This window comes from Pseudophryne corroboree, chromosome 10 (genome assembly GCF_028390025.1).
Source record: "Pseudophryne corroboree isolate aPseCor3 chromosome 10, aPseCor3.hap2, whole genome shotgun sequence".
In the NCBI taxonomy this organism is placed as follows: Eukaryota; Metazoa; Chordata; class Amphibia; order Anura; family Myobatrachidae; genus Pseudophryne; species Pseudophryne corroboree.
The window spans coordinates 288,504,605-288,576,693 of record NC_086453.1 but is presented as its reverse complement, the minus strand read 5'-3'; the positions used below and the strand labels follow the sequence as shown (position 1 = coordinate 288,576,693).

General features: G+C 46.7%; 1 protein-coding gene across 1 annotated transcript; it reads right to left on the bottom strand.

Moving 5' to 3' along the window:
• Nucleotides 1-33,621: 33,621 nt before the first annotated feature.
• Nucleotides 33,622-36,939, bottom strand: LOC134965315 (uncharacterized). The gene has a single exon (XM_063941790.1). It carries the CDS (start codon nucleotides 36,937-36,939, stop codon nucleotides 33,622-33,624), a length of 3,318 nt encoding a protein of 1,105 aa, XP_063797860.1.
• Nucleotides 36,940-72,089: the final 35,150 nt, after the last annotated feature.

The following is a 72,089-nucleotide window of genomic DNA, read 5'->3' as shown; positions in this document are numbered from 1 at the left end:
CATCGCCCCTCCCACACACACATCACCTCCATACCCCCTCCTTCATCCACAGTCCCCCGCACCCACCCCTCCCCCACCAACAGCAACTACACTCCCCATCCGCGCCCCCTCTACACCTCCCCCTCCCCCACAGGACCTCTGCACCCTTTACGCCATCCATGCCCCTGCACCCACCCCTCCGCCACCCACAACACCTCTGGACCCCCTCCCACACCAACCCTCCACCACACGTAGCACCTCGAATCACCATCCACAGCCGCTACAAGTGATTCCCACGGATAGGAACCTCACTGAACCCACCCCCTTTCCAAACCCCCCAAACTTTTGTGAGTATAGTTGCTACCAATGGACATTGGATTAATTAGAAACACTAATACTGTGGCCATTATGTGTATAAGCAACACTGCTACCTGTGCCCATTGTGTATAAGTGGCGCTGCTACCTGTGAACACTGTGTGTATAAGCGGCTCTGCTACCTGTGGTCACTGTGTGTATAAGCGGCTTTGCTACCTGTGGGTATTGTGTGTATACGCCGCTCTGCTACCTGTGGGTATTGTGTGTACACGTGGCTCTGCTACCTGTGCCCATTGTGTGTATAAACACCTCTGCTACCTGTGGGCACTGTGTATAAGCGCCTCTGCTACCTGGGGGTATTGTGTGTATAAGCGGCTCAGCTAGCTGTGGGCACTGTGTGTATAAGCGTCTCTGCCCTCTGTGGGTATTGTGTGTATAAGCGGTTCTGCTACCTGTGGGTAATGTGTGTACACGTGGCTCTGCTACCTGTGCCCATTGTGTGTATAAGCCCCTCTGCTACCTGTGGGCACTGTGTGTATAAGCGCCTCTGCTACCTGTGGGTATTGTGTGTATAAGCGGTTCTGCTACCTGTGGGTATTGTGTGTATAAGCGGCTCTGCTATCTGTGGGCACTGTGTGTATAAGCGCCTCTGCCCCCTGTGGGTATTGTGTGTATAAGCGGCTCTGCTACCTGTGGCCACTGTGTGTATAAGCGGCTCTGCTACCTGTGGCCATTGTGTGTATAAGCGGTTCTGCTACCTGTGGGTATTGAGTGTATCAGCGGCTCTGCTACCTGTGGCCATTGTGTGTATAAGCGGCTCTGCTACCTGTGGCCACAGCACCTTGGTATCTTATCTACAGTGCATTGCTGTTACTCATCTGGTACTTCATAATGCAGACACTAGCAATATATACTACACTCTACACTATGTTATTCATTGTGCCCTGCGGCCACTCTGCACGCCCTCACAAAGGCCTACGCCCCCTTGACAATCGCACGCCCTCCCCCCTTACAATATTTACCCACTGCCATAAAAAAAAAACAGGTAATACTCCATATAATAACAATTATAGCACAGCTGAAGCCCGTGCAGGGGATAATGGATCGTAGCCCCTTGCAACGGTATTTTCTGTCTAACACCTTCCCTCTCTTTATCCTCTCCCTACCACCCTGCCTCTCCCTATCCTTTACCGATCGCACAGCGTTTCTGTATATTCCCTTTCTCTCCCCCTACGCCTCTCTATCTTATCTCAACCGGAACCCATTTCTATATGCCCTCTATACTGCCCTGCGTTTCTGATTCTGTTATCTACCGCCCTGCGTATGTTCAAAGGCGTGCAGAGGTTAACGGGGCGTAGCCCCTAACGACGGTGTGAAGAGCGCCCGTAGGGCGCGATGAATCACCTAGTGAAATAATATACAGCTTGCACTATGTAGTCATGCTGTAGGCCGCCTTCAAATAAGAATAACAAACACATTTCCAATTACTAGAATACAGGAGATGGTGATTAAACTAAGCTATCAGCTCCCAGTGCTCCCAATGCCTTCAGTAAGGACCAGGATGCCCAGCATGTAACCTTCTCTGGGCCAGCTTGGCCAGCCGGTCCACCTGCTATCCCCACTAACTTACAGAAACATTTTCCCACTTAGCCCGGCACTTTAAGCACATACAGTATGTGCTTGTCCACTGCATAAGCACATCCATGAGGATAAGCATTGTATGCACACATATTCAAAGAAAAAAAGAAAAAAAGAAGATGACAGAGAGAAAAGATGGGGAGAGCGCAGGGGTGGGGGCAGAGATATAAAGGGAAGAGAGTAAAGAGGGGGAGACAAAGTAAAAAAAGATGTGGAGTGAGAATAATCACATGGGGGGTTTACACAGGAAATCCCAGGCATAGCAGCTTGACGTATCTAAAAGGGTGTAGTATGGCTGACCGGCGGTCAGGAGACCGCCGGTCACCTTACCGACGCCGGGATCCCGGCAGCATACCGACGCCGGGATCCCGGCAGGGAGGGGCGAGTGCAGCAAGCCCCTTGCGGGTTCGGTGGCGACCTGTGGTCGCCACGGGTTCTATTCCCACTCTATGGGTGTCGTGGACACCCACAAGTGGAAATAGCCCCAGTTGGTCGGCATGCCGACCATTTGGATAGTGAGGGGTCGGGATGCTGGAGGAGGTCATGTGACTGTCGGTCTCCCGACCGCCGGTCACATGAATACCACCCATCTAAAATACAAGTACGCTTTATTTACATACAGTACAGTAGATTAGTAATATTTGTGTTTTGTTCTTTTTTTAGTCTAAGAGAGTTTTGTAGAGCTCTACTTATTTATGACTAAATATACGTAGCTGTAACACTGGTATTTTAGGTCATCAGAGCACCTTTTTTTTAGCATAAAACAGATGGAGTAGGCTGAGGCTCTAGTTCTGCTGCGCCCCCAAGTGCAGACGTTATATAATATAAGAAATGTAGTACATTCAGTTGATGATCCAGATGATGTCAATCCTTCAATAAAGACTGCTGCATCTGTATATGATAGTGTCTTTAGTGCTCTCATTCACATCTTTTACAGGATTTTTACAAGCTTCTTTTCACATTCAGCTCAGCCAAAATATTTTTAAGACACCATCCCTTCCAGTTTCTGCACTAAGGAAACCTCATGTCATGCTCTAAACCGTACAAGTGCAAACGCTGAACACATTGTATCCTAAATGTTCCATGACAAGCTCACTTTAAGGGTAACATTAACACAGCACATTTCGGTAAGACAATCTGGTAAATGTAATCTCTTTAAGGCCTTTTATATGTCGTGTGACGAATTGCTGCCAGCAATATGAAGATACATCAGAATCCTTTGGATAACTCTATACTTCTTAAAGTTTATAGCAGGTAGCCTTCTGTCAGGCTGTGAAAATTGCGATTCACTAGCACAGCCATCACCCAGCAAGATATCATAATGAAACATAATCCAAGTTTAGTTATGCATAAAATAACATGTTTTAGATTAAATAATACCCAGCACGCTATATAAATTCATTTTCTTTATTTTTATGAGCTACGATCGGGGTTGTATTGACCATACATGCCACGCATTGGCCTACCAGCTGATGTGGAACTACAATTTCCAAGTTCCAGTATGTCTTGACATGCTCAAGTTCTGTTACAACTAGGTGGCCACTTATAATCCATACCCGTACTACTAGAGTATCCTACAGTATGTGACTCCCAGCGTCCTTTACAATAGAAACATAGGAATTACTGTATTTTTCCTGAATGTTTCATGTGTGTTAGGCAGTTAACACTAATTACAGTCTTATTGTTTATTTTTAATAGGATATCTTAATTTCAGGACATGTCCTGGAGAGTCGCTGTAAATCCAATTTGTGCTTAATGAGTCCTTCGTTTAAAAATATCAACTCAATAAGATATCAATAAGATATCAATATCAATAAGATAACTTTGTTTTTGTGGAAAAATACAGTATAAATATTTTAATAATAATTTGGGCACAAAGGTTGATCCTAACATTAACAAAAGTGTAATGGTGCCCATACACTTGTGAGATAATCGGTGCTAACCTTAGATTTCGACCGCATCTGTGAGAGTGTATGCACATTTTAGGTACCTTACGATGCGATGCGCGGGCACGCCGCATCTCAAGATATTACATGCTGCACTTAATATTTATCAAATTGCAGTGCGATCGCATGTGTTTTAAAAACACATGCGATATATCGCACTGCGATGCGCGATGGGCACCCGCCGGGCCGCGCCCACTCTGCGGTGACGTGCCCATCACATGATTACCATGCGATCTATCGCATGATCGCATGGTAATCACTTTGGCAGTTCAGGTGCGATTTCATCGCACCTGACCTGCCGGTGCGATGCCCCGCGATGTCGCATCGCGGGGCATCGCACAAGTGTATGGGCACCATAACTTGGTTTTCTGGTTAGATACAGTATCTTATCCTGTACCTCATCCTGTGTCACTGCTTTTGTAATATCACGTCCCAACCGAAGGGTTTTCATGCTGCTTGTTTGAAACTTAAAGCAAAGCTGGATAATGCCACCACATTAAAATAATTCAATGAATGTTTCATTATTAATAACTATTAGACCACAGAGGAATTTGACAGCTATAAACATGCTAAAATAAAAAAATAAGAAAGATAGCTTGGCCTCCTATATTGGTCGTGTAGACGGTCATTTGATAACTATTGTTGTGATCTGGGTGCATTTACATAGGCATTACTTTGCTGAGAAATTACACCAATAGATTTATTCCAATGATCATCATTAACTGTTGATATTGTATTCTAATCTTTCAAAATGGGTAATTTCAGAGGATGACAATTATGATTGACCCAAATCTTGAAGACTTTCACATACAGGTTTTTTTTTTGTTTGTTTTTCATTTACAATAAGAACATTACTCTTCAGACTTCCTGGCAGCTGAGCAGAAACAGGAAAGTAATAAAGAGTTTATATAATGTAACTTCTGTAGAAAGAGGAGTGTGCTACAACGCTTATTCCAGTCTTTCTGTTCACCAGGGAGGCTTCATACTCTATCCCAAGAACCACCAAGATCTTTACTGAGCATGTGCAAGGACCATCTGGTTTCTTTACCTGCCATAAAGTTGTTCCAGCATCCCTGCACTACTACATGTTTGCAGTATACCTTCGCCAGCTGATAAGCTGTATGAAACCCTGCTATGCAACATCACCAGGGTACATGTAACAGTGAGTACAACTGTATCTGCTATCCTTTTAATAAAAGGCTAACACTGCTCCTCACTTCTATGGGGGGAGTTTAAGTGTTTTGCATGCCGGCAGCCACTAGATAGCGCCCAACAGAACAATTCAAAAGTTGCTCCATTTGAGCGCACACAGCCACCGATGCTGACATTACTGTTATGTTGTCGCATCATTGTGACGGGCTGGTAACTAGTCTTTCAATAACCCATCATAACAAATTAAGCAACTGGGCTGTTCATAGTTTGAGTCATCTGTTGGTGTATGCCTGTATAACTGTGCTATATCAACACCTGCACACACATCACTTCCAACAACTTCTCTATCCTACCAGTGGCTTTTACTCTAAGTATTCAGTAGACTATGTGTTTTTTTCTGTATTTGTATGGAAAATCTCCTCAGCCTGCTGATATGGTTGTTGAAACATCACCCAAAAAAGCCACAGCACCTGCCGCAGATATGCCCTAGGAAGGTTGACCTTATTACCATTTAGCAAAGGATATGTTCTAGTAAGATTTTATTCTGTGTCTTCTCTTCTAGTAATCATGGATTAAGAAAACCAGCACTGCAGCTCAGAAAATGGGCGTTGCTTGCAATAAAGAAATGTTACTTGTGCATGAATGTCCAACTGGTACTCCAAGCTTTTGTAATCAAGGAGGATGTGTATGTCATCAGGATCCAGGGAAGGTCTGGGCACAAGAACATTTGTCCTTGGTAAAAATATTTGGGCCCTTCTAGTATGGATCTCTGGGACCCATAAAAGAGATAGAAGGATCCTCAGATATGAAGGGGCCCAGGTATTCCATTGTGGGAGCGGTAGAGATACTACTGAAACATATCAATAAAACCATGGAGGTTCAGGGTTTATCATCACATATGTCACTACAGGATGCCTTGTTTTGAGGACTATCAGTTTATGTGTTGAGTTTTCTTTGTGCATAGAGTTGTAAAAGAGCTGCTATCTAAGTAATGGGAGACTTTAGACAAAACTTAATTTAGTCATAAGAGAAATAAAAATAAAACAACTATTCTGTTAGAAGATGGAGGTCTTTAAAAGATCCAATGGAGTACAAGATGGAAAAATATTTGAAAACGGGTCATTTCTTTTTAGGTATCCTGATCAAGACTATCATGTTAATATCCAGTGTGCTGACGATCTGCTTGGACAACAATGATATAGATATGCAATAGAAGGCAGATAATGAACATCTTCTAAAAACATTGGAGATTATGATGTGAGCAGCATTTGTGTGAAGCATCATTAGAGACAATTTATTTCTAGGCTGAGTCTTTGCCATTAATGGTATGACCTGGAAGAGCATTAAGGATGAGGCCTTGCGCAGCAGACCCCCAGTCAAAAAATAGACTACCGTTTGAAGAGTGATTTCAGTTTAGAGATAGGTTTGATTCGATGATGTATAAAATTTCAGGTGGGAGAGCTCACCAACTTCCATGGGATTTTAAAGCTCTTCCTGTACAGCCACAATGTGGCAGCAATATAGAGAAGCCAGGAAATATGGTGACAGCAAACAATTCAGGTGGTAGGTCTCATCTACTTTTAGGCAGAGTTTTTGTCACCTAATGGTGACAGCTATTAGGCCAAGAAATTCAGAATTGACTGTGCTGCAACACTACCCCCAATAACGTAAATTTTAAATGTGTAGGAGTTTACATATCCAAATCATTCGGTACAACAAATAATAAGCTCAAGATTCAACATAGAACTCATGCAAATACCACTATGAAATCTCCTTGTAAAATCTACTGGCAAATCCATGAACCTTCAAATCCATGGCCACTTATGGCCTGACTCACATCTAAATGCTAATGCATTCACAGCTGCATTTTTGTATGAAGCTACTGTGCGAAAATAGCTCAATGCTGCCTCTGCCTGGAAATGGATTGAGACACCCAATGGCAGCGTCACAAATCTCAGCATCTGCATACAAAGGCGCAGTTACAGTCTCAGATGCTTCGATAACTGACTGAGAGCTATATGGTCCTGTAGAAGGGCCACGTGTTTTGAGACGCAAGCGCCATATTTTCTGCGTATGGGATCACAGTCGCAGCCTGATCAAAGAAAGAAAGGTTATTACTCACGCACATGCCACACCTACATCTAGAGCTTCTCCAACTCCTGGATTGCCATCTCAAGGTCTTTGCCAAAAAACAAGTCCATTGTAGTCAGGCAATGTAGTTTACAAGTTTTTCTGAACAATAAAACGTGTAGCAACACTGAATCAGCAACCTAAAAAGAACATAGACAATAAAAATAGGATTTTAATACCTACCGGTAAATCCTTTTCTCTTAGTCCGTAGAGGATGCTGGGGATGCTTCAAGAACCATGGGGTATAGACGGGATCCGCAGGAGACATGGGCACTTAAAGACTTTAAAAGGGGTGTGAACTGGCTCCTCCCTCTATGCCCCTCCTCCAGACCCCAGTTATAGGAACTGTGCCCAGGGAGACGGACATTTCGAGGAAATAATTTACTGTTAAACCACGGTGAGCATTTTACCAGCTCACACCTCCAGTATGCCGCAGAACGTGGCATTCAATAGAACCCCAGCCGACGGCATGAAGAATATGCAGCAATACACTGACATAAAACGTAACACAACCTATGTGTGTAAACACAACCAGTAACAGCATAACGCATGCTATGGCCTGAATACCGTCAGCAACAGGCTAACTTAAACACAACACACCATGTGTGTAACCATACCCAATGACTGCAGATACAGTACGCATTGGGACGGGTGCCCAGCATCCTCTACGGACTAAGAGAAAAGGATTTGCCGGTAGGTATTAAAATCCTATTTTCTCATACGTCCTAGAGGATGCTGGGGATGCTTCAAGAACCATGAGGTTTATACCAAAACTCTAGAACGGGCGGGAGAGTGCAGATGACTCTGCAGCACCGATTGACCCAATAAGAGGTCCTTCTCAGCCAGGGTATCAAACTTGTAAACTTCGCAAAGGTGTTTGATCCTGACCAAATAGCAGCTCGGCAAAGCTGTAATGCCGAGACCCCTCGGCAGCCGCCCAGGATGAGCCCACCTTTCTGGTAGAATGGACCTTCACTGATTTCGGTAACGGCAATCCCGCCGTAGAATGAGCCTGCTGAATCGTATTACAGATCCAGCGTGCAATAGTCTGCTTGGAAGCAGGAGCCCCAATCTTGTTGGGAGTCCACAGGACAAACAGAGCCTCTGTTTTCCTAACCTGAGTCGTTGTGGCGACATAGATTTTCAAAGCTCTGACCACATCGAGAGACTTCGATTCCGCCCAGGCGTCAGTAGCCACTGGCACCACAATAGGTTGGTTTACGTGAAATGATGAAACTACTTTTAGCTGAAAATTGCTGACAAGTTCTCAACTCCGCTCTATCTGCATGTAAGATTAAATAGGGCTTTTGTGAGACAAAGCTGCCAATGCAGACACCCGCCTTGCGGATGCCAAGGTCAAGAGCATGACCATTTTCCAAGTAAGGAATTTAAACTCAATCTTACGGAAAGGTTCAAACCAATGAGATTGCAGGAACTGCAACACCACATTAAGATCCCCTGGTGCCACTCGGGGCACAAAGGGAGGTTGGATGTGCAGCACGCACTTCACGAAGGTCTGAACTTCTGGCCAATTCTTTCTGAAAGAAAATCGATAAAGCCGAAATTTGTACATTAATGGAGCCTAACTTTAGGCCCGCATCCACACCTGCTTGCAAAAAATGGAGCAAACGCCCCAGCTGAAATTTTTTCGTAGGAGCCTTCTTGGATTCACACCAAGACACATATTTTCTCCAAATATGGTGGTAAAGCTTCGCCATTACTTCTTTTCTAGCCTGAAGCAGTGTGGGAATGACTTCACTGGGAATACCATTTCTGGCTAGGATATGGCGTTCAACCGCCATGCCGTCAAACGCAGCCGCGGTAAGTCTTGATACACGCACGGTCCTTGCTGTAACAGGTCCTCTCGCAGAGGAAGAGGCCAGGGATTTTCTATGAGTAGTTCTTGTAGATCTGGATACTAAGCCCTCCTTGGCCCGTCTGGAACAAAGAGGATCGCCTGAACCTTTGTTCTTCTTATGATCTTTATCCCTTCAGAAAGAGTGGAAATGTAGGGAACACATAGGCCGACTGAAACACCCACGGTGTCACGAGGGCGTCCACCGCTATTGCTTGAGGGTCCCTCGACCTGGAACCATATCTCTGAAGTTTCTTGTTGAGGCGAGACGCCATCATGTCTATTTGAGGAATTTCCCAAAGACTTGTCACTTTTGTGAAAACCTCTTGATGAAGACCCCACTCTCCTGGATGGAGATCGTGTCTGCTGAGGAAGTCTGTTTCCCAGTTGTCTACACCCGGAATGAAGACCGCTAATAGAGCGTTTACATGCCTTTCTGCCAAGCGGAAAACTCTTGTGACTTCTGCCATTGCCGCTTTGCTCTTCGTTCCGCCCTAGTGGTTTACTTACGCCACTGCTGTTAAGTTGTCCGACTGAATTAAGACGGTCAGATCGCGAAGAAGATATTCCGTTTGCAGAAGGCCGTTGTAAATAGCCCTTAATTCCAGGAAGCTTATTGCAGACAAGCTTCCCGGCTTGACCTTTTTTCCTGGAAATTCTTCCCCTTGAAAGACTGCTCCCCAGCCTCGGAGACTTGTATCCATGGACACCAGGATCCAATCCTGGATCCCGAACCTTCGTCCCTCTAGGAGGTGAGAACTGTGTAGCCACCACAGGAGAGATAATCTGGTCCTAGAAAATAGGATTATTTTACGGTGCATGTGCAGGTGAGACTAATGATGTGCACCGGAAATTTTTCGGGTTTTGTGTTTTGGTTTTGGATTCGGTTCCACGGCCGTGTTTTGGATTCGGACGCGTTTTGGCAAAACCTCCCTGAAAATTTTTTGTCGGATTCGGGTGTGTTTTGGATTCGGGTGTTTTTTTACAAAAACCCCTCAAAAACAGCTTAAATCATAGAATTTGGGGGTCATTTTGATCCCATAGTATTATTAACCTCAATAACCATAATTTCCACTCAGTCTATTCTGAACACCTCACAATATTATTTTTAGTCCTAAAATTTGCACCGAGGTCGCTGGATGATTAAGCTAAGCGACCCAAGTGGCCGACACAAACACCTGGCCCATCTAGGAGTGGCACTGCAGTGTCAGACAGGATGGCACTTCAAAAAAATAGTCCCCAAACAGCACATGATGCAAAGAAAAAAAAAGGCGCACCAAGATCGCTGTGTGACTAAGCTATGCGACACAAGTGGCCGACACAAACACCTGGCCCATCTAGGAGTGGCACTGCAGTGTCAGGCAGGATGGCACTTCCAAAAAATAGTCCCCAAACAGCACATGATGCAAAGAAAAAAAGAGGCGCAATGAGGTAGCTGTGTGACTAAGCTAAGCGACCCAAGTGGCATACACAAACACCTGGCCCATCTAGGAGTGGCACTGCAGTTTTCTAGCGAGAGGATGAGTGCTTCCATCCTCATGTGAAGCTGAACCACTAGCCATGAACATAGGCCAGGGCCTCAGTCGTTTCTTGCTACTCCGTGTCGTAAATGGCATATTGGCAAGTTAACGCTTCTCCTCAGACGCTTTTAATTTTGATTTTTGGGTCATTTTACTGAACTTTTGTGTTTTCGATTTTACATGCTCTCTACTATGACATTGGGCATCGGCCTTGGCAGACGACGTTGATGGCATTTCATCGTCTATGCCATGACTAGTGGCAGCAGCTTCAGCACGAGGTGGAAGTGGATCTTGATCTTTCCCTATTTTACCCTCCACATTTTTGTTCTCCATTTTTTAATGTGTGGAATTATATGCCAGTATCAATAGCAATGGCCTACTACTATATATACTGCGCACAACTGAAATGCACCACAGGTATGGATGGATAGTATACTTGACGACACAGAGGTAGGTAGAGCAGTGGCCTACTGTACCGTACTGCTATATATTATATACTGGTGGTCAGCAAACTGTGCAAAACTGAAATGCACCACAGGTATGGATGGATAGTATACTTGACGACACAGAGGTAGGTAGAGCAGTGGCCTCCTGTACCGTAATGCTATTTATTATATACTGGTGGTCAGCAAACTGTGCAAAACTTAAATGCACCACAGGTATGGATGGATAGTATACTTGACGACACAGAGGTAGGTAGAGCAGTGGCCTACTGTACCGTACTGCTATATATTATATACTGGTGGTCAGCAAAATTATGCACTGTACTCCTACTATATACTACAATGCAGCACAGATATGGAGCGTTTTTCAGGCAGAGAACGTATAATACTGGTGATCACTGGTCAGCAAAACTCTGCACTGTACTCCTCCTATATAATATACTGGTGGTCCCCAGTACCCACAATAAAGCAGTGTGAGCACAGATATATGCAGCACACTGAGCACAGATATGGAGCGTTTTTCAGGCAGACAACATATAATACTGGTGGTCACTGGTCAGCAAAACTCTGCACTGTACTCCTCCTATATAATATACTGGTGGTCCCCAGTCCCCACAATAAAGCAGTGTGAGCACAGATATATGCAGCACACTGAGCACAGATATGGAGCATTTTTCAGGCAGACAACGTATAATACTGGTGGTCACTGGTCAGCAAATCTCTGCACTGTACTCCTCCTATATAATATACTGGTGGTCCCCAGTCCCCACAATAAAGCAGTGTGAGCACAGATATATGCAGCACACTGAGCACAGATATGGAGTGTTTTTCAGGCAGACAACGTATAGTACTGGTGGTCACTGGTAGAGATGAGCGCCAGAAATTTTTCGGGTTTTGTGTTTTGGTTTTGGGTTCGGTTCCGCGGCCGTGTTTTGGGTTCGACCGCGTTTTGGCAAAACCTAACCAAATTTTTTTTGTCGGATTCGGGTGTGTTTTGGATTCGGGTGTTTTTTTCCAAAAAACCTAAAAAACAGCTTAAATCATAGAATTTGGGGGTCATTTTGATCCCAAAGTATTATTAACCTCAAAAACCATCATTTCCACTCATTTTCAGTCTATTCTGAATACCTCACACCTCACAATATTATTTTTAGTCCTAAAATTTGCACCGAGGTCGCTGGATGACTAAGCTAAGCGACCCTAGTGGCCGACACAAACACCTGGCCCATCTAGGAGTGGCACTGCAGTGTCACGCAGGATGTCCCTTCCAAAAAACCCTCCCCAAACAGCACATGACGCAAATAAAAAAAGAGGCGCAATGAGGTAGCTGTGTGAGTAAGATAAGCGACCCTAGTGGCCGACACAAACACCGGGCCCATCTAGGAGTGTCACTGCAGTGTCACGCAGGATGTCCCTTCCAAAAAACCCTCCCCAAACAGCACATGACGCAAAGAAAAAAAGAGGCGCAATGAGGTAGCTGTGTGAGTAAGATAAGCGACCCTAGTGGCCGACACAAACACCGGGCCCATCTAGGAGTGTCACTGCAGTGTCACGCAGGATGTCCCTTCCAAAAAACCCTCCCCAAACAGCACATGACGCAAAGAAAAAAAGAGGCGCAATGAGGTAGCTGTGTGAGTAAGATAAGCGACCCTAGTGGCCGACACAAACACCGGGCCCATCTAGGAGTGTCACTGCAGTGTCACGCAGGATGTCCCTTCCAAAAAACCCTCCCCAAACAGCACATGACGCAAAGAAAAAAAGAGGCGCAATGAGGTAGCTGTGTGAGTAAGATAAGCGACCCTAGTGGCCGACACAAACACCGGGCCCATCTAGGAGTTTCACTGCAGTGTCACGCAGGATGTCCCTTCCAAAAAACCCTCCCCAAACAGCACATGACGCAAAGAAAAAAAGAGGCGCAATGAGGTAGCTGTGTGAGTAAGATAAGCGACCCTAGTGGCCGACACAAGCACCGGGCCCATCTAGGAGTGTCACTGCAGTGTCACGCAGGATGTCCCTTCCAAAAAACCCTCCCCAAACAGCACATGACGCAAAGAAAAAAAGAGGCGCAATGAGGTAGCTGTGTGAGTAAGATAAGCGACCCTAGTGGCCGACACAAACACCGGGCCCATCTAGGAGTGTCACTGCAGTGTCACGCAGGATGTCCCTTCCAAAAAACCCTCCCCAAACAGCACATGACGCAAAGAAAAAAAGAGGCGCAATGAGGTAGCTGTGTGAGTAAGATAAGCGACCCTAGTGGCCGACACAAACACCGGGCCCATCTAGGAGTGTCACTGCAGTGTCACGCAGGATGTCCCTTCCAAAAAACCCTCCCCAAACAGCACATGACGCAAAGAAAAAAAGAGGCGCAATGAGGTAGCTGTGTGAGTAAGATAAGCGACCCTAGTGGCCGACACAAACACCGGGCCCATCTAGGAGTGTCACTGCAGTGTCACGCAGGATGTCCCTTCCAAAAAACCCTCCCCAAACAGCACATGACGCAAAGAAAAAAAGAGGCGCAATGAGGTAGCTGTGTGAGTAAGATAAGCGACCCTAGTGGCCGACACAAACACCGGGCCCATCTAGGAGTGTCACTGCAGTGTCACGCAGGATGTCCCTTCCAAAAAACCCTCCCCAAACAGCACATGACGCAAAGAAAAAAAGAGGCGCAATGAGGTAGCTGTGTGAGTAAGATAAGCGACCCTAGTGGCCGACACAAACACCGGGCCCATCTAGGAGTGTCACTGCAGTGTCACGCAGGATGTCCCTTCCAAAAAACCCTCCCCAAACAGCACATGACGCAAAGAAAAAAAGAGGCGCAATGAGGTAGCTGTGTGAGTAAGATAAGCGACCCTAGTGGCCGACACAAACACCGGGCCCATCTAGGAGTGTCACTGCAGTGTCACGCAGGATGTCCCTTCCAAAAAACCCTCCCCAAACAGCACATGACGCAAAGAAAAATTAAAGAAAAAAGAGGTGCAAGATGGAATTGTCCTTGGGCCCTCCCACCCACCCTTATGTTGTATAAACAGGACATGCACACTTTAACCAACCCATCATTTCAGTGACAGGGTCTGCCACACGACTGTGACTGATATGACGGGTTGGTTTGGACCCCCACCAAAAAAGAAGCAATTAATCTCTCCTTGCACAAACTGGCTCTACAGAGGCAAGATGTCCACCTCATCATCATCCTCCGATATATCACCGTGTACATCCCCCTCCTCACAGATTATCAATTCGTCCCCACTGGAATCCACCATCTCAGCTCCCTGTGTACTTTGTGGAGGCAATTGCTGCTGGTCAATGTCTCCGCGGAGGAATTGATTATAATTCATTTTAATGAACATCATCTTCTCCACATTTTCTGGATGTAACCTCGTACGCCGATTGCTGACAAGGTGAGCGGCGGCACTAAACACTCTTTCGGAGTACACACTTGTGGGAGGGCAACTTAGGTAGAATAAAGCCAGTTTGTGCAAGGGCCTCCAAATTGCCTCTTTTTCCTGCCAGTATAAGTACGGACTGTGTGACGTGCCTACTTGGATGCGGTCACTCATATAATCCTCCACCATTCTTTCAATGTTGAGAGAATCATATGCAGTGACAGTAGACGACATGTCCGTAATCGTTGTCAGGTCCTTCAGTCCGGACCAGATGTCAGCATCAGCAGTCGCTCCAGACTGCCCTGCATCACCGCCAGCGGGTGGGCTCGGAATTCTGAGCCTTTTCCTCGCACCCCCAGTTGCGGGAGAATGTGAAGGAGGAGATGTTGACAGGTCGCGTTCCGCTTGACTTGACAATTTTCTCACCAGCAGGTCTTTCAACCCCAGCAGACTTGTGTCTGCCGGAAAGAGAGATCCAAGGTAGGCTTTAAATCTAGGATCGAGCACGGTGGCCAAAATGTAGTGCTCTGATTTCAACAGATTGACCACCCGTGAATCCTTGTTAAGCAAATTAAGGGCTCCATCCACAAGTCCCACATGCCTAGCGGAATCGCTCCGTATTAGCTCCTCCTTCAATGTCTCCAGCTTCTTCTGCAAAAGTCTGATGAGGGGAATGACCTGACTCAGGCTGGCAGTGTCTGAACTGACTTCACGTGTGGCAAGTTCAAAGGGCATCAGAACCTTGCACAACGTTGAAATCATTCTCCACTGCGCTTGAGACAGGTGCATTCCACCTCCTATATCGTGCTCAATTGTATAGGCTTGAATGGCCTTTTGCTGCTCCTCCAACCTCTGAAGCATATAGAGGGTTGAATTCCACCTCGTTACCACTTCTTGCTTCAGATGATGGCAGGGCAGGTTCAGTAGTTTTTGGTGGTGCTCCAGTCTTCTGTACGTGGTGCCTGTACGCCGAAAGTGTCCCGCAATTCTTCTGGCCACCGACAGCATCTCTTGCACGCCCCTGTCGTTTTTTAAAAAATTCTGCACCACCAAATTCAAGGTATGTGCAAAACATGGGACGTGCTGGAATTTGCCCATATTTAATGCACACACAATATTGCTGGCGTTGTCCGATGCCACAAATCCACAGGAGAGTCCAATTGGGGTAAGCCATTCCGCGATGATCTTCCTCAGTTGCCGTAAGAGGTTTTCAGCTGTGTGCGTATTCTGGAAACCGGTGATACAAAGCGTAGCCTGCCTAGGAAAGAGTTGGCGTTTGCGAGATGCTGCTACTGGTGCCACCGCTGCTGTTCTTGCGGCGGGAGTCCATACATCTACCCAGTGGGCTGTCACAGTCATATAGTCCTGACCCTGCCCTGCTCCACTTGTCCACATGTCCGTGGTTAAGTGGACATTGGGTACAACTGCATTTTTTAGGACACTGGTGAGTCTTTTTCTGACGTCCGTGTACATTCTCGGTATCGCCTGCCTAGAGAAGTGGAACCTAGATGGTATTTGGTAACGGGGGCACACTGCCTCAATAAATTGTCTAGTTCCCTGTGAACTAACGGCGGATACTGGACGCACGTCTAACACCAACATAGTTGTCAAGGCCTCAGTTATCCGCTTTGCAGCAGGATGACTGCTGTGATATTTCATCTTCCTCGCAAAGGACTGTTGAACAGTCAATTGCTTACTGGAAGTAGTACAAGTGGGCTTACGACTTCCCCTCTGGGATGACCATCGACTCCCAGCAGCAACAACAGCAGCGCCAGCAGCAGTAGGCGTTACACGCAAGGATGCATCGGAGGAATCCCAGGCAGGAGAGGACTCGTCAGAATTGCCAGTGACATGGCCTGCAGGACTATTGGCATTCCTGGGGAAGGAGGAAATTGACACTGAGGGAGTTGGTGGGGTGGTTTGCGTGAGCTTGGTTACAAGAGGAAGGGATTTACTGGTCAGTGGACTGCTTCCGCTGTCGCCCAAAGTTTTTGAACTTGTCACTGACTTATTATGAATGCGCTGCAGGTGACGTATAAGGGAGGATGTTCCGAGGTGGTTAACATCCTTACCCCTACTTATTACAGCTTGACAAAGGCAACACACGGCTTGACACCTGTTGTCCGCATTTCTGTTGAAATACTTCCACACCGAAGAGCTGATTTTTTTGGTATTTTCACCAGGCATGTCAGTGGCCATATTCCTCCCACGGACAACAGGTGTCTCCCCGGGTGCCTGACTTAAACAAACCACCTCACCATCAGAATCATCCTGGTCAATTTCCTCCCCAGCGCCAGCAACACCCATATCCTCCTCATCCTGGTGTACTTCAACACTGACATCTTCAATCTGACTATCAGGAACTGGACTGCGGGTGCTCCTTCCAGCACTTGCAGGGGGCGTGCAAATGGTGGAAGGCGCATGCTCTTCACGTCCAGTGTTGGGAAGGTCAGGCATCGCAACCGACACAATTGGACTCTCCTTGTGGATTTGGGATTTCGAAGAACGCACAGTTCTTTGCGGTGCTTTTGCCAGCTTGAGTCTTTTCAGTTTTCTAGCGAGAGGCTGAGTGCTTCCATCCTCATGTGAAGCTGAACCACTAGCCATGAACATAGGCCAGGGCCTCAGCCGTTCCTTGCCACTCCGTGTGGTAAATGGCATATTGGCAAGTTTACGCTTCTCCTCCGACAATTTTATTTTAGGTTTTGGAGTCCTTTTTTTACTGATATTTGGTGTTTTGGATTTGACATGCTCTTTACTATGACATTGGGCATTGGCCTTGGCAGACGACGTTGCTGGCATTTCATCGTCTCGGCCATGACTAGTGGCAGCAGCTTCAGCACGAGGTGGAAGTGGATCTTGATCTTTCCCTAATTTTGGAACCTCAACATTTTTGTTCTCCATATTTTAATAGGCACAACTAAAAGGCACCTCAGGTAAACAATGGAGATGGATGGATACTAGTATACAATTATGGATGGACTGCCGAGTGCCGACACAGAGGTAGCTACAGCCGTGGACTACCGTACTGTACTGTGTCTGCTGCTAATATAGACTGGTTGATAATGAGATGTAGTATGTATAAAGAAGAAAGAAAAAAAAACCACGGGTAGGTGGTATACAATTATGGATGGACTGCCGAGTGCCGACACAGAGGTAGCCGTGGACTACCGTACTGTACTGTGTCTGCTGCTAATATAGACTGGATGATAATGAGATGTAGTATGTATAAAGAAGAAAGAAAAAAAAAACCACGGGTAGGACTAGGTGGTATACAATTATGGATGGACTGCCGAGTGCCGACACAGAGGTAGCTACAGCCGTGGACTACCGTACTGTACTGTGTCTGCTGCTAATATAGACTGGTTGATAATGTGATGTAGTATGTATAAAGAAGAAAGAAAAAAAAAACCACGGGTAGGTGGTATACAATTATGGATGGACTGCTGAGTGCCGACACAGAGGTAGCTACAGCCGTGGACTACCGTACTGTACTGTGTCTGCTGCTAATATAGACTGGATGATAATGAGATGTAGTATGTATAAAGAAGAAAGAAAAAAAAACCACGGGTAGGTGGTATACAATTATGGATGGACTGCCGAGTGCCGACACAGAGGTAGCTACAGCCGTGGACTACCGTACTGTACTGTGTCTGCTGCTAATATAGACTGGATGATAATGAGATGTAGTATGTATAAAGAAGAAAGAAAAAAAAAACCACGGGTAGGTGGTATACAATTATGGATGGACTGCCGAGTGCCGACACAGAGGTAGCTACAGCCGTGGACTACCGTACTGTACTGTGTCTGCTGCTAATATAGACTGGTTGATAATGAGATGTAGTATGTATAAAGAAGAAAGAAAAAAAAAACCACGGGTAGGTGGTATACAATTATGGATGGACTGCCGAGTGCCGACACAGAGGTAGCTACAGCCGTGGACTACCGTACTGTACTGTGTCTGCTGCTAATATAGACTGGATGATAATGAGATGTAGTATGTATAAAGAAGAAAGAAAAAAAAACCACGGGTAGGTGGTATACAATTATGGATGGACTGCCGAGTGCCGACACAGAGGTAGCTACAGCCGTGGACTACCGTACTGTACTGTGTCTGCTGCTAATATAGACTGGATGATAATGAGATGTAGTATGTATAAAGAAGAAAGAAAAAAAAACCCACGGGTAGGTGGTATACAATTATGGATGGACTGCCGAGTGCCGACACAGAGGTAGCTACAGCCGTGAACTACCGTACTGTGTCTGCTGCTAATATAGACTGGTTGATAATGAGATGTAGTATGTATAAAGAAGAAAGAAAAAAAAAACCACGGGTAGGTGGTATACAATTATGGATGGACTGCCGAGTGCCGACACAGAGGTAGCTACAGCCGTGGACTACCGTACTGTACTGTGTCTGCTGCTAATATAGACTGGTTGATAATGAGATGTAGTATGTATAAAGAAGAAAGAAAAAAAAAAACACGGGTAGGTGGTATACAATTATGGATGGACTGCCGAGTGCCGACACAGAGGTAGCTACAGCCGTGGACTACCGTACTGTACTGTGTCTGCTGCTAATATAGACTGGATGATAATGAGATGTAGTATGTATAAAGAAGAAAGAAAAAAAAAACCACGGGTAGGTGGTATACAATTATGGATGGACTGCCGAGTGCCGACACAGAGGTAGCTACAGCCGTGGACTACCGTACTGTACTGTGTCTGCTGCTAATATAGACTGGATGATAATGAGATGTAGTATGTATAAAGAAGAAAGAAAAAAAAACCACGGGTAGGTGGTATACAATTATGGATGGACTGCCGAGTGCCAACACAGAGGTAGCTACAGCCGTGGACTACCGTACTGTACTGTGTCTGCTGCTAATATAGACTGGATGATAATGAGATGTAGTATGTATAAAGAAGAAAGAAAAAAAAAACCACGGGTAGGTGGTATACAATTATGGATGGACTGCCGAGTGCCGACACAGAGGTAGCTACAGCCGTGAACTACCGTACTGTGTCTGCTGCTAGTATAGACTGGATGATAAATAATGATATAAAAAATATATATATATCACTACTGCAGCCGGACAGGTATATATTATATAATGACGGACCTGCTGGACACTGTCTATCAGCAGAATGAGTTTTTTAATTTTTATAGAATAAAAAAACACCACACAAGTCACACGATGAGTGTACTTTTTCAGGCAGACATTCAATCACAATATACTATACTGGTGGTCAGTGTGGTCAGGTCACTGGTCACAGTGGTCAGTGGTCAGTCACACTGGCAGTGGCACTCTGGCAGCAAAAGTGTGCACTGTTTAATATGTACTCCTGGCTCCTGCTATAACCTATAACTGCTCCCCAGTCTCCCCCACAATTAAGCTGTGTGAGCACAGTCAGATATTATACATAGATCATGCAGCACACTGGGCTGAGCACAGATATGGTATGTGAGTGTGACTGAGTCACTGTGTATTGTTTTTTTCAGGCAGAGAACAAGAACAGAACGGATTATTAAATAATAATAAATTATAAAACTGCACTGGTGGTCAGGTCACTGGTCATCAGTCACTAGTATAACTCCTCCTAAGCTCCAGTAAGTAAATGAAGTGTCTCACTCTCACTCTCCTATCTATTTTAATTTCTAAACGGAGAGGACGCCAGCCACGTCCTCTCCCTATCAATCTCAACGCACGTGTGAAAATGGCCGCGACGCGCGGCTCCTTATATAGAATCCGAGTCTCGCGATAGAATCCGAGCCTCGCGAGAATCCGACAGCGTGATGATGACGTTCGGGCGCGCTCGGGTTAACCGAGCAAGGCGGGAAGATCCGAGTCGCTCGGACCCGTGTAAAAAAACATGAAGTTCGGGCGGGTTCGGATTCAGAGAAACCGAACCCGCTCATCTCTAGTCACTGGTCAGCAAAACTCTGCACTGTACTCCTCCTATATAATATACTGGTGGTCCCCAGTACCCACAATAAAGCAGTGTGAGCACAGATATATGCAGCACACTGAGCACAGATATGGAGCGTTTTTCAGGCAGACAACGTATAATACTGGTGGTCACTGGTCAGCAAAACTCTGCACTGTACTCCTCCTATATAATATACTGGTGGTCCCCAGTACCCACAATAAAGCAGTGTGAGCACAGATATATGCAGCACACTGAGCACAGATATGAAGCGTTTTTCAGGCAGACAACGTATAATACTGGTGGTCACTGGTCAGCAAAACTCTGCACTGTACTCTTCCTATATAATATACTGGTGGTCCCCAATCCCCACAATAAAGCAGTGTGAGCACAGATATATGCAGCACACTGAGCACAGATATGGAGCGTTTTTCAGGTAGACAACGTATAATACTGGTGGTCACTGGTCAGCAAAACTCTGCACTGTACTCCTCCTATATAATATACTGGTGGTCCCCAGTACCCACAATAAAGCAGTGTGAGCACAGATATATGCAGCACACTGAGCACAGATATGGAGCGTTTTTCAGGCAGACAACGTATAATACTGGTGGTCACTGGTGAGCAAAACTCTGCACTGTACTCTTCCTATATAATATACTGCTGGTCCCCAGTCCCCACAATAAAGCAGTGTGAGCACAGATATATGCAGCACACTGAGCACAGATATGGAGCGTTTTTCAGGCAGACAACGTATACTGGTGGTCACTGGTCAGCAAAACTCTGCACTGTACTCCTCCTATATAATATACTGCTGGTCCCCAGTACCCACAATAAAGCAGTGTGAGCACAGATATATGCAGCACACTGAGCACAGATATGGAGCGTTTTTCAGGCAGACAACATATAATACTGGTGGTCACTGGTCAGCAAAACTCTGCACTGTACTCCTCCTATATAATATACTGGTGGTCCCCAGTACCCACAATAAAGCAGTGTGAGCACAGATATATGCAGCACACTGAGCACAGATATGGAGTGTTTTTCAGGCAGACAACGTATACTGGTGGTCACTGGTCAGCAAAACTCTGCACTGTACTCCTCCTATATAATATACTGGTGGTCCCCAGTACCCACAATAAAGCAGTGTGAGCACAGATATATGCAGCACACTGAGCACAGATATGGAGCGTTTTTCAGGCAGACAACATATAATACTGGTGGTCACTGGTCAGCAAAACTCTGCACTGTACTCCTCCTATATAATATACTGGTGGTCCCCAGTACCCACAATAAAGCAGTGTGAGCACAGATATATGCAGCACACTGAGCACAGATATGGAGCGTTTTTCAGGCAGACAACGTATAATACTGGTGGTCACTGGTCAGCAAAACTCTGCACTGTACTCCTCCTATATAATATACTGGTGGTCCCCAGTACCCACAATAAAGCAGTGTGAGCACAGATATATGCAGCACACTGAGCACAGATATGGAGTGTTTTTCAGGCAGACAACGTATACTGGTGGTCACTGGTCAGCAAAACTCTGCACTGTACTCCTCCTATATAATATTAGAGATGAGCGCCTGAAATTTTTCGGGTTTTGTGTTTTGGTTTTGGGTTCGGTTCCGCGGCCGTGTTTTGGGTTCGAACGCGTTTTGGCAAAACCTCACCGAATTTTTTTTGTCGGATTCGGGTGTGTTTTGGATTCGGGTGTTTTTTTCAAAAAACACTAAAAAACAGCTTAAATCATAGAATTTGGGGGTCATTTTGATCCCAAAGTATTATTAACCTCAAAAACCATAATTTACACTCATTTTCAGTCTATTCTGAATACCTCACACCTCACAATATTATTTTTAGTCCTAAAATTTGCACCGAGGTCGCTGTGTGAGTAAGATAAGCGACCCTAGTGGCCGACACAAACACCGGGCCCATCTAGGAGTGGCACTGCAGTGTCACGCAGGATGGCCCTTCCAAAAAACCCTCCCCAAACAGCACATGACGCAAAGAAAAAAAGAGGCGCAATGAGGTAGCTGTGTGAGTAAGATTAGCGACCCTAGTGGCCGACACAAACACCGGGCCCATCTAGGAGTGGCACTGCAGTGTCACGCAGGATGGCCCTTCCAAAAAACCCTCCCCAAACAGCACATGACGCAAAGAAAAAAAGAGGCGCAATGAGGTAGCTGTGTGAGTAAGATTAGCGACCCTAGTGGCCGACACAAACACCGGGCCCATCTAGGAGTGGCACTGCAGTGTCACGCAGGATGTCCCTTCCAAAAAACCCTCCCCAAACAGCACATGACGCAAAGAAAAAAAGAGGCTTTTTACTGATATTTGGTGTTTTGGATTTGACATGCTCTGTACTATGACATTGGGCATCGGCCTTGGCAGACGACGTTGCTGGCATTTCATCGTCTCGGCCATGACTAGTGGCAGCAGCTTCAGCACGAGGTGGAAGTGGATCTTGATCTTTCCCTAATTTTGGAACCTCAACATTTTTGTTCTCCATATTTTAATAGGCACAACTAAAAGGCACCTCAGGTAAACAATGGAGATGGATGGATTGGATACTAGTATACAATTATGGACGGGCTGCCGAGTGCCGACACAGAGGTAGCCACAGCCGTGAACTACCGCACTGTACTGTGTCTGCTGCTAATATATAGACTGGTTGATAAAGAGATAGTATACTCGTAACTAGTATGTATGTATAAAGAAAGAAAAAAAAACCACGGTTAGGTGGTATATACAATTATGGACGGGCTGCCGAGTGCCGACACAGAGGTAGCCACAGCCGTGAACTACCGCACTGTACTGTGTCTGCTGCTAATATATAGACTGGTTGATAAAGAGATAGTATACTCGTAACTAGTATGTATGTATAAAGAAAGAAAAAAAAACCACGGTTAGGTGGTATATACAATTATGGACGGGCTGCCGAGTGCCGACACAGAGGTAGCCACAGCCGTGAACTACCGCACTGTACTGTGTCTGCTGCTAATATATAGACTGGTTGATAAAGAGATAGTATACTCGTAACTAGTATGTATGTATAAAGAAAGAAAAAAAAACCACGGTTAGGTGGTATATACAATTATGGACGGGCTGCCGAGTGCCGACACAGAGGTAGCCACAGCCGTGAACTACCGCACTGTACTGTGTCTGCTGCTAATATATAGACTGGTTGATAAAGAGATAGTATACTCGTAACTAGTATGTATGTATAAAGAAAGAAAAAAAAACCACGGTTAGGTGGTATATACAATTATGGACGGGCTGCCGAGTGCCGACACAGAGGTAGCCACAGCCGTGAACTACCGCACTGTACTGTGTCTGCTGCTAATATATAGACTGGTTGATAAAGAGATAGTATACTCGTAACTAGTATGTATGTATAAAGAAAGAAAAAAAAAACACGGTTAGGTGGTATATACAATTATGGACGGGCTGCCGAGTGCCGACACAGAGGTAGCCACAGCCGTGAACTACCGCACTGTACTGTGTCTGCTGCTAATATATAGACTGGTTGATAAAGAGATAGTATACTCGTAACTAGTATGTATGTATAAAGAAAGAAAAAAAAACCACGGTTAGGTGGTATATACAATTATGGACGGGCTGCCGAGTGCCGACACAGAGGTAGCCACAGCCGTGAACTACCGCACTGTACTGTGTCTGCTGCTAATATATAGACTGGTTGATAAAGAGATAGTATACTCGTAACTAGTATGTATGTATAAAGAAAGAAAAAAAAACCACGGTTAGGTGGTATATACAATTATGGACGGGCTGCCGAGTGCCGACACAGAGGTAGCCACAGCCGTGAACTACCGCACTGTACTGTGTCTGCTGCTAATATAGACTGGTTGATAAAGAGATAGTATACTACTAATATTATATATACTGGTGGTCAGGTCACTGGTCACTAGTCACACTGGCAGTGGCACTCCTGCAGCAAAAGTGTGCACTGTTTAATTTTAATATAATATTATGTACTCCTGGCTCCTGCTATAACCTATAACTGGCACTGCAGTAGTGCTCCCCAGTCTCCCCCACAATTATAAGCTGTGTGAGCTGAGCAGTCAGACAGATATATAATATATATAGATGATGCAGCACACTGGCCTGAGCCTGAGCAGTGCACACAGATATGGTATGTGACTGACTGAGTCACTGTGTGTATCGCTTTTTTCAGGCAGAGAACGGATATATTAAATAAACTGCACTGTGTGTCTGGTGGTCACTCACTATATAATATATTATGTACTCCTGGCTCCTGCTATAACCTATAACTGGCACTGCAGTAGTGCTCCCCAGTCTCCCCCACAATTATAAGCTGTGTGAGCTGAGCAGTCAGACAGATATATATAATATTATTTATATATAGATAATAGATGATGCAGCACACTGGCCTGAGCCTGAGCAGTGCACACAGATATGGTATGTGACTGAGTCACTGTGTGCTGTGTATCGCTTTTTTCAGGCAGAGAACGGATTATAAATAAAACTGGTGGTCACTGGTCACTATCAGCAAAACTCTGCACTGTACTGAGTACTCCTAATGCTCCCCAAAATTAGTAAATCAAGTGTCTCTCTAATCTATTCTAAACGGAGAGGACGCCAGCCACGTCCTCTCCCTATCAATCTCAATGCACGTGTGAAAATGGCGGCGACGCGCGGCTCCTTATATAGAATCCGAGTCTCGCGATAGAATCCGAGCCTCGCGAGAATCCGACAGCGTCATGATGACGTTCGGGCGCGCTCGGGTTAACCGAGCAAGGCGGGAAGATCCGAGTCGCTCGGACCCGTGAAAAAAAACATGAAGTTCTGGCGGGTTCGGATTCAGAGAAACCGAACCCGCTCATCTCTATATAATATACTGCTGGTCCCCAGTCCCCACAATAAAGCAGTGTGAGCACAGATATATGCAGCACACTGAGCACAGATATGGAGCGTTTTTCAGGCAGACAACGTATAATACTGGTGGTCACTGGTCAGCAAAACTCTGCACTGTACTCCTCCTATATAATATACTGGTGGTCCCCAGTACCCACAATAAAGCAGTGTGAGCACAGATATATGCAGCACACTGAGCACAGATATGGAGTGTTTTTCAGGCAGACAACGTATAATACTGGTGGTCACTGGTCAGCAAAACTCTGCACTGTACTCCTCCTATAATCCTGCTGGTCCCCAGAATAAAGATATGCAGCCCCCTGAAACAAAGTGAGAGGACGCCAGCCACGTCCTCTCACTATCATTTCCAATGCACGAGTGAAAAATGGCGGCGACGCGCGGCTCCTTATATAGAATCCGAATCTTGCGAGAATCCGACAGCAGGATGTTGACGTTCGGGCGCGCTCGGGTTAACTGAGCCATACGGGAGAATCCGAGTATGCCTCGGACCCGTGTAAAATGGGTTAAGTTCGGGGGGGTTCGGTTTCCGAGGAACCAAACCCGCTCATCTCTAGGTGAGACCAGGACCACATGTCCAACTGGTCCCCTGGCATTTAACCTGCTCACCGAATGGCCTCGTAGGCCGCAACCATCTTCTTCATCAACGGAACGTATGGATGGATTTACACTGTTGCAAATATGATCCAACTCTGGAAAAACAAACAAACTCTCAACAAAAAACAAACTCTCAACAGTTCTGTGTCTAACCTTATTCCCAACTCCGACATCTGCGTCGTTGGGATCAACAGTAATTCTGGCAAGTTTAGGCGCCAACTACTTGTTGAAGATCTGTCAGAGAGAAAACAACGATTTGCACCACTTGTTTCTTGACCTCTCCGTAGTCAGGAGAGCGTCCCAGTACAGAATAATAATGGCTTTTACTATTGAAGGAAAACCATCATACTGCCATCACTCCGGTGAATTGGCAATGACAATCCTGAATAGCAAACCCAGGTAAGCCTAATGCGGAAGAAACCGTACTTAGACCCTCTGTCTCCTTTTACAGATTGGAGATCTCTGCCCTGAGAGATTCCATCTTGTAGTTCAACTTCTTAAGTAGAAATTTTTGGGATTGTTCTGACCGAGCCATCCGAGCTCAGTGTTATGCACACCAGTGCCTGCAGGAATGTACTGGTGTTTGAACTGTTATGCACACCAGTGCCTGCAGGAATGTACTGGTGTCTGAACGGATAGGGATGCAAAACAAATGAACTTACAGACAGACTGGGGAATATGACATTCCGTACACAGAAGGTGATAGGGTAACAAAATAAACACAAAGTGAACAGAGAAGCCCAGAGGCTAAGAAACTGGGTGTCTCCCTAGTATTAGTAATGCTCAGATGGAAAAAGCAAGATGTTGTGTTTTAATACGTAGAGAACCCGAAATGCTGTTGCTAAGGGCAACAGCAAAACCCTAAAGGGTTACCAACGGGTGTGGCAGTAAACTCCTTGGTCAGAGATGGAATGATAGACACAAGGAGAGTCTCCACAATCCTAATCCTCACTTGCAGTGCACAGGTTCAGTTTACTGCCACTAAACTGACACCTGAACTCCTTGCACAGTGAGACAGGATTTAGGCAGGCAAATCTGAGAATACAGCCGCAAACTTGCTAAGTTCACAGAGTAGCAAAAGAACCCCAGCAAGTTAAACGACTGACTCCAGTCTTACTGCTAGGTCTGGATTGGCAGAGTGTAGTACCAAATCCCCAGGCCTATTTGCAGTAAGCAACAACAAATACAAAGCTACACAGTACTGGCTAACTTTCAGGAACTGACTAACCAACAAAGATTCAGCAGCATCTGCTTAACCTGAGAAGAGGCCTTATATAGCAGGTGCTGTCCACGCCCCACTCAGACCTCACAGACTGTGAGCACAAAAACCAGCACCGGATCCCCTGCCGTGCACAGAGCCTGTAACCACTGCACAGCAAAAGACCCGAACCGGAGTATCAGCTGCGCTCAGGTTACTCCGCTAGCACTTGTCTCCCGGTTGCCATGACGACGTGGCAGCACAGGGCAGGAGACCCTAACAGTACCCCCCCTCTGACGAGGGGTCAAAGAACCCCTACCACCGGGTTTATCGGGGAACTGCGAGAAGAAAGAGCGTATCAGTCTGGGGGCATGAAGATCACAACTGCGCACCCATGACCGCTCCTCCGGGCCATACCCCTTCCAGTGCACCAAAAATGACAGCCGACCCCGAACCATCTTGGAGTCAAAAATCCTTTCAACAACAAACTCCCTCTGGCCACGTATCAGAAGAGGGGAAGGTCTTCCACTGGAAGAAGGATTACTAATCGCCCGTTTTAAAAGGGAACAATGAAATGTTTTATTGATACCCAAAGAACGGGGCAGATCTAACTGAAATGCCACCGGATTGATAACCCTGGTGATCTTATAAGGGCCGATGAACCGGGGGCCTAACTTATGAGATGGCTGTCTCAACTTCAAATTCTTGGTAGACAACCAGACGAAGTCTCCTAATTTGAAGCTGCAGGGTCTTTTCCGCTTATCAAAAACCCTTTTGGTCACTAATGACACAGACACAAGGGCTTTCTTCACTTTCCTCCAAATACCTCTAAGGACCGAAACCACAGAGGAACCACCAGGCGTGGAGTCCAGGGGGTCAAAGGAATTGGCCTTAGGATGATGCCCATACACACAAAGGAAGGGAGAGATCCCTGTAGCAGAGTGAGCCGCGTTGTTATAGGCAAACTCCGCCATGGACAGATGAGCAACCCTCTGACACTTGGAGACATAACACCTGAGGAACTGCTCCAAGGACTGGTTCACCCTTTCAGTCTGCCCATTAGACTGCGGATGGTAGCCTGACGACAAGCTGACAGAAATCTGGAGATCGGAACAAAATGCCCTCCAGAATTTGGCCACAAACTGGGATCCGCGGTCAGAGACCACATCAAGTGGCAACCCGTGGAGACGCACAACATGCAGCATAAATAATTCAGACAGGCGTCTGGCCGATGGCAGCCCAACCAGTGGAACGAAGTGCGCTATCTTCGAAAACCTGTCAACGACAACCCAGATGGCTGTCATCCCCGAGGATTTGGGCAAGTCCACCACAAAATCCATTGAAATGTGGGTCCATGGCTTAGATGGGATAGAGAGTGGATGTAATGGGCCAACAGGAACCCCTCTAGGAGTCTTATTTCGGGCACAGATGTCACATGCCCGAACCCACTGATCCACATCCTTAGCCACCGAGGGCCACCACACCGCCCTAGATAGCAACTCCCGAGTTCTGGCAATACCCGGGTGACCTGCCGACTTCTTGGCATGGAATTCCAGGAACACTCGCTGTCTTAACCTAGGAAGCACAAACAAAAGACCTACCAGAAGGTCTGGAGGAGCCTGCTCCTGTGCTCTAAGGACTAATGATAAGAGGTCCTGGGTAATGCCCACTTTAATACATGATGGGGACACAATGGGCAACGGCTCCTCGGTGGTCTCCTGGATTGGAGCAAAACTCTGCGAGAGCGCATCAGCCTTGATGTTTTTTGACCCAGGGCGATATGTTATCAAAAAATTAAAGCGAGCAAAAAACAAAGCCCATCGTGCCTGCCTGGCATTGAGACGCTTCGCTGACTCTAAATATGCCAGATTCTTATGGTCGGTGAGAATTGAGACCACAAACTTAGCCCCCTCAAGCCAGTGTCTCCACTCCTCGAGTGCATCCTTAATAGCCAACAATTCCCGGTTACCCACGTCATAATTCATCTCAGCAGGCGAAAATTTACGGGAAAAGTAAGCACAGGGATGAAGGCGATTATCAGACACTCCCATCTGAGAGAGCACTGCCCCAATACCCATCTCAGAGGCATCCACCTCCACCACAAAAGGACGCTCTGGATCTGGGTGTCGCAGCACCTTGGCCGAGACAAATGCCCTTTTGAGACGGGCAAAAGCCGCTTTGGCCTCACAAGACCAGTGAGCAACATCCGCCCCTTTCTTAGTGAGTGCCACCAAGGGCGCCACTATAGACGAAAATCCAGCGATAAATCGTCTATAAAAATTCGCAAAGCCCAGGAAACTCTGAAGAGCCTTCAAACTAGTGGGCTGCACCCAATCCAGGACTGCCTGCCTGTACCTTGGAACCCTCCATTTGGAAACCTTCTGGGGAGATAATATATCCTAGAAATGCGATTTGCTGAACTTCAAATTCGCACTTCTCCAGCTTCGCCCCAAGCCGGTGGTCTCTGAGTTTCTGGAGGACTAAGCGTACATGCTGCCGATGTTCCTCCAGGGAATGGGAGAAGATTAATATGTCATCTAAGTATACAACTAAGAATCTATCCAAATATTCCCTGAGTACATCATTCATGAAATCCTGGAAGACTGCCGGGGCATTACAGAGCCCAAAAGGCATCACCAAATATTCATAATGCCCTGAGTGGGTATTAAAGGCAGTCTTCCATTCATCCCCCTCTCTTATTCGGATTAGATTGTACGCACCGCGTAGGTCAATCTTAGAAAAAATGGTGGCAGTACGAAGCTGGTCAAACAAGACCAAAATGAGAGGCAGTGGGTATGAGTTTTTAATCGTGATACGGTTCAATTCCCTGAAGTCGATGCAGGGTCGCAACGAACCGTCCTTTTTACCCACAAAGAAAAACCCCGACCCAACTGGAGACTGTGAAGGTCTGATAAATCCCTTAGCCAAGTTCTCCTGAATGTACTCTGCCATAGCCTGAGTCTCAGGACGTGACAGGGAGTACAACCTGCTCTTGGGAAGCTTAGCATTTGGCAACAAATCAATGGCACAGTCATAGGGGCGATGGGGAGGTAGTACCTCTGCAACTTTTTTGGAGAACACGTCCGCAAAATCTGCATAACACCCTGGCAATCCTGGCAAACTTAGCTGCGAGAGCCTGACTGGAAGGCTCAAGCAACTCCTGAAACAATCAGTACCCCAACTAAGAATCTCCCCAGAGACCCAGTCAAATTTAGGATTGTGGGCCCTTAACCAGGGTAACCCCAACACCAATGGGGCAAAAGTACAGACAGTCACATAAAAGGACAATTTTTCAGAGTGTGTGGCTCCAATAAACAAAGAAATCTGGCTAGTGCAAGAGGTAATTTTACCTTGGGATAATGGTTCCCCGTTTAACCCACAAATCTCAACTTCCGATGCCAAGGGTACTAAGGGAACAGAGTGTTTCAGGGCGAATTGGCGGTCCATAAAAACCCCGTCGGCCCCACTGTCCACAAAGGCCTCAGTCTTGACAGTTTGACCGAGGATCTTCAAGGTCACCGGAATGATAAAAGTCTTCTTGGGAAATTCTGACTTCTGGCCTGACAGGATATTTCCCATCACCCTCAGGCCCTGAAGTTTTCCGGCTTTTCTGGGCATGATACTACCACATGACCTTTATTCCCACAGTACAAACACAACCCCTGCTGTCTCCTCCGCGTCTTCTCACGCGAGGAGAGGCGGGTAGCCCCAATCTGCATAGGCTCCTCGGAAAATTCCTAAGAGTCTGAGGTTCCCTTGGGAAAGAAGGAAACCTCGGTCTCCCTTTCAAGCCTACGCTCTTTCAGTCGTCTATCCACCCGGATGGATAACTGCATGAGCTGATCCAAGCTATCAGGCAAGGGATATTGTACCAGTTGGTCTTTTATCTGGTTAGAAAGACCTCTTCGGTACTGGTGTCTCAGGGCTGGGTCATTCCACTGGGTATCATGGGCCAACCTCCGAAACTCCGTACAGTAAACCTCAACTGGCCTTCGCCCTTGCTTAAGGATCGAAATCTGAGCCTCGGCTGAGGCCGTCTTGTCAGGGTCATCATACAACATGCCCAGTGCTGTAAAAAAAGCATCAACACTTTTAAGCGACGGACAGTCAGGCTGCAACCCATATGCCCAGACCTGTGGGTCTCCTTGTAGCAAGGAAATCACTATGCCCACCCGCTGAATCTCCGACCCAGAAGACTGAGGCCTAAGCCGGAAGTATAGCTTGCAGCTCTCCTTGAAACAAAAGAACTGCGAGCGATCTCCAGAAAAACGATCCGGGAGATTTACTTTCGGCTCCTTAACCCCTGAAGGTGCTGCTGCTGCGGGAGCTCCGCCAGCGGCCTGGGAGGTGTGCATTTTAATGGACAAATCATTAAATTGTCGAGTCAGGACCTGCACCTGATCGACCACCTGTTGCAACGTATTTTGAGGGGTATGCTCCATATTCCCACAAAATTTCAACAGGAGTATTAGGCTGCTGAATATGTTATGCACACCAGTGCCTGCAGGAATGTACTGGTGTTTGAACTGTTATGCACACCAGTGCCTGCAGGAATGTACTGGTGTCTGAACGGATAGGGATGCAAAACAAATGAACTTACAGACAGACTGGGGAATATGACATTACGTACACAGAAGGTGATAGGGTAACAAAATAAACACAAAGTGAACAGAGAAGCCCAGAGGCTAAGAAACTGGGTGTCTCCCTAGTATTAGTAATGCTCAGATGGAAAAAGCAAGATGTTGTGTTTTAATACGTAGAGAACCCGAAATGCTGTTGCTAAGGGCAACAGCAAAACCCTAAAGGGTTACCAACGGGTGTGGCAGTAAACTCCTTGGTCAGAGATGGAATGATAGACACAAGGAGAGTCTCCACAATCCTAATCCTCACTTGCAGTGCACAGGTTCAGCTTACTGCCACTAAACTGACACCTGAACTCCTTGCACAGTGAGACAGGATTTAGGCAGGCAAATCTGAGAAACAGCCGCAAACTTGCTAAGTTCACAGAGTAGCAAAAGAACCCCAGCAAGTTAAACGACTGACTCCAGTCTTACTGCTAGGTCTGGATTGGCAGAGTGTAGTACCAAATCCCCAGGCCTATTTGCAGTAAGCAACAACAAATACAAAGCTACACAGTACTGGCTAACTTTCAGGAACTGACTAACCAACAAAGATTCAGCAGCATCTGCTTAACCTGAGAAGAGGCCTTATATAGCAGGTGCTGTCCACGCCCCACTCAGACCTCACAGACTGTGAGCACAAAAACCAGCACCGGATCCCCTGCCATGCACAGAGCCTGTAACCACTGCACAGCAAAAGACCCGAACCGGAGTATCAGCTGCGCTCAGGTTACTCCGCTAGCACTTGTCTCCCGGTTGCATGACGACGTGGCAGCACAGGGCAGGAGACCCTAACACTCAGAAGCACAAAAAAGCTTGAATAACAGCTTTTTTTTTTTTTTGTGACCGGGACAGCAGGACAATGTCCTGAACCTGACCCAACTCTTGTATGGCGTCGCATACTACCTCCCCGTCCAGAGGAGAATCGGTAAGATCTATTTGAAAAATCAGTGAGGGGAATCGTCTGGAAACTCTAGTATGTCCCCCTTGGGACTCTTTTCTTAACTCACTGGTCCATGTCCATTCCAGGACTGACTGAAGAGTATTAGACGCGGTCCCACCGGTGTGGGCTCCCGCAAGATAGACCCAGCGACATGCGGTGGACTTGGTAGAAACAGAGGATGATTTCTGCTTCTGCAAACTTAAAAAGGCTGCTGACCTCTTACCTTTTCACCTTCCTCTACCTGCAAAGAAGGGGAAAAAAACGTATCCATCCGGTCGAAATGACTGCATCCTACAAAAATGCGTCACCAACCGTTGTGAGGGAACATAGCTCAAGAAGGTAGACTTACCAGTGGTATCTGCCGAGATCAACTTAACAAAGCCATCCCCAAACCAGGTTTCACCTTCATAGGGAAGATACTCGAGTACTTCTCGGAGTCAACCTCAGTATTCCATTGGTGAATCCACAACGTCTTCCTAGTCGAGACCGCCATGGAAGTGGCCCGCAAACCCAAGAGTCTGCAGTATGCTGCAGTGATATAGACATGACTCAACTTCAGGAGAACCCCGCATACAACTACTCCCCCATGTGCATGAAATGCTTGTATAATCAACGTACGTGCGGACACATAATTAGAGTATCACATATCTTCCTGTATACGATCCTTTGTGACAGAGCCCCGTGCAGAACAGGGGTGACTCTCACTTTCTTCTATCCATGAGAAGGAATAACTTTACCTCAGCATTCATTATATATATAAATATACTAGGTGATTCATCGCGCCCTACGGGCGCTCTTCACACCGTCGTAAGGGGCTACGCCCCGATAAACTCGACAGAAAAGTGAAGGAGTAGAATAGTAGATGGTGAAGTTGTGGTGGAATGGTTGGTTTGTTTGTGGGTAGATGTAGTATGACAAAAGGGAATGTGATGGTGAATGGGGTACAGGGTCTTCTGAGTGGGTGAGCAGTGTCTATAGGGGAGGCTGGTTAGATTGTAGGTGTAAATGTTATGTATAGTAAAGATGGTTGTTCAAGGCAAGTATCTGAAGATATGGTTTACATTTGAAAAATTTGTGTAAAAACTACATTTTTCGTAAAGTGTTGGGTGTCACCAAAGAGCTGGCCTTGTTGTTCAGTTGGTGTAATGTGTACTTTGACGTGATGTGCTTTTCTTGAGCGTGATAATGCAACGTACAGTTGCCCATGTGAGAAGACGGATGTCTGTAGAAGAATGCCAACGTGATCAAAAGTTTGGCCTTGTGATTTGTTAATGGTTATAGTGTAAGCTGGAGTGATAGGAAACTGTCTACGGCGTAAGATAAATGGTAATGTTGTATCACTTGGTGCCAAATCAATGCGTGGAATAAACACAACGTCCCCGTGGTTGCACTCTGAAAGAATGCAGCATTTTATGAAGTGGTGTGCCAGGTCTTCCACGATTAATCGTGTGCCGTTACACAATCCATGTTGTGGGTTAAGGTTGCGTAAAAGCATGATAATGACACCTTTTTTTAAGAGCAGGACATGTGGAGGCATTCCTGAGGGTGTTTGGTTGTGTAGAAATTCTAGGGGGAAGGTCAAAGTGTCGTTTGGATCTTCCGTGTCCACAGAGTCGGCACTGTAATAAATTGTGGGATTTCCTGGTATTAAATCAATGATTTTTCTATTCATGTCTAGTGTGTGTGCATTTGTGGGTGCAACAATGACTCGTTTTGCAAGGGAATCCTCTGACATGTCATGTACATTAGTAAAAATAGTTTCAATAAGATCGTCGTGGGTGATCATATGTGGTGGGATTTGAATGGTGGTATTGTCATTGAAATGCGGGTTTGGTGGCAGGCTTCCCATTCCAACGTGTAGAAGCCATGTATTGTGTGCCTCCTCTCCCTCTGTGCGCATGTTGGTTGTAAGAGTGAGATGAGTGAAAAGTTTCCATAGGTGGCTTGCTTTAATGCAGCATTCAAGAATATCAGTTTGGGTGCCTCTTGGAACAACTGGAAGTGTTTGTCGGAAATCTCCTCCTAAGACGATAACTTTGTTTCCAAATGGTGTGTTTATGTTCATGATGTCACGTAAGAGTGTGTCAATACAGCGTAGTCCATGTTTTGGAAGCATAGTAATTTCATCAATAATGATGAGGTTAGCTTGACGTAAGAGATCTGCTTCAGGTGAAGTTAGGCGGAGGGAAGAAACGGAGGTATCAAGTAGTGGTACAGGAAGTTTGAATCCACTGTGAACAGTGCGTCCTCCTTTGAGTAAGGTAGCGGCAATTCCAGTGGTTGCAAATGGCAATACAGTTTTACCCTTTCCTCGTATGTATGCTATGAGTGTGGTGTAGAGGAAGGTTTTGCCCGAGCCACCGGGTCCATCCAGATAAAATGCATGGTTGGTAACTTGGCTGTTATCCACAGCCATGATAATTGTGTTGAAAGCATGTAACTGCTGTGGGTTGAGCATTGCAAGGCGTGTCATAGCTTCCTGAGCCTCTTCTGTGAGATTATACAGGTGTTCTGGTGGTGGGTGACCCAGTGGATTAGGTAAACCAAGTAGTGTACAGGAAAGTCCATGTTGTTTTAAGACTGTGTTAATTGCGTGTAGCGCTTTGTTTTGTGCAATGTTGGGAGATTTTTTTTGCACAAAGTCAAGAGTTAGATCCAGTAGGTGATCTTCCCACAATTGTAGTGGGTGAGTAGGCTGACAAAAGCAGCAGATGTATGAGAACATTTCGCGTAACTGTTTTGGCATAAGGTAGGTGGCTCCGTCTGTTAAGCAGTGATGCCATTCTTCATCGGATGCAAGAAGTCCACGTGCAAAAGCAGTGGCTTTAAAGGTTTCATAGTGTACATTATTGACTGTGCGCAATGATTGAAAACTGGTTGCACCGGGCACATGTAGAAGTAACATGCGTAAGTAGAAGCGTTCTTCATTTTTGAGACTGACCGTATACATTCTTGCCACAATTTTATCACCTCCTCGTTTTCTTTTTTGCCAAAGTCCATGCGTATAAACGTAGTATTGTGGAATGTCAGTGTAGAGCCATTGTTGTGCATGTTGGTCATGTGTGTTGAGGTCAAACCAAGATTCCAGTTTAGTTTTTCCAGTTTTGGCAGCAAGGAGGGCTTCTTCCTCATGTCCGTGTTCAAACATGAGTGTTTGTTGGTGAGGTAGATGACGTACTGGAAGTCGTATGACAGCGTGGGATCTTTTGTGCATGACATATTCTCGTAGTCGCCAAATAGCTTCTGGTGGGCTTACATAGCGACAGTCGATAAAATTTTGGATTTCATTGTACTGTTGCTCTGCCTGACCATCTGGTTTGATAACCACATTAGCACAATCGAATCCCTTAAAAATGTACTTGTAGATGTACTTAATAGCGTAAAGGGATGTGCAAACTTCCACATTTATGTGTGCATTGTACTTTAGGGCCAAGTATGGATTGTATGGTACCACATTTTGGTTGGACATAAGTACGCCTCGAACTTCAACGGTTTCTTGAGGTCGACGTTGGTAGACAGGATAAGTATGACGATGTATAATGGTGTTGTCATTAAACAGTTTTGGGAAATTTTTGGAACATTTTCCATCTTTCATGCAGGGTGCTCGTGGATTAGTGGTGCCGCATGGACCATGTAGCATGCAGCGGAGAATGATTTGGCGTAAAATGGGTGTTTCTACATGTGGTATTTCTGCGGATACAAACTTATTGATTTGTTCAACAGTGTTAAATTTATCCTCAGCTCGTAGTGCAAGTAGTATGTGAGCGTGAGGAAGTCCTCTTTTTTGGAATTCGATAGTATAGACAAAGGATTTTGTCTGTCCGAAAAGGCAATGCTTGGTTAGGTCATCCATAAGTGCATCAAGTTTGATTTTGAAGACGCGTGCCACTAAATCAGGTCTATCAGAAGTGTGTTCACCTGGCCGTAAATTGGTGAGTATTTCCGGCCATGTGGGATTAGCAGTGAAAGTAATGAAAACATCTGGTGCTCCCCACTTACAGAAAATAGACATAGCGTCACAGCAACGTTCACGCATATGTCTTGGGGATCCTTCAAAGGTAGACGGTAGAATAATGTGAACGCCAGCTGGTATGTTATTGTAGTCTGCCATGTTTGCAACGTGGTCAGCTAGTCCCTGATACTGTTCTGCTCGTAATCTGCTTTGATTGTGGCGAATGTAGTTTAATCGGTTTGCCTCAACCTGAAGATAGGAATCAACTAACCACTGTTGTGTTAATTTGCCTGCGGACATAATGGGACTGAAATCATCGCGAATAGCTGTTAAAGCGGCTTTGTATTGCAACATAGTAACATAGTTGCGAACTTGATTGAGTTGTGCTCCACTGTAAGAATGACCAGAGCCGGCCTTAGGCATAGGCAAACTAGGCAAATGCCTAGGGCATTTGGTATGCTTAGGGGCACCAGCAGCTTCTGCTGATTAAAATGATATGTAGCATGCCTATATTCTGTGTGTGACTGCGGCTGTATCTGCATATGAAATGCTACGTTGCAGTGTACTCCTGGAAATCACTGTAATGTAGCATTTCATATGCAGATACAGCCGCAGTCGCACACAGAATATAGACATACTGCGTATCATTTTAATCAGCAGAAGCTACTTGTGCGTCCTAGCCATATAGTAATGCAAATAAGATGCATTTTCATAAACAAAAGGCGCCCAACGTTAGCAGAGCTGCCAACTGACTCATGCCAGGCATCTCCTGCAGAACTAGTGGTGGTGCTAGGGGGCACCAGCCAAAATCTTGCCTAGGGCATCATATTGGTTAGGGCCAGCTCTGAGAATGACATTGCCAATTTGGTTGCCAGCCAGGTTCCCCATAAGGGAAAAACAGAGCATATGTCATAGGATCCATGTTTGGGCTTAGAATGTTAAGGTTAATGAATGGTTGGTTTGGATTTTCAGGATTCTTAGGATCGATTCTTATGTCTCGTTGAAACGGTGGTTCTCCATCTTCGTTAACAAAGATCATGGCAACTTCATTGGATGTGGGGTTGTTGTATCGTCGGTAATCAGAGTGGCGATCACGTCTTAGGGCCATACTAACGACAGGAACTTGTTCTCCTGTTTGAGCGGCAAGTTGCACGTGGTGTTTATGAATGTTAGTAATGAGCTGGTAGCTATGTGCAAGGCGATTGTGTTTGCGAAAGAAGCGATCAATTTGGTCCATAATTTCTGGTCGACAATCCTCATTTGCGGCATGCTGTTCACAAAAGGTGGCTGCTTGTGTGCTGTCTATAACGTATAGCTGTGCAAACTGTGGACCTTGGTTGTTGACCGGCTGTAGGTGTGAAGTGCGATGGTATGTCTGTCCGTGTACTTTGAAAACGTAAGGGCCTTTTCCTGGTAAAGTCACAATTGTAGCTCCCATTGAAGCAAAGGAAACGGCACTGTTGTAAGAGTGGATGTTTTCTCGAAAATGAATGCGGTTGGGGTTAGCTGTGTCAGAGAGTAATTTGTGTAGAAAATCAGGATACAGTAAATCGACGGAATTGATGTCTTGTGGCTTTGGCAGCTTAACTTTGCCTTTTTGGCAACAGCTAGTAAATTTGCCATCAGATGGTCGTTCTGGTAGAAAATGTCGTGCTCCACAAAATTGGCACATGACGTTAAAAGGTCCGCAAGTGTGTGGGGTGACATGCTGGTGTTGTAACGTAATATCATTAAAATGTATAAAGTGAGTGTGTAAGTCCTGAGCGTCTAAATGGGGTTCTAAATGTGGCAAAGGTGTTGGTGTAGTTGTGTCAGTAGTTTGACGCATGCGGCTACGCTGCTGAGAGTGAGCATGTGCAGTGCGGCGTACAGTGCCTTTTTCTAAAGTTTCTTGTTGGAGTCTTATTTTGTGTTGTAGTGCATCTTTAGTGCGACGTGACTGAGCTTGTTGTGTAGTTTGTTTGTGACGTTGAAGGCGTTGAGAGTTTGTATGTTGAGATCTGCGGACTGTGCTGGTCTTCAATGTTTGGCTTAGTAGTCTGGCTCGTTCATATGCCGCTTTGTTTTGTCGGCGTGTTGTGGTTTGTTGCATGGTTTGGAGATTATGTTTTTGTTGGAGTGATACTGTTTTACTGGCCACAATGGCACTGCGCGAGGCTTGGCTTTGTTTAGCTAGCCATCTGGCCTGGCGTTCTTTGTTTTTTCGTTTTTTTCGTACTAAGGGATCCTCATGTAAATCCATAGTAATCTACTGTTGAGTACATAAGAGTGTTAGTGGAGACAATGATTTTGCCTGGTATACATGTGTGTAAAGGTGAGGGTTTGTGGAAGTAATAGCTGTGTATGATACTCTTGCTTATGTGGAGAAGAAGGGGAAATGTGGGTAATAGAGGGAGACATAAAAATCACTGGCTAGTAAATAGTATAACAGAGTGAATACGTTATGAAGGTGCAGAGGCACGGTATGTAGAAATGACAGAGATGAAAGGTGATAGGCAGGTGAATGGTAATGGTAAAAAAAGTCACATACATGACTTGGGAGGAAGGAAGGTGGGTTACAGAGGGTGAAATGGATAGTATTAGAATAAGGAAGAAAAGGAAGGAGTGTACAGTTACATTGCGGTGTGTTACATGGGAAATGGTGTTGGTTAGTGATGGTATGTGGAGTTAGAAAGGGGCAATAATGCCGATGTGTCATAAATGGTGGATGTTATTTAGGGCATAGTCCTGTGTAGTTTGGAAGTGGAAATGTGCTGATAGGTGATGTTAGGGACATGTATTGTTGAAAGTTGTGTTGTAAGGTTTGAATAATTGTAGTGGTAATAGGTAATTGGTTAGGTTGTCTAACTGTGTGTATTGTTGTTGTTTTTTTTGGTGTGGGGATAAACATGCAGTGAATGATAAATTGTGAATTAGTGATCAATGAGAGGGAGGACAGTAGGTAATGTAGTAGTAAAGGTAGGTGATTAGACCGGGAAGCAAAACATAGTGTGAGTAAGGGGCATTGTAAGAAGTGGTGTGAGGTGCAATTGGAATGCGTTACAATTCTAAGTAGGTGTTAATGGGTAAAGATAGGAATGGTGTTATAGATAGTGTGTGTGTGGTGGATAGGTAAAAGGGGTGTGTGGGTGTGTGTATGTGTGAATAGTGGTGTATTGACAAATGTTATGTGTTCATGGGTTTATTGGTGTTGCTTGTGGAGTGGGGTTGAAGTAGATGGAGGTGAGGAAAAGCTGTTGTGGATGTGGGTGTGTGGTCAGGGGTATGTATGTTGCGTGGTTTGGAGGAAGAGAGAGGATGGGGGTAGTATAGATTTTGCTATGTTTTGTTTTGTTTTAGGGGGGGGTGATGGCCATTGTAGGTGTGATGTCTGTTGGAGGTGCAGATGGTGTGTGTAGGGAAGGGGGTAAGGTATGTGAATGTGGAAGTTTGTGTTAATGTGTAGGGGGTAGTGTTGGTTAGTGAATGTGTGGGAGGTGTGTGGAAGGTATGGTGTTTTGGTTGGTGATGCAATGGAGTGGGTAGGGTGTTGAAGGTGTTGTGGATGGTGGCGTGTTGATTTGCAGGGGTAGGGGGATAGTGCTAGTTGAGGGAAAGTTGGTGTGAATGTGGGGGTGTGGGCAGGGGTATGTGTGTTGCGTCTTTTGTAGGAAGAGGGTGGATGGGGGTAGTATAGATTTTGCTATGTTTTGTTTTGTTTTAGGGGGGGTGATGGGCATTGTAGGTGTGATGTCTGTTGGAGGTGCAGATGGTGTGTGTAGGGAAGGGGTTAAGGTATGTGAATGTGGAAGGTTGTGGTAATGTGTAGGGGGTAGTGTTGGGGGGTGAATGTGTGGGAGGTGTGTGGAAGGTATGGTGTTTTGGGGGAGTGGTGTATGGGCGTATGAGGTGGGTTGGGTGTTGGTAAGGTGTTTTGGGTGGGAGAGGGAGTGTATGGGGAATAAGGGTGTTTGGATTGTATGCAAAAGGGGCTGGTAGCATGAAGGTGGAGTTGTGTCGTGCAGTTAGTGTGGTCTTGTGTTTGAGGAAGTGACTTGTAGCGTGTAGGGATGGTGTTATAGATAGTGTGTGTGTGTGGTGGATGGCTAAAAGGGTTGTGTGGGTGTGTGTGTATGTGTGAATAGTGGTGTGTTAATGGGTTTTTGGGTGTTGGTTGTGGAGTGGGGTTGAAGGAGATGGAGGAGGGTGTTTGGATATGGTGTGTGTGTGGGAGGAAGGGTTGGTATGTTTGAGTAGGGGCATGTTGTGTATGTTTTGCTGTTTGGTTGGTGATGCAATGGAGTGGGTAGGCTGTTTAAGGTGTTCTGGATGGTGTTGTGTTGATTTACAGGGGTAGGGGGATAGTGGTAGGTGAGGGAAAGTTGGTGTGGATGTGGTGGTGTGGCCAGGGGTATGTATGTGTTCTGGTGTGTGTATATGTTGTGTTGTAGGGGTGAGTGGATATGGGTGGTTGATGTGTACATGTGTTGTGTGTGATGTATTTGAAGGCCATTGTAAGGTGTACTTTGGTCACTGGTGGTGTGTGTGGGTGAGTGTTGTGTGGAGATAGTGAAAGTTGTTTTGTTGTAAATGGGTTGTTGGAGTGGCGGTGTATTTGTGAAGGTTGGTTTGTAAATAAAGTGTTAGTGTGTTTGAGGACTGGCCTTGTGAGCTGTTGTTGGAGAGGCATGTGCATGGTTGTTGGGTGTGTGGTTTAGGTTCATGGCGTTGTGGTTAGGTGGGGATGTGGTATGGAAATGTGGGATGTCACATGGAGTGTTGAAAGTTGTTGGGGCAGGATTGTGCGTGTGTTGTGTGTTTGGTTTGAGAAGGGGATATGTGGATGTGAGAGTACAGTTAGAGTGTAAAATGGGTTATGTAGGTGTTGTCAGTGGTGGTGGGTGTGCTGTATGGAGTATGAGTGTGTGTGAGAGGGAATGGTGGTGAAGTGAGTGACTCAGTGAGTTAATGTGTGTGGGTGTGTGTAAGGTTTGTTGTATGGTGTCCTTTTGGTGTGGAAGATGGTGTGTACTGTAGGTGGGTTGTTAAAGGGCCTTTAGGAAATGTTAGTTGGTAATGGCAGTGTTGTGTGATCATTGTGAAAGGTTTAGTGGAATATAGGTTTGCAGAGGGTGCGGTAGGGTGTAGAAGGTGTTGTGGATGGTGTCCACTTGATTTACAGGGGTGGGGGGATAGTGGTAGGGGAGGAAATGCTGGTGTGGGTTGTGGAGGTGCGGGTGTTGGCAGGGGTGTGTATGTGTACTTGTGTGTGTAGATGTTGTGCTGTAGGGGTGAGTGGATATGTGTGGTTGAGGTGTACATGTGTTGTGAGTGTGTTATTTGGTGGGTATTGTAAGGTGTGCTATGGTTAGTGGGTGTGTTTGTGGGTTACTGTTGTGTACAGAGAGTGAAATTTGTGTGTTTGTAAATGGGATGTTGGAGTGGTGGTGTATGTGTGAAGGTTGTTTAGGAAATAAGGTGTTAGTGTGTTTGACAGTTGGCCTTGTGAGGTGTTGTTGGAGAGGCATGTGCATGGTTGTTGGTGGTGTGGTTTAGGGTGCAGGAGTTGTGTTAAGGGTTGGAGTTGGGATGTAAAGTTTGGTTGTGAGACGTAGTGTGTAAAGATGGTGTGGAAGGTTGTGCGTGTGTTGTTTGTCTGGTGTAAAAAGTGGATATGTTGATGTGCTGGTACAGTTGGAGTGAAAAATGGTTTATGTTGCTGTTCTCAGTGGTGGTTGGGTGTCGTGTGTGGAGGCTGAGAATGTTAGAGAGGAAATTGTGGTAGAGTGAGTGAGTGCGTGAATGTGTGTTGGCGTGTGCAAGGTGTTTGTTGTATGGTGTCCTTCAAATGGGGGAGTTGGGTATGGTAGAGGGGGTGCATAGGTGGGGGGGTTGGATAAAGGTAGGGGTTATTAGGGGTAGGGACATGTTTATTATATGAGTAGTTTAGTGGTGTGTTGTGATGTGATAGAGAGTGTGGTGGGTGTTTTGTGTTTGTGTATTTGGTAGCGTTGGAAGGGTGGGTAAAGATGATTAATTGTAGTGGGGGAGTAATTGTGTGTGTAGTGTGTATTGGGAAGTGTTAAGAAATGTGGATGGTTAATGTAAAGGTGAGGTGGGGTAGGAGGGAGGGATGGGTGAGGAGGCAACAGATAGTAAATGTGGTGGTGTTGTGCAGGGGGATGGGTGACTGTGTTCAACACGGTACCGATATCCCCCCTGAGTTCAAGGGTGGTAGTTAGTGCATGTCCACAGCAGGGGCATCCGCTGTTTGCTGAGTTTGTCCAACAGGATTTGTGGTACTTCTGTCCCCAGCTGGACATATATATGCGGCTTGTGATAATGTGGCGGCCTGTGTAAGGGAGGTAGCTGTATTAGGGGTAGGGGCATAGTTGTGATGCGTGTATGTGTTTGGTGGGTTGTGCTAGGGTATGTGCAGGGTGAAGAAAGTGTTGTTGATTTTGGAGTGGTGGTAGGGCGTGTGAAGTAGATGTTGTGGGGTGGGGGGTTTGACAAATTGTATGTTGTGAATGTGTTTGTGTGTAGGGTAAAGGTGTAGTGTTGTGGGGTTTGAAGGTGCCATAGGTGTTGGTTTTGTGTAGAATGTGTAAGATATTGTGTTGTGTGGTGTGTGGATGGGAGTTTGTGGTGGGAAGCAGAAAGTGGCATGTGGGTGGGTGTTAGTGATAGTGAAACTGTTGTGGGCTAATACGTGGGGTGATGGTGTGTAAAAATCCATGGTGTGTATAAAGAGGGAGGTGATTGTGTATTGTAGGTAGTGTGGTGTTGGGGGGGCATGTGGCGGGTGTGTAAGGTAATGGGGGTGTTGGAGTGTTATGTTGGAGTGGTGAGTTGGTGTGTGTGTGGGTTGAAGAAAAAGAGTAGGGTACTGATGTATGTTGGCTGTGGAATAGAGTGGGGGTAAGTGTGTAGCTTTGTATGTATTGTTGTCGTAGTGAGGGATGGGGGTAGTGATATGATGTCCAAAGTAGGTTGAACAGGAGTAGGGGCTTAGTGGTAATGATTTGTTGGTGAGGGGTGTTGTGATTGGGTGTGTGTAGGGTATGGTAAGTAGTTGTTTTTGTTGAGTGGTGGTAGGGTGTGTGAAGTAGAAAGTGTGGAGTGTGTGTTGAAATATGTCTGTAGTGCATGTGTGTGTTTGTAGGTGAAAGGGGTAGTGTTGTTGGGTAGTAAGAAGAATTGTGGAGGGTCATAGTGTGTATGTGGTAGGTGTTGATTGTATTGCATGGTGGATTGTGGTGGGGGGTGAAGGAACAATGGGTGGAGTGTTGTTTGTTGTGCAAGGGATACATGGATTGTAGTTGGTGTTTGAAATGTGGTGTGTTTGGATGGCGTTAGGTGAGTGAGTGTGGATGTGGTGTGGTGAGTGTATGAATTGGTGTAGGGGTAAGGGCTGGGTGAGGTTGTAGAAGGTGTATGTGTGTGTTATAGGATGAGTTTGTTGGAAGCTGGCATCGCTGTGTGTGTTATGTTTAGTGAGCTGTGTGTAGGGTATTGTGGTGTGTATGTGTGGAAGGTTGAGTGACTGCAGGGGCCGACAGAGAATTTTCCATGTTATTGTTTGTGTGTGCGTCACTTCTACAGAGGGTGTTACGTGTGTAAGCGTCACTGGTACAGGGGTCGTTACATGTGTAAGCGTCACTGTTACAGGGGGCGTTACGTGTTTAAGCGGCACTGGTACAGAGGGCGTTTCGTGTGTAAGCGTCACTGCTACAGGGGGCATTACGTGTGTAAGCGGCACTGGTACAGAGGTCGTTACATGTGTAAGCGGCACTGGTACAGGGGTCGTTACGTGTGTAAGCGGCACTGGTACAGGGGGCATTACGTGTGTAAGCGTCACTGGTACAGGGGCCGTTACATGTGTAAGCGGCACTGGTACAGGGGTCGTTACGTGTGTAAGCGGCACTGGTACAGGGGGGCCGTTACGTGTGTAAGCGGCACTGGTACAGAGGGCGTTACGTGTTTACGCCGCACTGGTACAGGGGCGTTACGTGTCTAAGTGGCAGTGCTACAGGGGCGTTACGTGTGTAAGTGTCACTGGTAAAGGGGGGCATTATGTGTGTAAGTGTCAAGGGTACAGGGGGGTGTTACGTGTGTAAGTGGCACTGATGCAGGGGGTGTTACGTGTGTAGGCGTCACTGGTACAGGGAGCGTTACGTGTGTAAGCTTCACCGGTACAGGAGACGTTACGTGTGTAAGCGTCACTGCTACATGGGGTGTGTGTGTTATGTTTAGTGAGCTGTGTGTAGGGTATTGTGGCGTGTATGTGTGGAAGGTTGATTGAGTGCGGGGGGCGAAAGAGAAATTTCCATGTTATTGCTTGTGTAAGCGGCACTTCTGCAGAGGGCGTTACGTGTGTAAGCGTCACTGGTACTGGGGGCGTTACGTGTGTAAGTGGCACTGTTACAGGGGGCGTTAAGTGTTTAAGTGGCACTTGTACAGAGGGCGTTTAGTGTGTCAGCGTCACTGGTACAGGGGGCGTTACATGTGTAAGCGGCACTGGTACAGGGGGCGTTACGTGTCTAAGCGGTACTGGTACAGAGGGCGTTTTGTGTGTAAGCGTCACTGCTACAGGGGGCATGACGTGTGTAAGCGGCACTGGTACAGGGGTCGTTATGTGTATAAGCGGCACTGGTACAGGGGGCGTTACGTGTGTAAGCGGCACTGGTACAGAGGGCGTTATGTGTTTACGCGTCACTGGTACAGGGGCGTTATGTGTCTAAGCGGCACTGCTACAGGGGCGTTACGTGTGTAAGCGTCACTGTTAAAGGGGGGCATTATTCTCTGTGTAAGTGTCAATGGTACAGGGGGGTGTTACGTGTGTAAGTGGCACTGATGCAGGGGGTGTTACGTGTGTAAGCGTCACTGGTACTGGGAGCGTTACATGTGTAAGCCTCACCAGTAGAGGAGAAGTAACGTGTGTAAGCGTCACTGCTACATGGGCTGTGTGTGTTATGTGTAGTGAGCTGTGTGTAGGGTATTGTGGTGTGTATGTGTGTAAGGTTGAGTGACTGGGGGGGGCGGAAAGAGAAATGTCCATGTTATTGCTTGTGTAAGCGTCACTTATAGAGAGGGCGTCACGTGTGTATGCGTCACTGGTACAGGGGGCGTTACGTGTGTAAGTGTCACTGGTACAGGGGGCGTTACGTGTGTAAGCGGCACTGGTACAGAGGGCGTTTAGTGTGTAAGCGTCAGTGCTACAGGGGGCATTAGGTGTGTAAGCGGCAGTGGTACAGGGGTCGTTACGTGTGTAAGCGGCACTGGTACAGGAGGGGTGTTACGTGTGTAAGCGGTACTGGTACAGAGGGCGTTACGTGTTTAAGCGGCAGTGGTACAGGGGCGTTATCAGCCTTACTGGCAAGGTGGGGGAGGGAGTAGGGGGGGGGGGGTGCTGGCTCCTATATAGAGCAGATATACTGTTGTGTGTGTGATGGTGGTGGGGGGTGGATGGGGAGGGTGGATTGTGGTGGGTTAAAGCATTCCACGTCCCACCCTTGCAGCACAATAGCAGGCATGATATTATGGTCCCCCCCCCCCCCCAACAAAATCAGTTCTACTGGCAAGGTGGGGAAGGGAGGAGGGGGGGGGGGTTGCCGGCAGATGTACTGCTGTGTAGCTGATGGTGGTGGGGGCGGGGGGTGCATGGGGAGCGTATACTGGTGTGTGTCTGATGGTGGTGGAGGTGGGGGGTGGATTGTGGTGGGTGAAAGCATTTCACTTCACCCCCTTTGCTGCAGATTAACAGGCATGACGTTATATTTCTCCTCCCCCCCAACAGTATCAGGCTTACTCCGAAGGTGGGGGGAGGGGGGGTGCTACAGGTGGTTGGGGGCGGGGGTGCAGGGGTGGATGTGTGGTGGGTGATGGTGGACGGTGGGGGGGGGGGTGCTGGCAGTTATACCACTGTGTGGCTAATGGTGGTGGGGGCGGGGGGTGCATGGGGAGCGTGGCTTGTGGTGGGTGAAAGGATTTAACTTGCCCCCCTTTCCTGCACATTAACAGGCATGAAGTTATATTCCCCCCCCCCCCCCCCCCCCCTCCAAAAAAATCAGGCTTACTCCGAAGGTGGGGGGAGGGGGTGTGCCACAGGTGGTTGGGGGCAGGGCCGGCAACAGAAATCTCGGGGCCCGGTACACTAATACCTCTGGGGCCCCCCTCTTCCCTCCAACCACCTGCCCCCCCCCCCCCCCCCCCCCCGGATACCAGACCCGCACCAGACCCGCACATCCGTCCCTTGCATGTGCCAATAAATGTATTGCCATATAGGTGTATTGTTCAGGTGTACACAGAGAAATAGAGAATTTGACGGCAGATAAGAACCACTTGGCCCATTTAGTCTGCCCTAAACACGTGTACACACACTGATTTACACACAGTATATCTTTGGAGTGTGGGAGGACACTCAAGTACCCAGAGGAAACCCACACAAGCATGGGGAGAATATACAAACTCCACACAGTTAGGGATGTTACTATACATACAGTACACTGCACTACTGCTGAGCAAAGTGGACCATAATATATTATCTGCACTTTGAATAGAAGTCCTCTACCAGTGAAATACGTATTTGTTATTAATATTGTTGAATTGCTGGCATAATGTTATTTAATTCTAAAATAACATTATGCCGACAATTCAACAATATTAATAAAAACCACTAATGTCACTGCTATCAGGTAGAGACGTTCTATTGAAAATGCAGATAGTGTTATAGCATATCCTCAGCAGTAGTGCAGTATATTTTTATTACATTGCATATTGAATGTTTTTTTAAATATTATAAAAAAAACACAGATAATATTCACTATGCACTTTAATAAAAATATGCTGCATTACTTTGAAATAGCATTGCATTATTGAATATTATCTGACTGGTTGGTTTGTTTGTTTGTTTGTTTGTTTGTTTGTTTGTTTAAAACATTGTATGCTCTGGCTCATGAGAGACACTGCGTGACAGCGTTTCCACACTCTGACTGCTGTCACTTACCAAAATACCACTGCTATCCTCCAGTTCCAAGCTGCCTGGGCTGTCTCTCCTGCAGTCCAGTGTTTCTCCTGGGCACTGGACTGGGCTCCTCTTTGGACCGTCGCCACTGCAAAGACTGAAGTGAACTGTGAAAGGCGGGGAGTAAGTGAAGGGTGTAGCGTTGTATGGATGCGTCATGTGATATCTACGCACACAGTGGGACACGGACAGGTGACTGTGGGCAGTGGCTGGGTTACCGCCGCAGAGAGGGGGGGGGGTTCCACCGACGGAGTTATCAACTATACAGTGCCACAGCTCTCTTCCGGCCAGCGCAATCCGTTTAAATTATACCCCATCCTACGTGTTGCACTGCCACAGCTTGATGCCATGGTTGATGCCCAGATCCTTGGGGCCCCTCACAACGTCGGGGCCCGGTACGGGTGTCCCCTTTGACCCCCCCTGTCGCCGGGCCTGGTTGGGGGTGCAGGGGTGGATGAGTGGTGGGTGTTGGTGGAGGGTGGGGGTGCTGGCAGATATACTGTTGCGTGACTGATGGTGGTGGTGGGGGGGGGGCACATGGGGAGCGTGAAAGCATTTAACTTGGCCCCCTTTCCTGCACATTAACAGGCATGACATTATATTCACCCCCCGCCCCCCCCCCCCCCACCAAAATCAGGCTTACTCCGAAGGTGGGGGGAGGGGGTGTGCTACAGGTGGTTGGGGGTGGGGGTGCAGGGGTGGGTGAGTGGTGGGTGATGGTGGAGGGTGTGGGGGGGGCGGGCAGATATACTGCTATGTGGCTGATGGTTGTGGGGGCGGGGGGTGCATGGGGAGCGTGGCTTGTGTTGGTTGAAAGCATTTCAGTTGCCCCCCTTTCCTGCACATTAACAGGCATGAGGTTATATTCTCCTCCCCCCCAACAAAAAAAAGCATGCCTTACTCCGAAGGTGGGGGGAGGGGGTGTGCTACAGGTGGTTGGGGGTGGGGGTGCAGGGGTAGATGAGTGCTGGGTGATGGTGGAGTGGCAGATGTCGGCCGCAGGCAGAGCGGGGCGGGAGGCGCAGGTAGCAGGGACATCGCTGCGGGTGACGGAGGTGCCGCTGGCTTGGCTTCAGCTGCGGTGTGTGGCGCCTCCGTGACACAGGGTGAGCGCTGTGTGCGTCTCGGTGACGGGGCTGCTGAAGGGCGGTGGAACTGAGGGAGGCGGCTGTGCGGGGGTGCTCCGTAAGTGCAGTGCGGCCGTGATGTATTGCTACGGCGCGGCTCCTGTTCGGCACCTCCGTGAGCTGTGGGTGAGGGGGCTGCTGAAGGGCGGTGAATGTGAAGGAGGCTGCTGTGCAGTGTGGTCGGTGTCCGTATGGTGTGATGTGATGTATTGACGGCGCGGCTGCATAACAGATGGTAGGGGGGGGGCTAGCGCCGGCCTTGGTAGCGGGTGTGTGTTATGCCGTGGTGGGTAAGGTGGGTGTAGTAGGTGGTGGTGGGTGGTGAGGGTGTGTGGGTGTCTATTTGCTTACCTGCCAGTGTGGGCCATCAGTGAGAATGGTGTGTCTCCTGGTGGTCCCTTCTGCTATGGTGTGTCATGTGGTGTGCTGACACAGATAGGGCAGGGTCTGTGACTCCACCCAGCGTTAGAAGTGCAGCCACAGAGTCACAGGGCTAATATATAGGAGATATATATATAACCATACCTTCAAATGCACCTATACACACCTATATCTATATATATAGCTAATACGTATACATATATCCTTTTGTCAGGAACAGCAGGGTCCCTAGTGACGTTAATACATTCCAATGTGTATGAACAGGTACTGAATGCCGATTTTGTGGATCTGATCAGGAAACATTATGTCACGATCCGGGTATCTGGACGCCATTTCTTACCTATCAGATGCCTCCTAAGGCTGGCTCAGCGCTCCAGGACCGGATCCCATCTGTTATCCTGATGTGCACATTCCCGCATCCTCTCCCGTCTCTCTGGACGCAGTCACAGTAACGCCTTATACATCTGGCATGGCGTCTCCCGTGGCCTCCGCCGCCGTCCCTGAGCTTCTGCATTCAGAGTGGCGATTACGTCAGCCGCGGCCTCCGCTGTGTCCGCGTGGTCGGATGTGCATCTGTCAGCCTGGCGTCTCCTGTCTCCGGTGGCCGGCGCCGCCATTACTGTTTTCCAGACCACATGGATTACAATCCAAACTTCCCTCCAAGTGTCTGCATGGGCGCAGCCATCTTGGATTCTGTCAGCTGATCATTCCTACCAATCCGTTGTCAGTATTATTAATTTGCATAATTGCCTAGCCAATGCCTTCCTTGCTGCAGGTATAAATAGGTTGTGCCTGAGCAAGGAAGGCGTCAGTGCTTTGGTTGTCAAACCTAGTTCCAGTTTGTCTCTCTTCTGTGAATGTCTTCCAGGTTCCAGCTCCTGTCTCCAGACTTCTGCTATAGAGACCCGCACCAGCATTCCATCTGCGGTGTAGCCTGACTCTCCGATCCATTCTGGACTCACCTGTTTCCAGCTACAACATCACCTGCTTCCAGCTTAGCTTCCAGCAGTGTACAGCTTCTCTTAAAGGGCCGGGGTGTCCTTTCTGCAGTTTACCACTCTCCACCGGTATTATTATTTCTCCGCTCTCAAATTCTACATTTCATCTACATTGCATCGTTCTCAAGCTTTATTTATTATTTAACTGGTTCCAGCCAGTATCCACTCCGTGCCAACACCTGTCTGGTTCTAACCAGTACCCACAGCAGCATTTTATCTACAGCAGTCCAGCTTTCCCTGGAACACCAGCTGGTACGACCCTGGGCTTTCCTCATTGCTACAGTTGAGCCTGGTAAGGACTTTCCAACTTGCAGATAATAAGAACTGTCTCATACCACCAGAGCTCTGTGGCCCCTGCCACCCTGTAGTACCCAGGAACTGTATTATTATTTCTCTGCTGATTTTTATGTTACTTTTTACTGCTACTGTGATGCATGGAGTTTGTCATAAATAAATATCATTGACTTTTACTCAAGTTGTCGTGGTCACGCCTTCGGGCGGTTTCTCTTCATGTTACTTACATGTCCAGGGGTCTGATACAACCTCCCAGGTTCCGGTACATCTCAGCCCCTACAACTGAGGCTGCCTTCCGTCAGCTCAGGCCCTCAGTTGTGACAGTAAGCACTGACCTAATGAATCCAGCCGGAGACCAGGATCAAGCGGCCAGGCCGATGCAAGAACTGGCAGCCCGACTTGAACATCAGGAGGCTGCACAGGGCCACATCATCCGCTGTCTCCAGGATCTCTCTACTCGGCTGGATGGGATTCAGACAACTCTCCGTGGATCAGGCGCATCTGGGGCGTCAACCACAGTGACTCCAACTATAACCCCACCCACCTTACCCGTTTCTGCTCCACGTCTTCATCTTCCAACGCCAGCAAAATTTGACGGATCTCCAAGATTCTGCAGGGGATTTCTCAACCAGTGTGAGATTCAGTTTGAGCTACAACCTGGCAATTTTCCCAGTGACCGTACAAAAATTGCCTACATCATCTCACTTCTCAGTGGCTCAGCCCTTGACTGGGCATCACCGTTATGGGAGAGGTCCGACACCCTGCTATCTTCTTACACTGCATTCGTGTCAACATTCAGGCGCATCTTCGACGAGCCAGGCCGGGTAACTTCAGCTTCGTCTGAGATTCTCCGTTTACGCCAGGGATCACATACTGTAGGACAATATCTTATACAGTTCCAGATCCTGGCATCTGAACTGGCATGGAACGACGAGGCCCTGTATGCTGCATTCTGGCATGGTTTATCCGAGCGTATTAAAGATGAGTTAGCTACCAGAGACTTACCCTCCAAGTTAGATGAGCTAATCTCACTTTGTACAAAAGTTGACTTACGTTTCAGAGAGAGAGCAACTGAGCGTGGAAGATCATCTGCTCCAAAATCTTCTGCTCCTCCTCCTCGCCAACTGTCACCAACTAAAGATGAACCCATGCAAATTGGCCGTTCCCGTTTAACTCCTGCTGAGCGCCGAAGACGTCTCTCCGAGTCTCTCTGTCTTTATTGTGCAGCTCCGTCTCACACCATTAATGCCTGTCCCAAACGTCCGGGACTCCAAGTCCTAGCTCGTCAAGGAGAGGGCCGGCTAGGAGTAATGATCTCCTCTCCATCTCCTCAAGATTGTAATCTCCCAGTCTCGCTTCAAGTTGCTCAACGTTATCAGAACGTCATTGCCCTCCTGGATTCCGGAGCAGCTGGGAACTTTATTACCGAAGCCTATGTTAAACGGTGGTCCCTACCCACCGAGAGACTTCCTTCCTCCTTTTCCTTAACTGCCGTGGATGGCAGTAAAATTTTTGATACAGTTATTGCTCTAAGGACTCTACCAGTTCGTCTGAGAGTGGGAGTTCTTCATTCCGAACTTATTTCACTTTTAGTGATTCCAAGAGCCACACATCCTGTGGTCCTGGGCCTTCCATGGCTCCGTCTTCACAATACTACAATTGATTGGATGACTACGCAAATCCTGGCATGGGGTCCCTCCTGTGCTGAGACATGTTTGTTTAAAGTGTTGCCTGTCTGTTCTTCCTCCCCCAGGTCGTCTGATGTTCCACCTCCTCCATATCAAGATTTCACGGATGTGTTCAGTAAAGCTTCTGCTGATATCCTTCCTCCTCATAGAGAATGGGACTGCCCGATTGATCTCGTTCCAGGGAAGGTTCCACCTCGAGGCCGAACTTATCCGTTGTCTCTGCCCGAGACGCATTCTATGGAGGAATACATTAAAGAGAACCTAGCAAAGGGGTTCATTCGACCTTCTTCTTCTCCAGCCGGCGCAGGCTTCTTTTTTGTAAAAAAGAAAGATGGTGGTCTGCGGCCGTGCATCGACTACAGAGGTTTGAACGACATTACCATTAAGAACCGCTATCCTTTACCCCTGATTACTGAGCTCTTTGACAGAGTTAGCAGAACTACCATCTTTACAAAGCTGGACTTGAGAGGTGCATACAATCTCATCCGGATCCGTGAGGGTGACGAGTGGAAGACCGCATTTAACACCCGTGACGGTCATTATGAGTACCTCGTCATGCCCTTCGGATTGAGCAATGCTCCAGCTGTCTTCCAGCATTTCGTCAATGAGATCTTCAGAGACATTCTATACCGTCATGTCGTGGTCTATCTAGACGATATCCTCATTTTTGCCAACAATTTAGAGGAACATCGTTTTTGGGTAAAGGAGGTTCTGTCCCGTCTCCGTGTCAATCATCTCTATTGCAAATTAGAGAAATGCGTCTTTGAAGTCAAGTCCATTCCGTTTCTAGGGTACATTGTGTCCGGTTCCGGACTAGAGATGGATCCTGAGAAACTACAAGCAATCCAGAATTGGCCGGTACCCTTAACCCTCAAAGGGGTCCAGAGGTTCTTAGGGTTCGGCAATTATTACCAAAAGTTTATACGAGACTTTTCCACCATTGTGGCGCTATTACTGCTTTCACCAAGAAGGGTGCTAACCCGTCCAAGTGGTCTGAAGAAGCCATGCAAGCTTTTCATCTTTTAAAACAGAGGTTCATCTCTGCGCCTGTCCTGAAACAGCCTGACATCGACTCTCCTTTCATCCTAGAGGTGGATGCCTCCTCCGTTGGAGTAGGAGCGGTGTTATCTCAGAGGGCTAAAGATGGCCATTTACATCCTTGCAGTTTCTTCTCACGGAAGTTCTCCCCAGCGGAGCGCAACTATGCCATTGGCGACCAGGAGTTGCTAGCTGTTATGATTCCAGTACTTCTGACCAGAGGAGATCTTATGACAAAGGCCAGAGTACTGGAAGGGAATGCTGGTTACGGGAGCAGGAAAGCCTAGTAACCCCTGGCGCCCTAACTCCGTTGTCTCGCCCGTGTTATCAGAAATCCCCTGCGAGACTATGGTTGCTTGAGCCCATGGCAGCCGCGTTTGAAGGGCGGATTATGTCTGCCCAACTCCGATGCCCCCTCAGGTCTTAATGGGAGACAAAGGGAAATCCGAGACAGGGTGATAACAAGGGGCCCTCTGACTAAACAACCAGGCCAGGGGCTACAAGCTAACTAAACTTAAACCAGAAGTATGTGCGGACAAACCGCCAGGGAAAAGGACAACCAAAATCCACTAATCCGTTACTCCTACCCAGCACCGCTGGATACCAGAGTGGATTTGTGGGAGCGGAATCCTCCGCAAAAGCTCCGAGACTCAATATAACAAATAGTAAGCGGTCAAGCCGCAACACACGGCTACGCCGCGACTCACGAACACCACAGGATGTTAAAGGTGCTCGGTCAGGACTCCAGGAACAGATAACAACTTCCGAGTACTGGACCACTGAGGACAGGAACGACCGGATAGAGCAGGACTGGAAACACTCTCTGCAACAGATACAGCAAACAGGAAGCTATTACCGGCGTCTGTGAGAAGTCCTGAGAGTGCCTTTAAATGGAAGCCCTCCAATCAGGTGCCAGACAGGGCTAATTACAAACATGCCGTGCAGCTGCCATACTGCACGGCCAGGAACAAGTGTGGTAATTAACTTTGGACCCAGCAACGGGGAACGCGGTCCGACAGTGGCATCCCCGTTGCTAGGGTCTGTGCGGCTCCGTGCGCCCGGCGTCTAGCGTTGCCAGGGAGCCGGCGGCTGTCCGCGTACGGCGTCCCTGGTTACTAGGCGCCGGGCCGCACTGACGAGCGGACCCTCGGCGCCTAACAGTACCCCCCCCTTGAGGAGGGGTCAAGGAACCCCTAAAGCCAGGTTTCCGAGGAAATTCTCGGAAAAATGCCCTCTTGAGCCTCGGGGCATGGAGATCCTTATCCAGGACCCAAGACCTTTCTTCTGGACCATAACCTCTCCAGTGTACCAGAAAATAAAGCCGACCCCGGGACAACTTGGAATCAAGAACCTTCTCCACCAAGAACTCCTGATGACCCTGTACATCTACTGGTGATTTCCCCTGAGAGATCTTTCGAGGAAATCTACTGGAAGAAACGTATGGTTTCAACAAGGAGCAATGGAACGTATTTCCGATCCGGAGAGCTCTTGGTAAACGTAACCGGAAAGCAACTGGATTGATTTTTTTAATAATATGAAATGGTCCAATAAATTTGGGACCCAATCTGGCTGAGGTTTGTCGAATTTTAATGTTGCGAGTCGACAACCATACCCTATCTCCTACCTTAAAAGTGCAAGGCCGCCGGAGCCTGTCAGAAAATTTTTTCTCCCGAAATGCCGCTTTTCTGAGAGCAAGGTGCACTTTTCTCCAAATGAGTCTGAGATGAGAGGTTAAGGTTATCGAGGAGACAGAGGAATGTTGAAAAAAGGAATTAGCTCTGGGGTGAAAACCAAAAACTGTAAAGAATGGAGACACATTGGTGGAGGAATGACAGGAATTGTTGTAAGCAAACTCCGCCAAAGGAAGAAACTCAGACCAATCATTTTGGAGTTTGGCTGAGTACAAACGCAAATACTGTTTTAATGATTGATTAACTCGCTCAGTCTGCCCGTTGGATTGGGGATGGTAGCCAGACGTCAAAGACAATTTCATCTTTAATGAGGCACAAAAAGACTTCCAAAATTGTGCAATGAATTGTGGACCCCGATCAGAAACAATATCAGTAGGTAACCCATGGAGTCTGAAAACATGACGGAGGAACGAAACTGCCAATCCCTGGGCAGATGGCAATCGGGGAAGAGCAATGAAATGGGCCATCTTGCTAAAATGGTCCACTACTACCCATATGACTCGGCATCCGGCTGACAGAGGGAGGTCTACCACAAAATCCATGGAAATATGAGACCATGGCCTGAGAGGAACATTCAAGGGCATAAGTTGCCCGATAGGCAAGGAACGGGGAACTTTATGCTGTGCACAGACCTGACAAGAAAAAACAAACTCCTTAATGTCTTTAGAAAGACCAGGCCACCATACTGAGCGGGAGACTAATTCCAAAGTCTTAGAGATCCCCGGATGCCCGGCAACTTTGCTATCATGAAACTCAGTCAAAACAGTTGCTCTCAAAAACTCAGGGACATAAAGACGACCAGCAGGAGTATTTCCAGGAGCTTGATGTTGAAGCTGCTTTAACTGGGTAAATAAATCTTGTGTGAGGCCTGCCCGAATGACTGAAGACGGAAGTATGGGAGTAACAGGACTGTTATCATGAACTGGAAGAAAACTGCGTGATAGGGCATCCGCCTTGGTATTCTTGGAACCTGGCCTGAAGGTGATAATGAACTTGAAATGAGTAAAAAATAAAGCCCAACGAGCCTGCCGGGCATTCAGCCGTTTAGCTGATTCGATGTACTGAAGATTTTTGTGATCAGTCAAAACTGAAATGGTATGTGTTGCTCCCTCAAGCCAATGCCTCCACTCCTCGAAAGCCCATTTAATAGCCAGTAATTCCCGGTTACCAACATCGTAGTTGGATTCAGCAGATGAGAATTTCCTGGACATAAAGGCACAAGGATGTAATTCTAGAGAGTCCGGATCCTTCTGAGACAGGATAGCCCCTACTCCAACCTCCGAGGCATCAACCTCAACAATGAAAGGCAATTCTGGGTTGGGATGTCTGAGGACTGGGGCTGAGACGAAGGCTTGTTTCAAGGCCTGAAAAGATAACTCAGCTTCACGAGACCAACTGGTTGGATCCGCTCCCTTCTTAGTAAGTGCCACAATGGGAGCAACCAGGTCGGAAAAAGAATGAATAAATCTTCTATAATAATTCGCAAACCCTAAAAAGCGCTGAATTGCTTTTAAGTTGGTGGGTTGCGCCCAACTAAGGATGGCTTGGAGCTTCTTTGGTTCCATACAGAATCCCCGAGGGGAAATAATGTACCCCAAAAAGGATACCTCCGTGACATGAAATTCACACTTCTCCAGCTTGGCATATAGGTGATTTTCACGTAATTTTTGAAGAACCTGACGCACCTGGGTAACATGTTGTTCAATAGAGTCAGAATAGATCAAGATATCGTCTAAGTAAACGACCACGAATCTTCCAAGAAAATCACGGAGCACGTCGTTAATGAGATCCTGGAAAACTGCAGGAGCGTTAGACAGGCCGAATGGCATAACCAGATACTCGTAGTGACCCGACTGAGTACTGAATGCCGTTTTCCACTCACCTCCTGACTTGATTCGGATGAGGTTATATGCTCCTCTCAGGTCAATCTTAGAAAAAATCACAGCCGAACGTAGCTGATCAAAGAGGACAGAAATCAGCGGCAAAGGGTAAGTATTTTTTACTGAGATTTTATTCAAGGCTCTAAAGTCAATGCAAGGTCTGAGTGATCCATCTTTCTTCTCCACAAAGAAGAAGCCTGCACTTAACGGGGATTTAGATGGCCTGATAAATCCTTTCCCTAGGCTCTCTTTAACATACTCATTCATGGCCACAGTTTCTGGTCCGGACAATGCATATAACCTTCCCTTTGGCAATGTGGCACCAGGAATTAGCTCAATAGCACAATCATAAGGCCGATGGGGAGGCAGAATGTCTGCATTGCCCTTGGAAAATACATCAACAAAATCCTGGTATTCCACAGGAATGGGTTCGGGAATGGCAGCAGCTATTCTGATGGGAAACGTAATACATTCCTTATTACAGATGGTACCCCATTGTGAGATCTCCCCCGACTGCCAATCAATGATGGGATTATGAAAGGCCAGCCAAGGGTGACCCAGAACCACTGGAACTGCAGGGCAATGGGTAAGGAAAAATTCAATCTTTTCGGAATGAAGAGCTCCTACCGAAAGTAGAACAGGGGGTGTACAGAGGGAAATAACCCCATTGGACAAGGGACTCCCATCTAAACCATGCATGGTGATACGCCTACCCAAGGTTAACTGAGGAATACCTAAGGCCTTGGCCCACGTTAAGTCCATAAAGTTCCCTGCAGCTCCACTGTCAACAAAAGCCGACACCGAAGAACAGAGGCTGCCAAAGGAAACTTTAGCTGGGACTAACAGGGAATTATTCGAGGAGATAAGCTGCAGACCAAAGTGAACCCCCTCACAATTCACTTGGTCGAGGCGTTTCCCGACTTGTTCGGACAATTACGGGCAAAATGTCCCTTACCCCCACAGTACAAACAAAGACCAGAATTTTGCCTTCTGGTTCTTTCTTCAGGAGACAGCTTGGAGAGACCCATCTGCATGGGCTCCTCTAAGTCCACAGGAATGGAAAAAACACAAGGAGAAGACCCAACAGGTGCTCCTTTTTCAGCCCTCCGCTCTCTGAGACGACGATCAATCTTAATAGAAAGCTCCATGAGTTTATCGAGAGTCTCAGGAGCGGGATACTGAAGGAGACTGTCTTTTATAGACTCAGATAAGCCGAGGCGAAACTGACTGCGCAGGGCAGGGTCATTCCAGCCACAGTCGTTCGACCAACGGCGAAACTCCGTACAATAAATCTCTGCGGGATTCCTACCCTGTCTGAGAGCACGCAACTGACTCTCGGCGGATGCCTCTCTATCAGGGTCATCATACAAAAGCCCTAAAGACCCCAGAAAGGCGTCTACAGACAATAATGCCGGATCCTCTGTTCTTAAACCAAAAGCCCAGGTCTGGGGATCCCCCTGAAGTAAAGAAATAATAATTCTGACCCGCTGAGATTCCGTACCTGAGGAGATTGGTCTTAAGCGAAAATAAAGTTTACAAGACTCTTTAAAATTAAAAAAACTGCTTCCTATCACCAGAAAAACGGTCAGGGAAATGCATTTTCGGTTCAGGGATGACCCTCGGGGAAGTCCGTAAAAGATCTTCCTGCGACTTCACCCGAAGGGAAAGATCCTGAACCATCTGAGTAAGTTCTTGAATCTGGCTAACTAGAAGCTGGCCAGGATTTGGCCCTAAACCAGTGGGATTCATGAGGCCGACAAATCTTCCAAACTGAAATAAGGAAAAAAATCAAACCTTGTTTAATTTTAAGTTTTGGTGTGGCCGGTAATAATGTTATGATTCCAGTACTTCTGACCAGAGGAGATCTTATGACAAAGGCCAGAGTACTGGAAGGGAATGCTGGTTACGGGAGCAGGAAAGCCTAGTAACCCCTGGCGCCCTAACTCCGTTGTCTCGCCCGTGTTATCAGAAATCCCCTGCGAGACTATGGTTGCTTGAGCCCATGGCAGCCGCGTTTGAAGGGCGGATTATGTCTGCCCAACTCCGATGCCCCCTCAGGTCTTAATGGGAGACAAAGGGAAATCCGAGACAGGGTGATAACAAGGGGCCCTCTGACTAAACAACCAGGCCAGGGGCTACAAGCTAACTAAACTTAAACCAGAAGTATGTGCGGACAAACCGCCAGGGAAAAGGACAACCAAAATCCACTAATCCGTTACTCCTACCCAGCACCGCTGGATACCAGAGTGGATTTGTGGGAGCGGAATCCTCCGCAAAAGCTCCGAGACTCAATATAACAAATAGTAAGCGGTCAAGCCGCAACACACGGCTACGCCGCGACTCACGAACACCACAGGATGTTAAAGGTGCTCGGTCAGGACTCCAGGAACAGATAACAACTTCCGAGTACTGGACCACTGAGGACAGGAACGACCGGATAGAGCAGGACTGGAAACACTCTCTGCAACAGATACAGCAAACAGGAAGCTATTACCGGCGTCTGTGAGAAGTCCTGAGAGTGCCTTTAAATGGAAGCCCTCCAATCAGGTGCCAGACAGGGCTAATTACAAACATGCCGTGCAGCTGCCATACTGCACGGCCAGGAACAAGTGTGGTAATTAACTTTGGACCCAGCAACGGGGAACGCGGTCCGACAGTGGCGTCCCCGTTGCTAGGGTCTGTGCGGCTCCGTGCGCCCGGCGTCTAGCGTTGCCAGGGAGCCGGCGGCTGTCCGCGTACGGCGTCCCTGGTTGCTAGGCGCCGGGCCGCACTGACGAGCGGACCCTCGGCGCCTAACACTAGCCATCAAGCTCGCTCTAGAGGAGTGGAGATATTGGAGGGAGCTTCTCATTCAATCACCATCCTTACAGACCACAAGAACCTTCTATATCTGAAAGGCGCACAATGTCTCAACCCTCGTCAGGCCAGATGGGCACTTTTCTTTTCCAGGTTCGACTTTAAACTCCAGTTCTGTCCGGGCTCTCAGAATCGCAAGGCCGATGCCCTTTCCCGCTCATGGGAGCAAGAAAATGAGTCAGAGTCTTCAGACAAGCATCCTATTATAAATCCGTTGGCATTCTCCACGGTAGGGATGGACTCTACGCCCCCATCAGGGAAAAGTTTTGTGAAGCCGACACTAAGGAAGAAGCTCATGCATTGGGCCCATGCTTCCCGCTTTGCCGGACATACAGGTATCCAAAAAACCCTGGAGTTTATCTCTAGGTCTTATTGGTGGCCAACTCTGAAAAAGGACGTTTTGGAGTTTATTGCATCTTGCCCAAAGTGTGCTCAACATAAAGTATCCCGCCAGTCGCCTGTGGGGCAACTGGTTCCACTATCTGTTCCCCGTCGACCATGGACCCATTTGTCGATGGATTTTATTACAGATTTGCCCATGTGCAACAAGTTTAATACCATCTGGGTGGTAGTTGACCGGTTCACCAAGATGGCACACTTCATTCCTCTCACCGGTCTTCCGTCAGCTTCCAAGTTGGCTCAAGTATTCATACAAGAGATCTTTCGACTCCACGGTCTTCCAGAAGAAATTATCTCAGATCGAGGAGTTCAATTCACAGCCAAATTCTGGCGAAGTTTATGTCAAGCCCTCCAAGTCAAGCTAAAGTTTTCCACGGCTTACCATCCTCAGACCAATGGTCAAACTGAGAGGGTGAATCAGGACTTGGAGTCCTTCCTCCGCATCTATGTGTCCTCCTCTCAAGATGACTGGGTTCAATTACTTCCCTGGGCCGAGTTCTGTCATAACAACCAGTATCATTCTTCATCTTCTTCAACACCATTCTTCACCAACTTTGGATTCCACCCTAAAGTCCCTGAGTTCCAACCGCTTCCAGCAACTTCTGTTCCCGCAGTGGATATCACCTTGCATCAGTTTGCCAATATCTGGAAGAGCGTACGATCAGCTCTGCTCAAGGCATCGTTCAGGTACAAGAAGTTTGCGGATAAGAAGCGTCGAGCAGTTCCTGCTCTCAAGGTGGGTGATCGGGTATGGTTATCCACAAAGAATTTGAGGTTAAGAGTTCCCAGTATGAAGTTTGCACCTCGCTACATCGGTCCTTTTAAAATTGATCAAGTCATCAATCCTGTTGCTTACAGACTCCAGTTGCCTCCCTTCTTAAAGATACCCAGGACATTCCATGTTTCCCTGTTGAAACCGCTAATCTTGAATCGGTTTCATTCCTCACTTCCTCCAACTCCGAAAGTCCAAACTCAACGAGGCGTTGAGTATGAAGTAGCCAAGATCCTGGACTCACGTCACCGTTACGGTCAACTTCAGGGGGGGGGGGTGCAGGAAACTAGAGGAACCATTTTATTTCAAAGTCCAAATTCAATCCCCCTGGCTGAAGGGTGCCTAGGTCGTAGATCATCTTCATTTCGGTTTTTGCTAATTGTTGGGCTAGATCCCGCCGTCGCCAATGTCCCTTCACCCATTTTAGACCTACAAATCTTTTTATTGCCCCGGTGGAGCAATCATGATGTTTTCTAAAGTGGTCCGAGAGGGCATGCGTCTCTAGCCCCCTTTTGATGTTTCTCAAATGCTCCCCCCATCGTACTTTCAACACTCTAGAGGTCCTTCCTATATAAAATAGGTTGCAGTCACACTCTATTGCATTTATGGCATTCTTCGTGTTGCAGGTAATGAAGTCTTTGATCTCAGATTTCTTCCCATTAATAGAGACTTCACTTGTTTTACTTTGATCTTTTACTTCCCTACATGCAACACAGTTCATACATCGATGGAATCCTTTAGTTCTGATTCCTGATCGCACCGGTGGTGGTAATGCGCTGCGTACAAGACTATTACCCAAGTTGGGTGCTTTTCTATATACGCATTTGGCTCTCTGTGGGAGTTGTGACCCCAATATCGGGTCCTTCTGTAGGATCCCCCAATGTTTCTTAAGGATTTTTTCGATGGCTTTAGATTGATCATTAAAGGTGGTTATAAAGGCCCACTGGTAGTCTCCCTGGTTCTCATTTGGTTGTGGTTCCATTTTTATCTTTTCTCTTTCTTCCACTATTTGCTTTTGGGGTTGGAAAAGCCCCTTTAAGATACTGCACTGACTAGCTGCCTATGCGCACCGTTGGGTACTATTTCAATTTTTTTTCTCAGTATCTTATTGACTGGAAGGGTTATGGCCCTGAGGAACGTTCATGGACCAATGCTTCTGATGTCCATGCTCCTGCCTTGGTCCGGAGATTCCATTCCAAGTTTCCTCAAAAGCCAAAGAAGTGTCCTGGGGCCACTCCTAAAGGGGGGGGTGCTGTCACGATCCGGGTATCTGGACGCCATTTCTTACCTATCAGATGCCTCCTAAGGCTGGCTCAGCGCTCCAGGACCGGATCCCATCTGTTATCCTGATGTGCACATTCCTGCATCCTCTCCTGTCTCTCTGGATGCAGTCACAGTAACGCCTTAAACATCTGGCATGGCGTCTCCCGCGGCCTCCGCCGCCGTCCCTGAGCTTCTGCATTCAGAGTGGCGATTACGTCAGCCGCGGCCTCCGCTGTGTCCGCGTGGTCGGATGTGCATCTGTCAGCCTGGCGTCTCCTGTCTCCGGTGGCCGGCGCCGCCATTACTGTTTTCCAGACCACATGGATTACAATCCAAACTTCCCTCCAAGTGTCTGCATGGGCGCAGCCATCTTGGATTCTGTCAGCTGATCATTCCTACCAATCCGTTGTCAGTATTATTAATTTGCATAATTGCCTAGCCAATGCCTTCCTTGCTGCAGGTATAAATAGGTTGTGCCTGAGCAAGGAAGGCGTCAGTGCTTTGGTTGTCAAACCTAGTTCCAGTTTGTCTCTCTTCTGTGAATGTCTTCCAGGTTCCAGCTCCTGTCTCCAGACTTCTGCTATAGAGACCCGCACCAGCATTCCATCTGCGGTGTAGCCTGACTCTCCGATCCATTCTGGACTCACCTGTTTCCAGCTACAACATCACCTGCTTCCAGCTTAGCTTCCAGCAGTGTACAGCTTCTCTTAAAGGGCCGGTGTCCTTTCTGGAGTTTACCACTCTCCACCGGTATTATTATTTCTCCGCTCTCAAATTCTACATTTCATCTACATTGCATCGCTCTCAAGCTTTATTTATTATTTAACTGGTTCCAGCCAGTATCCACTCCGTGCCAACACCTGTCTGGTTCTAACCAGTACCCACAGCAGCATTTTATCTACAGCAGTCCAGCTTTCCCTGGAACACCAGCTGGTACGACCCTGGGCTTTCCTCATTGCTACAGTTGAGCCTGGTAAGGACTTTCCAACTTGCAGATAATAAGAACTGTCTCATACCACCAGAGCTCTGTGGTCCCTGCCACCCTGTAGTACCCAGGAACTGTATTATTATTTCTCTGCTGATTTTTATGTTACTTTTTACTGCTACTGTGATGCATGGAGTTTGTCATAAATAAATATCATTGACTTTTACTCAAGTTGTCGTGGTCACGCCTTCGGGCGGTTTCTCTTCATGTTACTTACATGTCCAGGGGTCTGATACAACCTCCCAGGTTCCGGTACATCTCAGCCCCTACAACTGAGGCTGCCTTCCGTCAGCTCAGGCCCTCAGTTGTGACACATTATGGTCGACATAAGAAACATTATTTGAGTCGATCTCAGGGAGTAGTAACTGGGCAAAATAAAATTTTTGCGATCCCGAGGGGTCTGAGAGAAATCTATTCTATGAATATGACTCCCTCCATAAATATTATCGCGTCTGTGATCGTGCCACAGACCAATGTAACCTTACTATACATACATATACATATAGGTATAGCACTTTCAGATATTGTTGGTGCCAACAGGGTCACCCACCACGTCTGTGTCTCACATATAGTTTTCTCTCGGGAAAAATATATCTCTACTGACATGTTGACATTGATTTACATGTACCAAGTACTATTAGGAGTCGACAGCGCCGACATAGTCATTCCCTTTGTGGCAGAGCACTCAGCCTCAGATATGCCGACACACGTGTACCAAACACCCACCGACATTACACTGGCTATAAGGGATAGACCCCAGTACATTCTGTCATGGAAACACATAAGGAGTTTATCAGCTAATTTACACCGTGCTCATGATATAGTGTGCTTTTATTTTTAACTTATATTGCACCAAACAACTGTGCCCCCCCCCCTCGTTTTTCACTCTGATCTATACAGCAGTGTTTTGGAAGGACCAGTATCTCTGTGTGGAGAAAATGGCGCTGGTTAGAGCTGTGATGGCTAAGCCACGCCCCCTTCATGGCGCGCTTCAGCGCCGCTATTTTCTATATTTTTATACTGGCGGGGGTCTTTATTTAGTGCCCAGGCACTTAATATCTCTCTTGCTAGTCTCTATCTGAGGTATACATGCTGTCCAGGGCGCCCCCCCTGCGCCCTGCACCCTTGTAGTGCCGCTTGTGTGTGGGAGCAATGGCGCGCAGCGCGGTACCTCAGACACTAAACTCTTCTGCCGTCACTGAAGTTTTCTGTTCTTCTTTTACTCACCCGGCTTCTTTCTTCTGGCTCTGCAAGGGGGGTGACGGCGCGGCTCTGGGAACGAGCAGCTAGGCGTACCAAGTGATCAGACCCTCTGGAGCTAATGGTGTACAGTAGCCTAAGAAGCAGTGCCTTTGAACTCACTTAAGTAGGTCTGCTTCTTTCCCCTCAGTCCCACGATGCAGGGAGCCTGTTGCCAGCAGTGCTCACTGTAAATAATAAACCTAACTTAAAGTCTTTTCCGAGAAACTCAGCAGAGCTCCTCAGTATGTGACCAGTCTCTCTGGGCACAGAATCTAACAGGAGGGGCATAGAGGGAGGAGCCAGTTCACACCCCTTTTAAAGTCTTAAAGTGCCCATGTCTCCTGCTGATCCCGTCTATACCCCATGGTTCTTGAAGCATCCCCAGCATCCTCTAGGACGTATAAGAAAAAACACTTTAAAAAATAAACTATAAAATAATAAGATAAAAGATGCAATTATAACTTAAAGGGTTCTTTCCAGTGCAACTGATTGCTTATCAGACAATGTAGTCTACTGTACATTGCCTGAGGAAGTGCGTAGTTTGTTGGTTCCAGTTGATTAGGTTGTTGATTTAGTGTTGCTACAAATGTTTCATTGGGTCAGAAACAATTTTATATTCATTATTATACATTTTTACTAGAAGGTTTATTGGCTAGCATTATTCATATTATTAGAATGAATAGATTAACATTCTAAACCTGTTGTAACCTGTTTGCATTATAATTTACACTGGGAGTGAAGGATTGAACACCCCAGAACCTGTATAACGTGACACTAGATTCTAAATTAAATATTATTTTTACTAATGAATGATGTCTCTATTATTTAATTTCTCACAAATTTAGTGGATCTCCAATTTTTGAACATTGTTTATTAGGATAACCCTGGAATTAGAGCCCTCAATCATTTAGGATATGCACATTGTATTTGGGTACATGATACACTTATCATATCATTTTTAGGGGCCCCTAATCCACTGCTGGAGATAAACCAATCTATTTCACATATTAATTTCAACTTTTCCTCAGCCTACTATCCACAACTCAATTGGCAGGTGGAGCATGTCAAATAGTCTGTGGAGATCTATCTTAGGGCGGCATTCAATTGTTGCCTTCCCCTCCCTGCCCCTATCGCGCCTGCCGGCAACTATTCAAATGTTGCTGCCGGCGGGCACGACATCAGCATTTCAGCTCGCTACCGCAAGGGTGGCGAGCTGAAATACGTTAAAAATTACCCATTTGGGCGCCCAAACGGCAGTTTTTCGCATTGCGCCCAGTAGTTTAGTCAGGTTTAGCTGCTTTACACAGCTAAGCCTGAATGCTATGGGCACGATATGCGCAAAAATGGGGGACAGTTGAATATTGCACCCATGATCTCCCGTCAATTTAGACGGGAGATCGGGCGTAATATAACAATTGAATTCCGCCATTAGAATCTATGTAACCAAAGCAACAACTTCCCCAAACAATAATTTAGCATCTAATATTTTGGAAATTGAGCAGATACAGATTTTATTTATTGATTTATTTTCATTCGTGATCTATTTCTTCAATACCATCTTTTACCTTTTCTGTGTTGGTTTGAACAAATGTGCCTGATTTCACATAGAATGTTATTGCTTTATAAATTCTGCAGCAAAACCACAATCGGCAACTTTGGAAACCTGTCACTTATTAATTGTACCCTAGGACTATTTTATGGGTAGTAACCTGTTGCATTTTATTTTCTTGTTTTGTTTGCCCTGCTTCTATATTTGTACTATGGAAGGTGCTGTACAGCACTTGTGGTGCCATATAAAAAAGGATAATAATAATAATAATAATAATAATAATACAGACCACTCTCAGCATAATAACACACCGGGGGGCAGGTTCACAAAATCAAGTCAGGCAAATCTCTGGTGTACTATTCTGCTTAATACCAGAAAGTGGAGCTTTTAGACAGAGGTCTAAAATTAAGGAAAAATCAAATCACAGAAATACCCTACACACACACACACACACACACACACACACACACACACACACACACACACACACACACACACACACACACACACACACACACACACACACACACACACACACACACACACACACAGTCATACACCCCCTCATGTTTTATTGGTATATGAGGAGATGCTTTTGAACTTTTTAGTTTACTTAATAAAAGGACATTTCATTGCAGAGTTAAATTAATACACTATATTTAGAAACATTTTCTGTCCATAAGGTGTAGAGACTAGGGTGTCTTTTCAAACCTGATCTTGTAAATGTGAATTATGTGACTGATTCTATTTTTTCATGGAAATATATAGTTATTTCTGAGTCAGCCCCAAATTCTCCAGATGTCTCCTACTGTACATTTACTGAGCATCATTTAGTGGTTACAAATGATGGAAACATGCTAAATAATATACACTTTCAATGACATGCCTCCTAAGTACTAGAGTACAGTATGTACAGTTAATTCAGAATAAAAATGTAATCCAATTGCATTACCCAGGAAATGGTACTGTAGCTATCTTCCAGCAGAGACAGTTGTGCATCTTTTGACATTTATTAAACTCTCTATCCAGGGGCGTTTTAAGAGAGAGGAAACCTGCGTGCAGCCTCCGTGTTGGGCCCCCTCCTCTCCGGCAGCTGGCATACTGCCAAAGTCTACTGCGCATGTGCAGGTCTCCGGGAACATGGCGCCTGCGCCTTGTTCCCGGGGACAACACCAGTGCGTATGCGCAAATCACTTGGAAATGGCCACGGCCGCCATTTTCCGAGTGATTTATGCCTGCACTAGAGGGTAGTCGCCGCAGGACTCCGGAATGGTGAGTATATTAAATGGGTGCAGTGTGTGCGGTGTGAGCCCCCATGGACCCAGGGGCCAGTGTGCACCCCACACACTGCACCCATTATAGAAACGCCAATGTCTCTATCTGCTGGTGCATTCCATACTCAAACATACAATACTTTATATAATAAATTGGGATATATAAAATTAGGTATGGTGGCAGGGAGAAGAACGGCCTAACGTTCTGTATAGCATAAATTTATTGAGCTAACAAAATGGTCCAACTGCCCACAAACAGACAAGTATGAGGCCACCATCCTTGACAACAATTAGTAAGGAGAAAGGCCAACTGTCCAACCCTTATGGGGACAATACTGCAAACAGATGAGGCCAACTTGAGGTGCAATGTCATCCAAGTGAGAAGGACCAATGGTGCCCTTGAACCATCCTGTCACCACTCCTACCCCTCTCAATGGTAAAGCTAACATAACCCAAACAAACCTTCAACAATCAAACCGAAGAGAGACCGCCACCCACAAGCACAAAGACTATGAACCACAAAGCTTTCCCACAACCCAGAAAAGCCAAGACCCTATTGGCTAACAAAAAAACAACCTCAATACTCAAAATTAACCCACTGCGGTAAATTTACTAAGATGGGAGTTCTATTTAAGATGAGGTGTTGCCCATAGCAACCAACCAGATTCCAGGTATTATCTTCTAGAAGGTGTTAGACATAAAAGATTATCTAAAAGTTTTACAGAAATAACTATACTAATATTTAGCAAAAAAAAATTCTTATGAACGTCAAAAAATGGGTGTTGCAGTTACTCAGGAGGCAAGACAAAAAAGGCATGAAACTAATTTAAGAACAGTAGGCCACTTTAAGTATTTAGCAAATACTGTAAAGTTAGTTTGCGGGCATAATGTAGTTTTGGGTTAAAGCATCTTTTAGTTTTGCACAAAATATGCATTTAGCTTATGCAGATTGTCGCATTTTGTGCTTGCAGGATGACTGACTGCGCTGAGACAGTCGTAAGAAGCGAGGTATGGGAGCATGGAAATTCATTTTGATTCCTCTTGCTGATACTGTACTTTATAAATTAGCTGCTGCAATAATCAATATTTGCTTTCCATCCTCATCAGGAAAGCAGATCTTCATTTAATTTTTTACAGTAATTAATACTTTTATTATGCACATTTGCCGTAATTGATTGTATTGACATACAAAATGCTAGAACAGAAATAGGATGATAAAGTCCTTGTGCGCACAATTAGGCAGCTCTGATAAGCCCTGAGATAGGGGATCACACCCTGGATCCCAAATAGTATATACAAAAACAAATTATCACTGGCTTATTTGTGCGCCCAAACAAATTAAATAACAAATGAGAGAAAAAGATGTACTCCCCTGATTAATGTGATTCTGGAGGTATTCCACTTGTCTCTTAAGATGATGTAAAGCATAAAAGAAAACAGAAAGACACAAAAATCCTTGTGTAATACTGTTGGGCAGAATTGCACATTCAAAGAATAGAGGAATAACACTTCACTGATAGTGATATATATCGGGGTCTGATACCCCTACATCAAATCACTCACAATCGTGAATAAAAAACTAAGCTTCTCATATATATTATTAACAGAGAACCGTCACCATATGAATTTCAGGGGATGCCCCCTTAAGTGAAGACTCACAAGTAAAAACTTGCATTCAGGCACATATAATACTCAATCACGTGGATCCAACACCAGATATAGATACCAGGGGATACCCCCTTCACCAAGACACTCACAGACTAAACCTTGTATAGATGCATAGTAGGTGGGTCTTTTCTCTTCCTTTTAATCCACATTCATCTCCCACATGTAAATCCTCAGGAAAGAGTATATAAGTGAACCAGTTTTTCACTCATAAAAACACTTTATTAAAAAAAAAAAGAACAACTTCTTAAAAACTTTAAGGAGCATACCCGGATTGGAGATAGCCCAGGGATAGGATGATGACTTTGAAAAAAACGGGACCCCGTTTAATCAATCCCGGAATTCTCTCCTCACCAGATAGCGTCCTCTCCGTAGCACAGGGGGTACCTGTGCTACGGAGAGGATGCTATCTGGTGAGGAGAGAATTCCGGGATTGATTAAACGGGGCCCCGTTTTTTTCAAAGTGATTTGATGTAGGGGTATCAGACCCCGATATATATCACTATCAGTGAAGTGTTATTCCTCTATTCTTTGAATGTGCAATTCTGCCCAACAGTATTACACAAGGATTTTTGTGTCTTTCTGTTTTCTTTTATGCTTTACATCATCTTAAGAGACAAGTGGAATACCTCCAGAATCACATTAATCAGGGGAGTACATCTTTTTCTCTCATTTGTTATTTAATTTGTTTGGGCGCACAAATAACCCAGTGACATACAAAATGCGTCTTCAGTTTTTATTAATACAGCTGCCAACACACAGACAGACTGTCTTGTTTTATAATGGGGGCATCATTTATGTAGCCATAAAATAACAAATGTTGCCCCCATCATGGAAACATGTTTAAGGGCCAACTGACAATTAATTAATATTGCAACTTTAATTTATAAATTATATTGCTCTGTTACTAATTCCCCCCCAGTAATTTTTCACCTCTTTTTAGCACGCTCTTGGAGCTGAATTTATAACAGGTCCCAGCGACAAGCAGTCACAGAGCTACCCAAAGGGCCCTTAGGACACTGAGTGCCTCCTACGTCTTGGCGGTATTGCCACCTAGTTGTGATGTCATCACGTGTTCAGGAGGTGGGGCCCGCAAAGAGCACAGTGTCGCTATACTAAAATCCTCTACAGTGGGTTGGGCTTTAGTGAATCTGTAGGATGCGATCCCGCTGGTAAAAACACCATCCCGCTGCAAAAGCAAATGTGCCACTTAGCAAATATATCAGAAAGAGTTACAGAGTAGCAGTTACAGTATTGTGACACCATTGCAGGCACTAAAGACACCAGTGTGCCAGGTGAATATCTTGTGAGTACAACTTTTTTAACTCATAGGTTGTGCAGGGTGGTCTTCTGGTTGCCGAATGTTGGGATCCCGGCGCACAGTATAACGGCGCCAGAATCCCGACACCTGGCATATCGACACATATTCTCACTCGTGGGGGTCCACAACCCCCCTGGAGGGAGAATAAATAGCGTGGCGCGCATAGCGCGCCACCGTGCCCACAGCGTGGCGAGCGTAGCGAGCCCGCAAGGGGCTCATTTGCGCTCGCCACGCTGTCGGTATGCCGGCGGTCGAGCTCCCGGCACCGGTATGCTGGTCGCCGGGAGCCCGGCCGCCGGCATACCATACTACACCCGTTGTGCACACTGTGTTTAGATACACTCTAGGCAGAGCCTTCCACTTTGGCAAAAGGCAGCAATTTTCCCAGTCATCTGGTTCAGATAGGACTTTAGAAGGTTGATGAGGCTGGACCCACATTCTCTCTCACTATAATCTGCCACCACTCTAGGCAAAGCCTTCCACATTGGCAAAAGGCAGCAATTTTCCCAGTCATCTGGCTTAAATAGGAGCTTAGAAGGTAGATGAGGCTGGAGCTACATACTCTTTCACTATAATCCGCCACCACTCTAGGCAGAGCCCTCCACCAGAGCCGTAACTAGGTGTGTGCTGATGGTGCCTTGCCCACAGCGCAAATGCACTGAGGGCTCACCATCGAGCATCACACCCGCACGGCCGCAGATTCACTGTTTTAGGCAGCGCCGCCTGTGTACCGCTGAAGCAGCAGCCACCCGCCCGACAGTGTCCTGCTGTAGCCGCCGCCCACCTGCCTGTGTCCAGCTTAAGCCGCCACTGCTGCTGAGGTCCTGACAGCGCTGCGGCTGAGTTCTCTGCCTGTGAAGTGGACAGGAGGAGTCAGGAGCCGGCAACAGTGCTGGAAGAACGTACACATCACGTAAGTGCCTACACAGACACTACACTACACTACACTACACTACAATACACTATACTACACTACACTATACTATATTACACTACACTTCACTGCATTATATTACACTACACTTCTCTACAGTATACTACACTACACTACAGTATATTACACTACACTTCACTACAGTACACTACACTACACTACACTACGCCACAGTACACTTCACTACACTACACTCTAAGGGTAGGGGGGGTGTAATGGGGAATCTGCCTGCCGTACTGTGTTAAAGGGGGACTCTGCCTGCCATAATGTGTAAAAGGGGACCTATCCTGCCATAACGTGAAAAAGGTGGACTCTGCCTGCCGTAACGTGTAAAAGGTGGACTCTGTCTGCTGTAATGTGTCAAAGGGGACGCTGTCTGCCGTAACGTGTAAAAGGTGGACACTGTCTGCCGTAATGTGTAAAAAGGGGACGCTGTCTGCCGTAATGTGTAAAAAAGGAGACTACTGTGCACCATTATATGAATTGGTATTATTTTGTGGCCACCCCCTTTCCCGTGAAGCCACCCCCCTATATTTTTTGCGCGTGCCTACGGCGCGCACTGCCGCCGGTTTACGCTAAGAGGGGTGGGGGGGGGCCGATGCCGTTTCCTTCACACAGCGCTAAAATGTCTAGTTATGGCACTGCCCTCCACATTGGCAAAAGGCAGCAATTTTCCCAGTCATCTGGCTCAGATAGGACTTTAAAAGGTTGATGAGGTTGGAGCCACATTGTCTCTCACTATAATCCACCACCACTATTCACACAATGGAGGTCTGAGCTTGAGTACTTTGTATATGGCTACTCCCTTCTAAGGGACCCTTTTTCTAGGCTTAATAAAAAGAGATGTGCACAAACCATGTGTTTTGGTTTTGGTTTTGGTGCCGGATATGTATCTCCCTCATGTTTTGGATCTGTATTTGGTTTTCACAAAACCGCTCTTGTGTGTTTTGGTTTTGGGTTTGGATCTGTATTTTTTTTTTTAAATCATAAAAACAGCTAAAATAGCAGAATTTGGGCCTGTTTTTCTTCCTACAGTAATATTAACCTCAATAACATTAGTTTCCAATCAATTAGATCACTTCACAGCTCACAATGGGGGTAATTCCAAGTTGATCGCAGCAGGATTTTGTTAGCAATTGGGCAATACCATGTGCACTGCAGGGGAGGCAGATATAACATGTGCAGAGAGAGATAGATTTGGGTGGGGTGTG

Bases quoted from the DNA above. Each gene is read 5' to 3' on its own strand.
- LOC134965315 (XM_063941790.1), bottom strand. From the start codon at position 36,939: ATGCCTAAGGCCGGCTCTGGTCATTCTTACAGTGGAGCACAACTCAAT.